Source organism: Dysidea avara, chromosome 1 (genome assembly GCF_963678975.1).
Source record: "Dysidea avara chromosome 1, odDysAvar1.4, whole genome shotgun sequence".
Lineage (NCBI taxonomy): Eukaryota > Metazoa > Porifera > Demospongiae > Dictyoceratida > Dysideidae > Dysidea > Dysidea avara.
Genome location: NC_089272.1, coordinates 31578475 through 31650563, shown reverse-complemented (window position 1 = coordinate 31650563; position 72089 = coordinate 31578475). Strand labels below are relative to the sequence as shown.

Below are 72089 nucleotides of genomic sequence, written 5' to 3'. Positions count from 1 at the left end.
GTTATGGTTATATAAAAAATTATTTATTAGTGGTAAGTGATGACTTCACTTTGTATATGGACAACTGGAAAACATCTGTAGAGGCCCGTGTGGGATACACCGCTCAACAAAAACAACGTAATTTGTTGAGTGAGCTTACAATGGAAGGGATTTCAATCACAGGTATGGGTTTATCATGTGTAGAAATGATTGTTTTACCAGCATAAACATTTTATAGTGGCTTCATTTGTAGAATTGGTTCCAATAATTCTGAGCCAACCTGGAGTAACATTTTTTCTCAGTGAGAAACTGTGTCAGGATCCATTGGAGAAATTTTTTGGACTCCAGCAGCAACGAGGGAAAACAAATAATAACCCCACAATTACAGAAGTACAAAAGAACACTCAAGCATTACGCGTAGTTGGTGACATCAGTGTCAAGTCCATTGCTGGAAATTGCAGAGGCAAGAAACGAAATGCTATTTTCGCTGAGACGGATGTGCATTTGCAAAAACGCTAAGCGTGCAGGAGAAGTTAACATTTTGATTGTAACACATTTAACAGTATAATTACTAGTGTATTTGTAGGTACTAAAACAATTTCTTTCTGAGTGATTTTGATTTCTGTGTGCTTTTTTTGTTCTTTTGCTTGTATTGTTCCATGAATCCTTTTGCAAAAGCATTTCCACGAACAGTGGTGTACAAATCAATTGCCATCTTTAACAATTCGTCTCTGACTTCAGTGGATGTGATGCCAATTGCAAGATCCCAATAGAATGTCACATCCACATCATCTAGTGCCTGGTCCAAAATTGAGTGCTTAACTTGCTTGAGTCACCATCAAACTCTTTTTGGCATATTTTCTTGACAGCAACTAAGCAATTATAGAACATCTCATTGATGTGTGTTAACCCACCACGATCGATAGCTTCGGTCCACTTTGCACATTCTAATCCAGTGGGAAGGTCTGACTGCAGCAATAGCAAAGCATCGACATAAGCTTTCTTTGTGATGACTTTGCTATGCAGCTGCTGGATGATATACCCACCAATGTAGTTTATTGTGTTCATCTCCTCGAAAGTTAACTCGTGATCTGGTTTGCTTGAATCTTCCTGTGTAATTTTTGCTGTAACTTTTGCTCTTAGCATTTTCTTGAAGATTTCCTCAGTAATGTACTGATAAAACAGTGGATTCAGCTCAACATCCACCTGCTCACAATATCCCTTCCACTCCAGCTTTACTGCATCCCCAACAGCAAATTTATGAATTGCTGGCCACAATCTTGAAAGATTTAGAGTGGTAGTAAACAACTCCTCTAAATGACGTTCCAATTTATTTGAAAATGTCCTGTTCCGGGTTTCGTGTTCTAGTAAACGCGTTGCTGCTGAGCGAAAGAAACAAGAACTTTTCTGTTCTTCATCACTAAATCTCGGCTCATTTAGTATTTCTTTACATACTTCTATAAAGTAGTTCGCTTCCACCGCTGCGTCAGTAGCCTTGTCAAGAACGAATGTACTTGCACCCTCAGACATTTGTGCGATACGCGCGCTTATTAAAATATTTAAGTAAGCGGCGTTTATGATGGAAAGGTGTTAACAGAGGTGTGGATAGAGGTGTAATAAACAGCCAGTTTCATATCCCGGGTGGGTAGAGTATCTATGGTAATGGAAATCGTCCGTATTTTTCACACTGACTGTTTTGATTGCAGAGGTGCTTTTCGAACATTCGTACTGCTGTGTAACGGGATTGAACATAGCTGCAGTAGCTGACAACGAAGTGTAATGGATACTGACTTCACTTTTCAGATTATAATTGATATAATTAGGGCGCGCGGTACCATTTCTTTCGGTATGCATAGATTGCAGAGGTGCTTTTCGAACAGTTCATGATCCGAAATGCTGTGCAACGGGTTGAACATAGCTGACAACGAAGGATACTTCACTTTTCAGACCATAATAATATAGCTGGGGCGTGCGGCGCCATTTCAGATGAGGTATGCGTGGGTTCACCAGTCATGATAATTATTTACAAAAAATGTTAACAAACAATTAGAATTTTCAACTAGAGTGGAGACCATAGCACATCGATAAAAATATTGAAACAAGCTGGAGTAGTGCATGATATTAAATCACAGTAAAACAATAAGGAGTGTTATATCCCTACCATGCAGGGGGGACTGAAGCCCCCCCCCCCCCCCCCCCCCTTCATATTTAGGCTTTACTTGATCAATATGCTGAGTATTATAATGAAATTTTGTCTTAGCATAATTATATGATCACTAATAATACAAACACTCACAAACCCACCTTATAAACATCTTTCCAAGGTATTATGAGTGAATTTATGCTAACGTTTATGCAACAAGGACCTGGATCAGCATTGGAGGTGTACAAGATTGAGATACTCTAATAGAGCAGTCAACTAACTACTCTAATAGAACATTCACTGGAAACATGTAGTTAGTTCTGTTATGATTTTTTCCAAATCTGCCTGCACCTATACATACAATGAAGTGCATTGGTCTATTTAAAGGAATTCATTCATCTACTTGACGTGTAGTTAATATTATGTATGGCAGTACTTAATTCAGGTACACAATTTCCTTTAAAAATGCTCTCAAATTCAATTTTGTATCGTTCAAATTTCAAAATTTTCCACTTTCAACATTATTATTCTAACATGCACCTATTCAGTGTTGTGCAATTGTGATAGGGGTACATCATGTACTTGGTTGTCTGTATCTACCCAAACCTTTCCATTAGCAAAATGCTTCAGAGAGCCATGCCTATAATCTAAAGGCAGTATATAAAATATCTATAGGCAGAAAATAATTATTATGAATTTTATGTGGAAATGTCTCCAAATCGCAGTATTTTAGCATCTATTTTTCAAAATTTTCCTGGGGGGGGGGGGCATGCCCCAGACCCCTCTAGTTCCAGCATGCAAAGCATGCTGGGAAGTGTGCTTTGCACACCTCTATCCAAGAGATTAAAACCTTGAGTTAGCCCCCCCCCCCCCACCCCCTCCTTTTATAAATCCTAGATCCGCCCCTGCCTACTGTGCTCAAGATTCCACCATAATAAAAATAAAAATGCACATGCAGTAGGAATATAACTGTTTTACTGTGATTTAATATCATGTACTACTCCAGCTTGTTTCAGCACTTTTTATCAATGTGCTATGGTCCCTACTCTAGTTGAAAATTCCAATTTTTTCTGTGTACTTGTAGTATTGCTAACATGTTGAAAATGTTTAGTTGGATCTGAGCCTCCCATTCTTAAGCATTATGGATTCTATTTCAATCAACACCAAAAAAATACACAAACGCATGCAGAAGACCTTTTCATGCTAACACGATTACAAAACGCAAAATCTTTCTCCTTTTGACACTGTGACACTTCACCCATCCTTAAACTGCAACCGTTTTTAAGGCACACTATAATTATGTGTTCATAAAATTATTTCTGTTTAGAAATACTAACAGAATTTGCTAAGAGCTCTGGATTACAACTTGCATTTGTGACATTTAATAGTGTAGTGTACAGTATGTGGTCCATGATCAGCTTCATTCGGCATCATGATGCAGTATCATACAGAGCAGTTTCGTAGCAGTAACACTTGATAGACAGAATTCGCTGCATCACATCCCTATACTGTAGTATGCAATTATGAGCCCTGAATAATACAGAGGATGACGGTGATGAAAGTAAACATTAGCTGTTGTTAGGACCAACTTGACATGGTTACTATAATGAGGTGGTCTTATATATTAATAAGAATAAGAAGTGCAGTACATCTTAGTTATGTTTGGGACCTACTTAACACACGAAAGTTGCATGTGTGTGCATGTGTGGACCCTGATTAGCTACTTTACTCTATTGAACAATTCAAGTCTTGAAACAAATCACAAAAATGTATAAATGTTCTTCCTCCCTCTGTATAGTCTTCGCTTGCGAAGTTTTCAATAAATAAATAAAATAAATACTCTCATTTAGCTAATTTAAAGTCAGTTTATCAGTCAAGGATTAGTCGTATAATTCTTACATTTTATTTCTCTTTATTACAAATAATCTCAGCACCTTTGTTATATATACAGTAAGTGTTAAACACTTTTAAAATAAGTAGACTGTAAGCACTAACTTGTCTTTGCATTTAAGACATCAAATCCTACTGTATTAAGGCCTAATATGATAAGAATCAACAGTCAAGTCTCTTAGTGTGGAGAGATTGCATCACATAGAATTATGTCACTCCAACACTTACCGTAGCTAATGTGCGATCAGGATGTAGGGATTCCTATACACAGGTACTTATAAAAGTTAGAATAAACAGTATCTCAGCATACTTCTGAATCAGTAGATCTTGAGAAGATTGCAGTGAAAATGCATTTTCTCTCTGTGATAGTGCTTATTTTCACAGCAGTGAATAGTGGCTCAGCACTGATCCAAAAGGTGGAGGATGATTACTATAGGGAGATGGGAATGACTGCAGAGTATCCAGCAGAGTCTTGCAGGGAGATATACAACAAGAATCCTGTAGGCCGTACCCAGTCAGGATATTACTGGGTCAAATCATGTGAAAAGACAATGAAGGTGAATATTCAATAAATGTTATAAGCTAGTAGTCAGCAATATAAAGTATACACAGGTGCAGTACTGTACTTACTGTAGGCAATCCTGCAATTGGCCTAATTAATTCATCATACTGTATAATACAGTATTATAGGTACAGCATTCTTCAAAACACTGGTTTATATGTACTGGTGCGGTTGTAACTGACCAGTGGTTACCAGAAGCATGCCAAAAACAAACACTGAAGTTGGTGCTTTAGTAATACTTGCCTATTAAAGGTACATTTTTTGCAATGATAGGTCTACTGTGATATGCACATGATCTGTGGCTGTATACAAGGTGGATGGATGAAGATTGCTGATGTACATGATGGTGAAAACTGTCCATCAACATGGAAAAATTTTACAATACCAAACACCTCAAAAAAAGTGTGTAGGTCTGGTCAAGATGCTGCAGGAATCTACTCAGCAACTTACTCAACTGAAGGAGCTTGCGAAGGCTTTCAGCATTTTTGTGGTAAAGTAATCGGTTATCAAAAAGGATCTCCTAGTGCATTTGTTGGGGGGACCAGAAGTCTTGACGGAATCTACCTTGAAGGGATTTCTATAACTTATGGTGAACCTCGGAAACATCTCTATAGCCTGGCAGTAGGAATTTCAGCCTTATCTTCTACAGAGCAAACATCTAATTGCCCTTGTTCTAAGTATCGTGGAACTTGGCCTCCTCCCTATGTGCGAGATGACTACTACTGTGACACTGGAAACTTTGGAGCACCGAGTGTAGTTAAATTTTATCCTGACAATCCTCTGTGGGATGGTGAAGGTTGCACAAAAGATTACAGCTGCTGTGGACAACCCGGAATGCCATACTTTTATCGTAAACTTCCAGTACCAGTCAAGGAAGACATTGAAGTTAGGATTATGGCTGATGAAGCATTTTCCAATGAAGCAGTTTTGGTTGGTATCATGGAACTGTATGTCTTGTAAACCAACTGTACTTGGATGCAAGAACATTTAGTAGACTGTAAAACATTTAGGCCTTTTGTTGACTGATAGGAATTTTATGTATAGTTGTTAGTTGATAGTTTATTAACAATAAAATTAATGTGAATTCAGTACGTTTACACAGACTCACTCGCTGTACTAGTATGTAGAGATGAATATTTCATAATGGAATGCACAATTTTAAAGAAGATGTAAAATGAAAAATATATAAAATCAATGTTTTCTAGGGAGGTATAATGAGTGCTTTGTCACCATTGCAAGTATTTCATTGACTAAATTGACTCATAAACTGATTAATGAATTTAAGAAAAAATTGTTCGGCGTGCAAGTAATCATGACTATTAAGACCCTTGCCTCTCCTAAGAAGGGGTATCCATGAAACCTTTGAAACCTCTTGTATCCACCACTGTAGAGTACATTAATTGTTAATTACAGATATAGACTAGCTGCTGTGAAAAATTCCTGATAAACAATGGTAGCTGTTTCAGAATATCTAACTGAATATCAACATAGTAAACACAAGTGCTATTTTTAATATGAAAAAGACTGAATGTTATGCTTCAATCCCTTTTCAGTGCATGCAAAAGAAATAAACTTAAGAAATGTATATTTTGTAGTAACTACTGTATGCTCCAATGTGGATGGTATATATGGCAATTGCTGTACAGCTACTGTAATATGGAATGCAACGATCAATAGACAGTATACCTGTCCTAAAGATTGTCAGACAGCTTTTAGGCATCCTTAATGATGACTGTGATCAGATGGCTACAATCAATAACTATAACTTAATTGGTTCCAATCATGTTATTGTGGTCAGAAAGTGTCAACAAATAAAACATTCATACATGTGGCTACAGCACAATGAGTGGATTACGCATGCTGCAAACATATTACGTTTGCTGACATCTGAGGATATAGTGGGATGTTGGCTACTAACAGTGCATCTGATCTCTGTAATTGTACCTTTTGAAGTCATAACTACTTTGTATACAATAAATATATTATATGTCTTTCAGTTATGCGAAAATCATAATATTACACCATAAGTGATATGCTGTTTCACACAGTCACCTACGTATGTTTGCCCTCAATTCCACCTTGTTGATGGTCTTATATTAGGCCATGTGAATTTTGATTGTGGATAACCTAAGATGCAGGTGGGAGGTGATTATTGATTGTACAAATGAGTCACTTGACTTCTCTGTTAGAGTATCTCAACCTTGAAAGGTACAATGACTATGCACCCTATTGAACAAGAGTGGAGAGACTTCTACTTTTTTGCATAAATACATTTAATGTGTTCACCTGATCTATAATCAAAATGATTAAATTTGATGTCTCTACCTAAAAAGCGATGCGAACGATGATGGGATACAAAGATTAAAGCATGCAATGTAGGCCTAAATACACTTGTTAGGCAAGCCGCATGCCTGCAGTTTCCCGCACTTGTAGGTGAGTCACACAAGTGGAACATTTATTAGTTGTACAATAACATGGACACTTGCAGTTTACCTTATATCATATGTACATCTATGCACTCACACTTGGGCCTGTGGCTGTGTGTATATGCAGTATCAGACAAATCACTCACACCAATGTTACAGATATTACTCAAACTGTCTATCTTGATGTTTTGCATGTATTTTACAACTACATTATTATTATATGCAATTTTAATCGGTTTGAAATCATGTTTTCCTAATCTAGTAGACATTGTTATGTAATTATGGTTTGACAGTGAAAATTAAACTAATCTAATCTGACAAACCACCATGTAGTTGCCATGGCTACCATAACTCTGATCTGCTCAACATATTAGAAAGATATTAGAAGAGTCACCAGTGCAGCCATAGTAAAATTTCCTAGAAACAAAAAATTCCTGTGAAGTTAAGCTGTAATCCATTATCATTATGCACAGTATGTTGGTGTAAACAGGATTAACAGTTGTAGGTATTCCATTATCCAAGATTTTTTAATATAAGATATTCTCCATAATTATACTGCTAATAGAATCCTAACAATGAACATTTGTGATTGCTCTGTCATCTGAGCTTCTATGGGGATGAAAATTGATGAGGGGTTTATTTATATACTAATTATTGTGGAAATCTTAGTTTTATTGTGTGCATTACATCAAGTAAGCATTGTACATGTGTTGTTTTGCAACCTTTTTAAAAGCCCTGTATGTAAAATACTTTAGAACTTACAAAAAATGTGCTGTCAGATGTAAGCTATTTGCTAGTGCTTACTTTTTTCAAGTTAGCAATTTTTAGCTACACAACAATTTTCTGATGGCTGTGTCACCAACTATAAACCACTTCAAAGTCGGTGTAGCAATGACATAATTGAAACCACAACTCCACCTTAAGTATTGTTGCATCACAGTGACACCTCCATTTACCTTTGTAAGTTCCTATCCAGTAAACCCTGAAGTCACTGTCATTACATGTGCAAACTTGCAGTAGAAGCAACTGAAGTTTCAAGGCAAGGTTACTATTATGGCTTCCTACATGTGTGCCATTTTTTCCTTTAAAAATTTAAATAATTTTTGTTTTAAACCGTTGTGCATGCTTATTCCAACCCAGTAAACTGTATGTGCGTTTCTGAGATCGGCAATCAATAATCAATCTATATTGAGCATATAAAAAGCCCATTTTTCCAAAATTAAAAATCAAACTGGATTGCCTGCCAGTTGTGTTGTGTCCCTTTAATTTACCATGTTAATGCTGTGCTACAGTACTACAGGGACTTGTTGTATATCACTATAGAGTGAGAGTCATATCATATGAAACTCTAATTGATCTATAACTTCACATGTGCATACTACAGTGTATTCATCCGTACAGGGTATGTCTAAAATTAGTTGATAAGTACTGTTTGTAAAAAGTATTCATTAAAATCTTTTTAGTGACTCCTGACTTACAATGAACCTTACATTACATATTCTGGATTGGCAATCGTTATGTTATCCAATACTTAAATGTTGCTGATGCACAAGATATAAAAAAAACATGTACATATAGCAAGTTATTTGTTTCGATCTTGTTCAGCTTCTGCTACAGGAGATTTATTACTTCTTGCAACATTAGAGAGTGAAAAGCGTAGAGTGTGGTATGGCTTCTTACATGTTATCTAGCCACAAACATGTATAGTTCACTCCCATTATGGTGGTCTTTTTTACTGTTATCATTCCTAATATGGACTATACAACAACATTCTTTGCTCAAATAAAGAAGCCATATGACGCTTTACGATTTTTGAATTTTGCCTTCTGTGTTGCAAGAAGTAATAAATCCCCTGTAGTAATCTTATACTTCATAGTTAAGTTTATTACATTGGTTTCACTTACTACTTTTGTTCCTTTACATTTATGTCACCAATTATGTTCAAAGAAATTATGGTTTGACAGTGAATAATTATACTGATTTAATCAGAAAAACCATCATGTAGTTGCCATGACTACCTATTCCACTCAGTTCCTTCCTGCTATTGCAAGATGTACAAGTGTAACTATCTGTTCATCGTCATTGTCTGGTTGCAACAATCCCTTTAATGTACAGTTCTTTTACGACAGTGCAGTTTTCATTCATGTGCAGTGGAATCACATCAGATTGACTTTGAAATCATACATAATTGCTGAAATGTTCTCATTTGCAACCACATCATCAAGACTTGGTAACTATGGAAGGCCTACACTACCTGAGAATCATGCCATGAACATTATACCAATGGCTTAATATCCAACCATGACAAGTAGAAAGATGTGCAATGAAAGTTATTTCATGGTCATTCATAGATATTATTCCATGGCAATATCTGACTTGTTTTGTAGCTGAACAGTCTGCAGGATGACCTTTAACATAGCTGAACTCTCTCTAAAGGAAGATTTATAATTACAAGTTGACTTGACTGTAATGTCCTTACAAGCATTGGCCAATATAGGAAATATGGGGAACACACTAGTGGATCTTGAGCATAGAAATAAGTTTATTTCATAATTTAATATCTTACCACTTCAATATAATCATAAATACGTTTACAATGTAGTATAACATGCATAACCCTAATGGGACAATAATTACTGTAGCAATTGTTTTGAGTACAAGAAAATCATGCTATGGTGCCATAGAGAGTGGAAATGGTGAATCCAGGGAGGGGAGGGGTAGGCTTGATGAGCCAATTATGCTTTGAAAATTGCCTATTATGCTTTTAAGCAGTGCTCAAAAATCCAGCCTATTATGCTCAAAATTATGCTCTCGAAATCAAGATTATGCTGGAGAGCTGACTGTTGTATTAGAGTATACCTGCATTTCCAGACTGCTGTATTAGAGTAAGTGACTGCTGTATTAGAGTAAGTGACTGCTCTATTAGAGTATCTTGATCGTATTTCCATAAAGTATGAATAATCAGTCAAGAAATAGTAAGAGTAATAACACTGCAAGGTTTTTTGATATGAAATGCAGTAATAATGCGCAGTGTGTTCAAGCTGTGCAGTATTTTTGGCGCGCATTGCGCATTTTAATTAAAATATTGAAAATCGTCCTATTATGCTGGCATAATGCTTGATGCTTTTGCTAGCTTATTATGCTCGAAATTATGCCGGCATAATTAGTGCAAGCCTAGGGAGGGAGCTATGCAGATTTATATGACTTCTCACTCTGTGTGTGGTGATAATTGGCAAGTCCCCGTAGTAGTGTAGCTAGCTAGCACATGGTGAACATTTTACTAAACTTAACATAACTGGTAGATGAACTTTCTACAGGGTGACTTGTTGGCTACAAAGCTTAACACACTACTAGGTGACTTATAGCTGAACTCTCTACAAGGTTACTCCCTACATACGTAGCTGAGCGCTCTACTGTAACAATGTTTAATACTTTAAAAACACCTGTCTGAACTCTCAACAGGGTTATCTACCCTGTATTTCAATATCTACCCTGTATTTGTAGCTGAACTCTCTACAGGATGACTTGTATCATAGCTGAACTGACTTGCTATGCAGCTGAACGCTTTACTGGGTGGCTTGAACTGTTGCTGACTCTCTACAGGGTGAGTTGTTGGTAACTGAACTCCCTACAGGATGACTTGTTGCATATATAGCTGAGTACTATACAGAGTGACTTGTAACATGCAGCTGAACTCTCAACAGGTTGAATTTTGTAGCTGAACACTCTACAGGGCAATTTGTTATGTAACTGAATGTTTTGGGGTGACTTGTTTGTAGCTGAACTCTACATATTAGGCCACACCAAGTCAAACCTTAGTTTCTGGTCACCCGCCCGCATGGTAAACCTGGAACCCTAGTTTATGAGGACTATTATTAATATTACAGGTGCTTAAGTGCATGTGACCCAGCAAGACACTTATTTTTACTGCAAAAGATCGAGATACTCTAATAGAGCAGTCAGGGATTCCAATAGAGCAGTCACACTACTCTTAACTCTAATATTAGGTATATATGCCACACTAATAAAATGTTTCTAACTATAGCTAGTTTTGTCCTTGATTATATAGCTGTTCAGATTATAACTGTTACTAATGCTTCTGTAACCAAAGTAATTTCAGTAGCATTAACTACTAGTCCATGTAGATGGGCCATAGCTTTAACTTTATAATTCAAATGTAGTCCTCTAATGATTAGTCTAGTAACTTCAAATTCCTTATCACTGAACACTACAGGAGTATGGAAAGCCGGCAACATTCGGTGAGCTTAAACTTAAACTTTTCCATAACTAAAATTAGATTGGCAAGTAGAAACCCTTATAGTTTAAACATTCCCAGATGATCACTAAAAAACACTAGTCTGGAGCACTCAATGACTGAAAACTTTGACAGTTATTTTTCTCAAGGTTTGCTGAATAGAAGGCTGGAAACACATAGCTAGTGGGCTAAGACTTCACATTTGAATGAAGAATTTCTGATGTGAAAATAGAAGTTAAATTTCATTTTGGATCATGATCATTTGAACAACTTAGCTATAAGTCATAGTAATACTTTCCTGACATAGCTAATGAGACATTTATTTCACTTGGAAAGCATAAGTAGCTACATGAGCAAAACATTTCCTATAGTATATTCTAAATAAATAAATAAATATACTTAAATGCTATACATCAGTGTATAGCTATCCATGATCCATCAACAACTTTCCTAGTGCATTTTTTGCCGAAGCACAACTACTTATGTTGTTGGTTAAGTTTGACTAAAAAAAAATCAACATGAATTTGCTAAATTGAGCAAATAATAATACCATACAGTATATTGTCACAATAGAGTCTATAGTCCTGAAGTCCTGATCATCCGCCCGCCCGCATCCATTTGTAGGCTTGGGAGTGACCAGAAACTAAGGTATGACTTGGAGTGGCCTTAACTTGTCTGTGGCTGAACTCTCTAAAGGGTGATTTTTTTTGTAGCTGTACTCTTTACAACATAACTGAACGTTCTAATGTAGGGTGACTGCACTATTAGACTTTCTCGACGGCATACTGGTTACACATATTGCTCATATAGCTCAATGGTTTTAATGCTAAACTATTGAAAGACTCTTCCAAAGAGGTTATTAATATACTTACTTTTGAATTTGCAGCTAATTTCCTTCAGCGGTTTGTCAGGTAGACTGACAACAAAATTAATTATATTACCTGCATTGTTGGCATTTTTGTTATAACTCCATAGTAATTATCTTGATTTACAAAATTTAATAAAGAAATACTTCAATATAAATTTATAATACTTCAACCTATATAATGTTAAGCATTTAATCACAAAAGTGTTTAAATAAGTAAATTAGTTCGGATAAATGAAGCCCATTCATTTATACACAGAACTGGTTTAACTACTCTAATAGAACATACACCTGTTGACAAAATATTATAATAGAACAGTCACCACTACTGTTTGTATACTCGAGGGTTTGGGTAATCAAAGTTTGGATGATTGAGATCTTCCTGTATTACTGAGTAAAAATATATTACTATGTAACTTATTGAGTTACTCCAACTCCTCCTATACATGGAATGTTTTCAAAAATTACTCTACTATGGCACTTGGATTCACCTGATATATATGCCCCAAGCCTGAGCACTGCAGGCCCAAGGGCTTGCTAAAATATGTATAATATCAGACAAATCCTTGTGGTCATGGTATATCACAATTAATCAAAGTCTTAATTTGTGAAAATCATGTTATAGAAGTTATGGGTATATAGAGAGATGGATAAGCATAGCATGTAAGCTTCAGAGAGAAGGTTTTACATAATAATATGTAACATTCCGCTTGTGATGTTTCGCAGAAAATTATTGCATTGTCTTTGGACTCTTGAGACAAGTAATATTATTATTGTATACAGTGCAACCTCAGTTATCCAAACCCCTTGGGACCAGGGGTGGTCCATAAGTCTGAAAATGAAACTGTGTATAAATAACTTAAAATGGCACAAAGTTTTTGTATTTTCAACTACCCAAATAGAACTGTCACTACTATAATAAAACAGTTATTTTCGTAGTTCAGTTAACCAAGAATCTGGATAAGTGGGGTCCAGATAACTGAGGTTCCACTGTACAACCTTTTGGTGAAGTTTGGGTGCATCATCTTTGACATCCACATACCACAGTACATATAGTGCATCTAGTGCATCTGTAAAGTAATAATACTGTATATACAGGTATATCACTCACCTAACAGTTGAAAAGACAAACCTGCATTCACCTCTTTTGTTTTATACATAGTTATCTACACATCAATAGTGGGTTAAAAGTGTGGGCTATATATAGTAGTCATTCATCCCTCAGGCATGCTGAATTACTGTACTGAATGAATCATGTGATTCGTCACTACAGTACAGGTATATAATAGTTGTTCATTAACACTTGTTCATCAACAATTGTTGTACAGTAAGGTTAAATTAATATTGTTAGTCCAGTAGATTTGATCTGTATTAGTCAGTGCATCTAAATGCTGAATGACTGCAAATTCTGAAGGTTCGAACAGAACACACCTCAATGGATCAATATTCACACTATATATGAATAATACTATACTGTATGTAATGAGACTGCACCAAGTCACTATAAGCAGGAGCGGATCTAGGATTTCAGAAGGGGGGGTGCTAACAGTTGTTGGTTGGCTAAGAAAAGTAAAACTGGTTACATCTAGCTCAGCATGTGAAGCATGCTCTATCTAGGGGGGTCTGGGGGCATGCCCCCACAGAAAAATTTTGCAAATTTAGCCTACTCACAATTAAAATTTGGCAATATTTTGACTGAAAAATGATGCCATATTGTTTAAGTGATTCACAATGCTTTCACGATGCTTGTAATTAAAGCATTATGATTCACCTAGGTGTAATAACGTTTAAACAACACCATTATTCCAGAACAGTTGTAACAGCTACTAGCTGCATGTCATATACGGCCACAGCCAGAAACTAAAACTATATTCTTTACAAGAACAGGATGGCTTAAGCATGCAGCTACACATATGATCAATACTTGCTATTAATTTTGTGTTTTAAATGCCTTAATTTAGTGGTACATTAAATGTAGAAATTTCAGAGTTTGGTTTTTTGCTAATTTATTGCATCAATTCACGAATTAATAAAATTTATATGCTGAACTCATCAATATACAAGATAGCTAAATTTATAGTGTATTTATTGCTTGGCTTAAGGTATAGCTAGTGTGCTTTACAGTTTCATGGCTCAAACTATAACGTCCAAACAGTAACAATGAAGGGAGGTCTTGAGAGGGCAAGTATACACTCACCATGCAGTGTGTAGAGTACAAAAATGTAGAATTTTCCAGCTAGAGGTGATGCTCCTTCGGGAAATTTTTGGTATATAGCTATCACAAGATTGAATCTGGAAGCTATTTTTAACCAAATACTCTATTGTACTGAAAGACTGTGAGGGTACAAGATGGATGAGTTCAGTTGTAAGCAATTTTAGAAAAACAGAACTATACTTTTAAATGCTATTGGATTATAAGGCAATACATAATAGTGAATTGTCAAAGACATACACAGGATTGTATCTTAAGGTCATTGTAGAGTAAAATGCACACAAAAATAACTTCACTTTGTAGTGTATGTAACCACAGACTGTTCTGTTACTATTTCAATCTGACCTTTTACAACTATATGGCCCCATCACCATATTAATATTTTACAACCAGAGTCCCAAAATCACTTACATATATACAACTAGTTTTTGGCCACAACTAACCCCCTTATATAATGTGACAGCGTAAATGCTGTGGTATCATTTGAGCTTATAAAGTTGAGCTTTAAGGGGTTTGGGAGTGAAAACCCTGCATGACATTAAATTTTATTAGCTTCAATTGATGCTAGATTCAGATAAATGCAGCATGGAACTTTGGTACTGATAAAGCAAAAACAAAGAGTTCTCAGATACTGCGGCCTTGTTAACTGTATGCATGCTAAGGAATTAACTGTCTTACTTAAGCATGTCAACCCAAGCATCAATGTAGCAACAACTGAAATTAAACTAATTGACAGAAGTTGTTAGTGCACAAGTCAAGAAAACACCCTGAAAACTTCTTTAAAAAACATTATGATGGAAGTTCTATTAGAGTAGTTGACTGTTCTATTAGAGTATTTCGATTTTTAGCAGTTTTTAGGTTAAGTCTTATACCAAAAGTATAATTTGAACCTCTCTTAGTAATTGTAATTCTAAGTAAAGATTAGCTATTCTCCCTTCTCTTTCCATCTTTTCATTGCCTGTGCATACGTATAAGATGCAATTGCATCTATACTGCAACTTCTAGAAGCTTCCTAGCTTGCTCATGGTAAAATTTTGGAGGGGGGTGTAAAAGCACCCCAAGCACCCCCCTAAATCCGAGTATATAAAAATGCAGTTATGCAGTACCCACAGTAAATTATAGGTATGGTAGTTATATGGTCATGAATATGATGTGCTTCCAAACAAACAATACTTGTTTTAATGGCATATTTAATGAAGCATGATATAAGCTATGTGGGGTAGAATGATTTTATTCTTTTGTGCCTAGAGTACAAACAAGGAAGAAATAACTAGTTGTTACCATAAGTAGAAGCCTAAATGTAAATGTATTATTTAGTAGCTGCCTGTCAAACATGCTACAACTAGTTCCATTTATGGTTAATTTTTTTTTTAAATCAAGGGTTGTGTCTTTGCAATGTAGTGTATGCATCATGGGTGGTGGATGTGCTTAACAATAATAACCAAGATAATAATCAAGATACTGCACTCAAGCACTCTAAATATAACAGTCATATTTCACATATTTAACTGTAGCTGTGCAACTATTATATGTACAGTAATTGTAACACCAAATTTACAGGCGTAATAGTCTACAATCTTAGAATAATGTTCACAAATTTTAGTGGACACATCCAACTCCTGAAATAGCTTTTATGTTTACCGTTATTCTTCTCATACAGTATGTAACTGTGTCTTCGCTGTTTGGTTGATTGAATGAATGATTTTAGGCCCTCGTGATTGGCTAAAAGTCATTCTTCCTTGCAAGAGCAAACACAAGCATAAGAACATCACAATTATAACAGTTGTAAGATGCTACACTGCAATCACAAATGCATACAAGTACAAGACAGTCAGTATAACAAGCAAAAATTAGTTACCGTTGCAAACAATGCGAGCATGGGATGCTCAGGAATTTTAATGGCTGGTTTCCAATCAATTAAGTCTTAATCACTGTGTTTGTCTCTTCGCATGATCCTTACAATTAAACAATAAAACTTGCCTTCCTACCCCCACTGATAATACCATGCTTCACTAAGCTAAACTTCCTACCTCAGGAACAAGTATTACAGCTGTTGCTTGTTTGGAAGCACGTTAGTATTCATGGTTACCGTAACAGTATCTGCCTACTTATCTACCTATTTATGGGAGATGTAAAAGCAAAGCCTACGGTAGCCATGTGAAACACAGCTATTGCCGCCCAGTCAACCAGCACTGGGATTCCTGTGCACCACTCAGGTGCTTGAGGAAATTCCTCCTGGAGCAAGGCTAGTAACCCACAGTCCAGGTCTCACAGAGAGAGGTTGTGGAACCTGAAGTTCCACAATTACCCCAACACCACTAAGTGAGATAAGGACAGTTGGACATTTGCTTCTTCAGTAAACACCAGGTATATATGTTACAGCTGGATGGGCTGCTTCCCCAGGCCACCAGGTCCCCAATTAAACAGCTGGGTACACCGGAACAATGTGAGTATAGTTTCTTGTTCAAGGAAGCAACAACACCAAATTGGCATAACCAGGCATCAAGCCTGGAACCTTTCGATTACCAGGCTGATGCTTTAGCCACTTCAGCGTCATAGGAGATGTGTACACACAACAACAATAATTATGTTCTTGCACTTACAGTACTTACATTAATCCAAATTAGTCTGTTTTGTTCATCATGAAGTTGTGCGTCATAGCAGAGTTTTTTGTTCTTGACAGTATAATTTATAGTTATTAAGTCACTTAATAGTTTGATCAATGGTCTGCTTAAACTGATGATGTGACAGGGTGGTGATGAGTAGCTAATATATGAGTAAGCTTGCCGTACGTGTAGACTAACTAACTAACTAGCTGATTCTTTCAGCCAAATACTGTTGTATCTTTCAATTGTTTAGCTATGTACTCCAATGTAACTGTGACAGGTAGATATTGATTAGATACATACAGGGCACAAAAACTGTCTTAATGCTTGTGAAATTTTCTTATGACCATATCCACTGTCACATATGCTTGACACCTATTCTTCACAATGCCAATATATATGCTACCAAGTGAAAACACTATATCATCATCATAATAGGAGGCAGGTAATTATGCATACATGTGGTATATAGTAATTATGTTGATTTATTACTGTGTGAAGAGTATGATACACAGATATACTGTACAGTAATCGCTAAATTTGTAATCTACAATAAATAATAATACAGTAAATCTTTAATATACTGTAGAATGGTACTGAAGTACTTCTCACATTCCTCCCCAAGGTACCATTTACACCTCAGAAGATAAGGTGTGAATTACTATAAATTGTAATCATAATTATATACTGTACAGTTATACGGTATACATTTGACAATGATGTACGTAACATAATACACACAGTAACACTATATGTAAGTGGTCACCAATATTTTATAGCCAGCCAGAAATTTCTAGGGATAAAATTTTCATAGAAATGTACAATAAGCTAAAGGAATCCCAGGACAATCAATCATAATACAGTCATGCAGTTTTAATGTGAATCAAATCGTTTGCTGTCACTAAATAGAATTGCAAAAAAATTATCCTTCAAAAATTTGGGCTATATGGTATGTGGCTACACAAATTACATACTTCAGTTATCTAGACCCCACTTATCCGCATTCTCGGCTAACTGAACTACGGAAATGACTGTTCTATTAGAATGGTGACTGTTCTATTAGGGTAATTGAACATGCTGATAAATTTTAACAAATAATTTCTTTAAGTTATTTATACACAGTTTCAGAGATACGGACTTTTCAGACTTATGGACCACCCCTGGTCCCACAAGGGATTTGGATACTGTAGCTGAGTTTCCACTATATTTACAATAGGTAGATGTGAATACTATTGTATATGGTATTCCCAAACAAAACCTTTTCCCTCAGGAATGCTGAGGTGATTATTACAGCATACTTTCTCATTATCAACAGTTGTGTAACAGTCAAATATTGTTAGTCCAGTTGCTTTGATCTGCGGCAGTAGAGCATTTCCTTGAAACTTCAAATTGTGCAATTTCTCATATCGAAATAAAGTAACAGATCACCATCCATCCAAAATAATTTTACGTGCTTTAAGTATACATGTGCACCTATCTTGACAAACAATAAGTAATGAAAAACTGTACCACAATAAGTGTCTATAATTACACCTATGTAGGTATGCACTAATTTAAGTGAATTATAGGTAGTTATGTGCTAATTTTAAGTATGCACAGTGAATTATAGGTAGCTATATGGCCATGAATACAGTACAGTGTGCTTCCGAACAAACAACACTTGTTTGGAACTCAGTTTAATGAAGTATGATAATATGTGGGGTAGAATAGTTTGTGCCTAGACAACAAGTAAAAGTAGCTAACTGCTACTAACAGTAAATAGAAACGTTATTGTTAGCTATGTATTAAACAATTTAATAGCCACCTGTAAGACATGCTATATCTAGTTCATTTACCGTACCTTTCAATATTTGTTACTACAAATCAGTTTTGACTGTATATTGGTTTGACTGTATATTGTGCCTTACAATAGGCGGTGGATGTGCTACAATTCTTGTAAAAAAATATAGATACTGTAATAAAGCAGTCAAACAGTCCAAATACATTGTGTAGCAGTTGTGCTTCACATATATTATTTTCTGAACCAGTAAGCCATTATTAGTTGTATATAACACCACATTTAAAGTAGTCCACAAAATACGACACATCCGAAACCCTGTAAATAACATTAATGTTTTGTGTTATTCTTACACGTCACTTCACTGTTTGATTGATGGAATGCATGGATGATTTTAGGCTCTTTTGATTGGCTAAGGGAATTCTTCCTTGGAATTATAATAAAACAACAAAATTACAAAATGTGCTACATCTAGTTCATTGCTGTACCCTTTAAAATATTTGTGGGTATAAACAAATTTTGGCTGTATGTTGTGCCTTACAATTATGACATCTGCTTCATGCAGGGGCGGATCACCTTGACCGTTTCCAGGGACAATATCTCTAAAGGCTCACCTTGACCATAGTACTAGTTATTCCAATACACGCTAGCTAGTAATTAAGTACAGTTCCAGTACCAGAATAACACTCATTATAAGATTTATTAGACTGCACTGAGTAGATGGTATAGCTGATAGAGCTAAGGTACCAGTACTTTATTCATTGAATGTATGTCATACCAAAGTTGACATTTCAAGAAGCATGTATGCATTAAGAACGAATCACTTGAAAAGCACTGATGTGAAACCACATGCAAGTAATGCAACTGTAGTATTGTTTTAGTAGAGGTACTAGAACTAATCTAGTTTTAGTACAGAAATTAAATCTAGTACACTAGCTAAAACTAAACTAAATCTTTTTAATGGTCTATTATGGTTCTAAAACTAACAAATTCTTACAACTTTTGGTTCAAAAACTAATACTAAACTTCAACGTTTGGTTCAAAAATTAAAACTAAATTAAAGCTTTTAAAACTTTTTGTTACAGAACTAGAACTACGTAACTAAAAGGTTTCTCAAGCAATCCTAATAGGTATTGTATGTTATAACTGCTTAGCACTATTCTTTGAGATGCTGATGCCTGCATATACTACCATAACATAAAATGTGTTAGCATGCACTGATATAATACACTGGAATACTATACCTAAGGAAAACTACGTAGTGTGGTGGAATTGGGGTGCTAGAACTAATTAAGACTACGTATGCAGTAGATTTTGGGTACCAGAACTAGAACTAAACTATAATAAATTTGCATTGCTAAAGCAACACTTATGCAAATTTATAAAAGGCTCCAAACTTCAGGCTATAGTTATGTACTGTCAGTACCTGATACAGTAAAAAATGACTGGCTCCTTCTATGTGATAGTACTTGCCTTTGCAACAGTCAACAGTGGCTCAGCACTGATCCAAAAGGTGGAGGACGATTACTATATAGATCTGGGAATAACTGCAGAGTATCCAGCAGAGTCTTGTAGGGAGATATACAACAAGACTTCTGTTGGCCGTAACCAGTTAAGATATTACTGGATCATATCGTGTGAAACAACAATGAAGGTATTTACCTTTAATAACATCATCAGGTCCATTAGTAACTTTTATTATGATGTATAGGTCTACTGTGACATGCACATGATCTGTGGCTGTATACAAGGTGGATGGATGAAGATGGCTGATGTATATGTGTACATGATGGTGAAAACTGTCCATCAACATGGAAAAGTCTGACCATACCTGGCACCTCAATAAAAGCGTGTAGGTCTGCCCAAGATGCTGGTGGAGCTTTCTCAGCTACCTATTCAACTGAAAGAGCTTGTGAGGGCTTTCAACATTTTTGTGGTAAAGTGATTGGCTACCAGAAAGGAACTACTGATGGTTTTAACCCGAGCTGGACAGGTAGTAAACAAATAGACGATCCTTACCTTGATGAAGTTTCCATTACATATGGCAAACCGTGCAAGCACCTGTGGAGTCTAGGAATGGGAGCTTGCCCTTGCTCTAAATCTCCTGGACTAACACCTCCTGAATTTGTGAGGGATTATTACTACTGTGATGGTACTGCTGTTACACAGCATAGTACATATTACCCCAAATATACAGTTTGGGATGGTGAAGGTTGTTCTTCAGAAAATAGTTGCTGTTCTCAAGCTGGTATGCTACACTTTTATCGACGACTTCCATTACCAGTCAGTGAAAACATTGAAGTGAGGCCTTGCAACAATCAAGCATTCAGTGATGAAGCAGTTTTTATTGGGGCTATGGAGCTCTATGTCCTGTAAGAGCCATTGAAACTTTTGTAGTTTGTAGCTACTAGCCATGTAGAGTTGATTCAGAACATTTGTAGTTTATAGCAGCTGCAATTTCTTTAGAAATGACTGATAGGAATTTCATAGTAGCAGTATTATTTTTTGGAGTGCATAACGTTTCATTTTGCATTACAGAATAAAGACTGATTATAATCTGCCTTACTACATGCGAGTGTTATAACTGTTGAAGCACCACCGCCAGCATCTGTGTATGAAAAATACAGCATGACTACCATGAGGGGTACGTTGAGAGGCTAACACAGTAACCATATTAGTCTATAAGGAAATTTTGAAAAATCGACCTTTAGAGAATGATTTTGGTGCTAATCTTAAGTTGAAATTCTTTATTGAATGTTCAAATACAGGTATTACCAAGCTACAAAACAGAATTACTGTAACAGTAGTATAAGGTGCATCACAAAATATTAGATACAGTGTAATCCTGGGTTGTGGTGTGCAGCTGCATGATTAGAATTTCTATAGTCAGTAAGGTATGTATAGAGCTAATATCTCAATTTATAACAGGTGTTAGTTTTTTTAAAAATGACAAATAGAGTTTCATAATTATGCTACTGTTGACTGTTTTATTAGAGTAAATTACTATTCTATTAGAGTTTCTCAATTTCTAAATGTAGAGGGTGCTCTAACCCACCTAGTTCCCCTTGTGCTATGGCGATAAGGGTAACAGTTTGCTAGAAACAGATTTATTATACCATATACTGCATCAAAAATGTTTGAATCATGTCTAAGGTACCTATAGCTATGTTCAATGAGCAACAACACTATAAAAAAATTGAAGAAAGGGGGGATCCACCCCTGAATGTAATTGAGCATGTCTCATTAACTTTACAAGGAAGATGTGAAGATATATACACTGTAGTTATACAAATATGTGACTGGGCCTAAAACTAGGCATGTGGGCATAAACTGCAAACTAACAATGATTACATAATATCTCAGCAATACAGTAAAATTAGTACCTTTTAAGAGCATTAATTTTAACATCTAATCATAGCATACTTGACTATCAAGCAGATATTTCATACCTAACAGGCAGCTATAGATAAATTATTTTATTGTCTAATACTGTCCATACTGTAATAATCTTCTCTAATCACTTTATTTTGTTTATCTCTTAGCCACCGTCATTCGTTCACATAAAATAATATAACTACCCTTCCTACCCCACACACAGCTAATATCATGCTTCATTAAACTAAAACTGATACATTCACAACAATTAGTGCTGCTTATTAGAGACACACTAGTATTCATATTAAAGGCTGCAGCACATGTTGCTGTCAGACCTTCAGTGCTGGTCACTGTAAAGTGCTAATTACATAACCAAGTAATAATAATAATAAGAACGTGACGTCATAAATAATTAATTAATTAATTAATGTCCAGACGAAACTGCGTAGTGCACACAAGAACACTCACCGGAATTGAGTTAGACGAAACCCGAACGTCAAATTGAAGTGAGCGTTTTTTCTCCGGTGCCTTCGTTAAGCAGGACACTTTTCTAAATAGTGCCTTTCTTCTACCAGTAACTCGTTAGTTACCACCCGTAAAACTTGTTAGCGTGCCCCAGTAACTAGTAAGGCCGGTTTGTAGCTCATAGCAACCAATTTAAATGCGCTGCGCCGCCTGCGCGTTAAACCAGGAACTTGTCTCCTATGAGGGAAAGAACTATTATTGGTGGAAACAACGATGTTTTCTTACTTGGAGGTTAGTTCTGTGTAATGTACTCCAACTATTACTTTACTGCAGATAGTTTTTAGGGTATTCCATTTGAGTATTAAAATGCGCAAAAGCATTAGAATACACTTACGTGATTTTAGCCTATAGTCAGTAGAGGCATAGATAATAGACACCCTATATGTAGGGGTGTCTATTATCTTTGGTAGAGGCAAGTCTTATTATTGGACCATATTTACAAGTCTGTGCTATTGTCCACTGATACTACGCTGTGTGGTCTGTTATTCAGTGACTAGTCCATAAGTGGCGACTTACTATTTATTGCTACTGTACAAGCATTGTTTAGCTAAAAGGTAGCAAAACAAAATTTCTATGGTAAAAGACTCTGTTTACTGTGCTCAGGATTGAGTAAGGGGCACCAAGAAATAGTTTATTATAGGGCAGTTGTTCTCATAAGACTTGTTTGTGTTTAATGTTCTGTAGACATGTCAGTACTGTGCATATTGTACACTAATGATGCAGTCACATGTGTCATAAGATAAATAATATGCTTTGAACATTTGCTTTTACCATACCTTTGCAGCACTGGATGTGCAACTATTGTACATAACATGGCTTATAGCTATTATAGCAATCAAACCAAGCACTGTAATACTGTTAACACTGAGTAATAATGATTACAATAGCAGTGCAAATGTAAGCTATTCAATTTGTGGATGGTAGCAGTGTTAGTGGAGTATGTACTAAGATTCTGTCTTATAACAGTGCTGCCTGTTCACGTCTCGAAACTATCCCAAAGATTCACTTGCAAACAACTATAAACTTGTTACTAACTACTCACGTAACACTAGTCTATATATTGCATACATACAGTATGCTATAGGATACTAATATAGTTATGTTCTGGTTAAATGTCTCTTGTTGCATATAGCTTGTAATGTATGACTGTGTACAGTGCATATGTATGATAACTTACAATATGTGACTGTCTCAGCGAAAACCTGTCTAGTTTGCACAAGCATGTGCATTGAGAAAATTGAAACTTAAAAAAATATTTTTCGTTACATTATGCATGCTACAAGAAAAATATGCAAGTTTTTATCGGGCCAGTACACGAAGAAGGAAAATTTAAATCGATTAAACTATACACCATCTTACTCATGGAGAGTTCAAAAACCTTTGTTTCATTTCTGTAGCCCCAATGGTTTGCGTGTCACGTGAGTTTGTTTACGAAGCGGTAGACGCAAACAAAATTATTGCTATTCTTCAACAAAGCCGCCTTCATACGCCTACACAAAAATGAATGCAAGGCTAAAACTATATCTTGGTTGATCTGCCAATCCATGATGAACATTGTAAGCCAAATTTCAACTTTGTAGACTAATCCAAACGGAAGTTATGGCTACGAATGCAAGCGCCTGTAGTTTATTTTTAGTAGTCACTGTACAAATCGATTTCCTTGTTCTTCCTACTTTCTAGCACTGTAATTCCAAAACTACTCACCACAGAAAGCTGAAACTTTGGTGAATCATTCCTTGGACAATGCAGATAATGCTGAGAAATTAAAAGGATATTCAGAGGTTGTGCGAACTAGATGGGTTTTCGCTGAGATGGTCACATATGTGACTATTGTATATACATTCAGTGAAATCAAGTAATGGATAACTCTCAATCTTTCTTTAATATTGCTGCTTCTGTGTTGTGTTGGCTGGTCCATCTGTAATTCTATAATTTTTATAGCATACTGTAGCATTGTTACAAAGTTGTACTGAGAATAAAGTAGATGGGGTTGATGATGGTCCTATTCAGTGTCACACATGGTAATGGGGACATTAGCTTTATATAAGTTGACCATATAATATTATTATGTATGTACACTGTGCAGGGTTGACGCTTGTTATCTGTATAGTAGTGTTGTAAACTGGTATGGAAAAACTGATTATAACTGGTATTGTCTTTTGCCCACTCACTTGGTAAACTTCTGCTGACAAGTGATAATGTCATAGCATAACCTCAAAGCATGTGTAAATGTCGTGTAACAACAAAATAAAATTTAGGAAATTTGTAGTTGGCAAAATTTTAATTTGGCGACATACGCACTATTTAATTTTTATTAAATTTACTGATAAATTGGCACTACACTGTTGCACATGTTGTAGGCTGACAGAAGGATGAATTTGTATCCTGAACGTTTCTTGTGCTGAAATGTCTGCCTTGTAAATTTAGTGCTCAGTCACAGTAGGCTGTCCACTGATAGCTTTCACAGGGTTAGATCATCCGACGCGTGATCAAATATCTGAGTCTGACCTGGATTGGATCACGTGTGCAATGGATCAATTAGTTCACGTTGAAGTGTTTTAACCTAGTCCTGCCACAACCTAGTTTTTTTGTGAGCCACAACTACTTATCATGATCATGTATCTAAGTAATACAGTAAACCTTTGATTTCTTTAGGATGTCATGTCAAGTTACATATACAGTGTTAAGGAGTGTTGACAATGTCATCAGTGGACTGTTTATTGAAGCCAATCTACAAGGGTCATTGAACTTACTACTGAGTAGAGACCTGACCAACTAACACATTGCAAGTGACTATAGGTATCGCATCATAACTTGGAGATATGCATTTGTACAGGCTATACCGAAGTAGGACACTCTCCTCTCTTTTTATATTATGAACTCTCGCTAGTGGGCTTGGCTCCATGTAAGCTTACAGACAGCATCAAACATAAGATTCATGCAGACTGTAATGCTCTAATTGATAAATGAGCACAAGCAGAGTCTTATAATTAGAGCGAATTTGCTAGTTAGTGCATAGAATCACTGATATGAGCAGTTGTTCTTATAGATAAGACTTGTTCGTGTTTTATGTATACAGCTTCCCTAGACATATCAGTACTATCCATTTGGTGCATATAGACACACATGTCAGAGAATAATAGTATAGCTTTGAGCATCTTATTTAAAGATCACTTTCACCATACCTTGCAGCAGTTTGGATGTGTGACTACTGGTTAAGACAAATCTATTGTAGGTACACTTCTGTACACCTCGTAGAATGAAATTTGTGTGTATATACATGGCTTATAGCAACTGTAGCAATTAAACCAAGCACTTTATAATTAAATCAGAATACTGATGACTACAATAGCAGTGCTAATATAAATGTAATGAGCTAGTCATTTTGGGAGTGGGTAGCCATGTTAGTAGTGTGCATACTAAGATTCTGTCATATAAACCATTGGCATATAGCTTATAATGTATGCGAACAGTATAGATCCTTGCTAATCCAAACTCCAATAATATGAACACTTGCTAATCCCAACAGTAGAAATGACTGTTCTATTAGGATATTTTGTGAACAAGTGTTTGTTCTATTAGAGTATTTGAATAGGGTTCTGTATATAGCCATTATTCTGAACAATTTCACTACATTGAGAACAGAGCTGTTCAGATTATTGAGGATCCACTGTTTAATAAATTGGTATAATATCCATTTTATTGTATTATTAGCTTACAATGTGTGACTGTTGTGCACACGTACAATGAAATTAAGTGATGGATAACTCTTAATCATTCTATGATAGTTCTTCTCTGTGTTGGCTGGTCCATCTGTTGCCCTATAATTTTGATAGCATACTTTAACATTGTTAGGAAGTTGTACTGAGCTTTCATGTCTTTGTATTGGTTGGTACTGGTGACATCAGCTTTATAATATTACCATGTATTTTGTGTATGTATACTGTGCACATGGCTTTCCCCTTGTTATCATTTAAACTGGAAAGTTAAAACCCATTGATTTATCAGAATTCCATTCAAATGCTCTAATAGAACATACACACTTAAACAAAATAATCTAATAGAACTGTCACTTTAGTTTGAATAATAGAGCATTTGTGTATCGATAGCTGAACATTAAAGGGACCACTGTACTAGGGTATGTGTGACCTATTAGAGTATTTTGTTATTACATGAACATTGTATTATAGTAAGTGTATGTTCTATAAGAGTAGTTGAACGTAACTCTATTATAAACAAATGGGCTTCATTTATTTGAACAAATGCACTTAACTGAACACTTTTAAGATTGAATTGAAACAGATGTTCAGATAGTGGAGGTCCTACTATATTTATTATACATCACAGTTAGACAAAGCAAATACAAATTGTTTTACACGTTAACAAATTTACTTGGTTATGTGTGACCCGGTCCTAGTAATAATAATAATAATAATAATAAACTATTACGTTTACCTGTTACATGTAGTTACGCATTAGTGCATAATTATTATATACAGTAACTGCATAATATCTGTTGGGAGTCATAAGTTTTCATTACACCCATGCAATTCTTCCAGCAACCAACTATTTTGGCTACATAAAGTGATTTAAAAATATATTATCAGATCATAATCAAATTTTCTACTAGCTATATTGTGCTGTAGCTTTATTTCAAGGTGCACAGTAACCATTTTATATATAGCACTACTCTGTGTTATTCATCACATTGTGAGTGTACAATAAATAATTTAACTGACACTCTGACAGTGATGATTTTAAAATGTGATAATTATAGATGATGTCACCATGTCTTCACAAGTAGATATGATCATTATTATAGTGAATGACTGTGCATGTTTATTATTATTAAATGCTATCCCACTAGGGACCTGTGAGAAGGCTAAAGCCTGTGAATACAGGGAGTCAGAAACATGTAACTGAAAAATGAAGAATACAGAAAAAATTCCAGACCCAGTAGTGACTTGATCCCCCGCAACATGCATTATTATAGTGAATGGCTGTGCATGTGCCAAATGTCAACCAATAAATGCTCCAAAACCTGTCCAGCATTTTATTCTAGATGTGACAATTTACAGATATTGTTTACACTCACTGGATCCAAATAATGGCATGATATTCATAACCCATTAAGCAATGGAATCTTACATTAAGTGATTAACTGAATCAATGACACATTCACTCGATCACCATAATAAATCAAATCACCAAATACTGTACCTCATTCCTTCAATCAATTAATCAACATTTCATTAAATATAGCTAGAATACTTGATTCCATCTTCATGTCTAGCTATATGCTTTACATCATGGCCACATGAATAATTTTCACCTTACTACAGTATAGCTGTTCCCATAGCATGTGCTCATTAAAAGTTGCATAAAAACTTGAAATTAATTACATGTTGGAAATTACAACCATAGTCCTAGTTTTGTTCTAATACAGGCATGTAAATAATACAGGTGACAGCAATATAATTATTATGTAGCTCATTAGACTGCACTATAGCTGCATATGTATTTAAAAAGTTACACCATCAAAAGTATTGATAGGAAGCTGTGCACACATAACTATTGAAGTATAAAAGGTGCCAAATGTCAGACTGTAATTATGTACTGTCAGTACATGATACAGTAAAAATGACTGGCTCCTTCTGTGTGATAGTTCTTGTCTTTGCAGCAGTCAATAGTGAATCAGCACTGATCCAAATGGTGGAGGATACTATCTTCAATAAACTGTCTATTACACCCTGTACCACTTTACTGTAACACAATGTAGTGTGCAATATTAATACATGATAGTCACAAACAATAGAGCACCTGTGTTATGTTTAATACAGAATACATTTTCTACATAACAGAATACATTACATACATGCTTTTTAAAAATTCTGTTTACTATAGCTATTATTTACAATGTGGCCGTAATTTTCACCTTGCAAAGTCACATTACTGTTCTCATACAGCAGCTGCAGCTCAAATGTTGCATAACAACTTGATGGAAACATTTCAACCACAGTACTAGTGCTGTACCAATACAGGCTTATTAGTACAGTTCCAGTACCAGCCAAAGAATGTGAATGTCCATTAGACTGTACTGAGTAGATGGCATAGTTGTTAAGAGCTATAAGTTACAGTACTTAATAATGGTATTCATTGAACATATTTCATGGTTAACTTGACATTTCAAGAAGTACATATGCATTAAAAGGATTACTCACACCTGTTCAATATTGAAAGGTATTGATGGGAAGCCACATGCAAGTAATGGAAGTGTATAAAAGGCTCTAACCTTCAAGCTGTGGTTATGTACTGTCAGTACCTGATACAGTGAAAATGACTGGCTCCTTCTGTGTGATAGTACTTGTCTTCACAGCAGTGACTAGTGGGTCAGCACTGATTAAAAAAGTGGAGGATGATTTCTACAAAGAACTGGGAATGACTGCAGAGTATCCAGCAGAGTCTTGCAGGGAGATATACAACAAGAATCCTGTTGGCCGTAACCAGTCAGGATATTACTGGATCAAATCATATGAAACAACAATGAAGGTATGTACCTTTAATAACACCATCAGGTCTATTAGTAACTTTTATTATGATGTATAGGTCTACTGTGACATGCACATGATCTGTGGCTGTATACAAGGTGGATGGATGAAGATTGCTGATGTACATGATGGTCAAAACTGTCCATCAACATGGAAAAGTTCAACTGTACCTGGCACCTCAATAAAAGTGTGTAGGTCTGGCAAAGATGCTGGTGGAGCTTACTCAGCTACCTATTCAACTGAGGGAGCTTGTGAAGGCTTTCAACATTTCTGTGGTAAAATAACTGGTTATCCAAAAGGCACTCCTGATGGGTTCAATCCAAGATGGATAGGTGGTAAGCAAATTGATGATCCTTACCTTGACGGCCTCTCCATTACATACGGTAAACCTCGCAAGCATCTGTGGAGCCTAGCAATGGGAAGCTGCCCTTGCTATAAAACTCCTGGGCCAAACCCTCCTGCTTTTGTTAGGGATTACTACTACTGTGGTGGTTCTGGTTCACAGCAAAATTACAGCCTTCCCGTTTGGGATGGTGAAAGTTGTTCTTCAGATAACAGTTGCTGTTCTCAAGCTGGTATGCCATACTTCTATCGACGACTCCCAGTGCCAGTCAAGGAAGACATTGAAGTGAGGATTTGTAACAATCAAGCATTTAGTGATGAAGGAGTTCTTGTTGGGACCATGGAGCTCTACGTCTTGTAGGAGTTGTTGGGACTTCTGTAGTTTGTAGCTATTAGTCATTAGCCCTGATCATGAACATTAGTAGTTTATAGCAGCTGCTGTTTTCTTAAATGACTGATAGGAATTTCATTTATAATTATGTTCATTATATGGAGTGTACAATGTTTTGTTTTGCGCTAGATATAATAACTAATTATAATCTTAAGTAGTAATAATATTTATCAGCAATTGTTTGCACCTATCAAAAATTATGTAACAATTAATTCATGGAGTTTCCTACATGAGTCATGTACTCAGTAATATAGCTTGTAGCTTTAAATCCCCATTTCCCACAAGCCATACTTAATTAAGAAACAACTTGAAATAATTTGAGCATTGATGTGATGCACTGAAGTTGAAATGGTAAGGGAAAAGCTATATACATCAGACCTAAACAATGTCAAGAAATCAAGGCTATAGCAATAAGCAGAGCGAAATTATGTTTGGCTGAAGGCAGGGTTAGTCAGTTAGGCCACATAACCCACCACCACCCACATCGTGTCATCATTAATGCATAGATAATATTTGAACCATTGTGGACTATAGATTAAGGTAGTAATAACTGTAGCTAGAGCAAACAAAGAATACTTGATTGAAAAGTACACAACTTCTAAAGAATAAAAACAGATCACAAGAAGTGTAAGAATACGTAGTGTATATGTTTGACACTCCTCTGTACACTTAACATCTTGATTGCCAATTTTTCCTCCAAGTAGCAGACACTACATCATCAATACAATAGGAAATTGCCTAAATTATGATATTATATCAGGCATCATCCCAATAAGGGGTAGGATAATGATATATGATAGCTGCATGTAATGAAATCCTGAATTGTGTGAAATAATATACAATATGATAGAAATTAAAACAAAGGAAGAAACATGGGCTGTTATTTATTAGTTGAAAACAGTTTGCAATGATAAATGTACAGATATACAGAACTCTGGGCTTGTGATAACAAGATACAGTAGGTGGGCATAATTTGCAGAGCACATCATACAGTAGCTATCTCTGTGCTTTGAATTAAAAAAAATTTCAACATCAGTTTTAATAAGGGACGAAAAATGTATTGCTAAAGCATATCGTCATGGAAACTTGATTCCAATAACAAATACTATATGGACACACATTATTATAGGCCATTTCATATACTTGTACAGTACTATACAATAACTGTACAATAGTAAACTGTACATATAGCTATGCGCTAATGGATTGCTACATACATGTCACAGGTGTGTAATACTGCAATGGCGGATCCAGGATGGGGCATTTGGGGCAAATGCCCCCCCCCCCCTTGGAAGAACTATACTTCTGATTAAAATACTAAATATTATATGTGCCAGGGCTAGATCAATTAGCTCATGAAATGATATGCACATTTTAGTAGCATTTAGTACAAATTCACCTGAAATCTAAGCAAACCAGTCAAACTAGCTGTGAAATTGTCCCTAGCACCTTCGTGCGTATTAAGCGCCTCTAAAAACAATTACTGTGTTGCTGTTGTGTAAGAGATTCATAGCCTTTTACACAGCTTTTAAGACTCCACAACTATCTGCAAAAGCCAAACTGTCAAAAATCAACAGTGAAACACTACTTAGTAGTGATTATTTGCTGCTTCAAAAATGCAGCAACTAACAAGAGAATCTGGCTTTCCCCAACCACCTACAACTCAGCCCATTTGTGCCCCTCCCCTTGCCAGCTCCTGGATCCGCCCCTGTACTGTAAGTGTGCCTAAAAGCAAACCACAACAATTGTAGTTTAATGGAGCATGATATTACCTGTGTGGGTTAGCAAGGGTAGTTATAATTTATATTTGAAAGAATGACAGTGGGTAAGAAATGCTCAAAAACATGATTAGACTAGAGACTGAAGATATGTGCAATAATAATCAAATATAATTTATCCAGCTGTCCGTTAAGCATGAAACATCTCTTACTTTGTCTATATCTTGAAATTAATTATAGCCAAGTGTACCACTGTCACAGTAAACTTTAAATATCTACTGTACCATTTGTACACTCACAATGTGATGAATAACACAGAACAGTGGTATACGTAAAACAACTTACAGTTCCAGAAAATATCACTTCCAATTTTAGATAAATGGATGTATGGATATATAAGAGTTGGATATCTGAGAGTCTACTGTACAACAATTTAACTAATGATTTAAAAATGTGATCAAGACACACGGTAGACTAGTGTGTCGTGCGGCCCAAGAAGCCGGCGCGCCACACCATGAGTATATTTACAGGAAGAAAGTAAACGCGATTTTCACACCTTTGTAGCTCCGTGATTCCTTATCCGAGTGAAACCAAAGTTGCTACAGAAGTGCCGGCTAGGTAGGGGAGTCCACATTCCAAATTTGAAGAAAATCGCTCCGTCCATTTCCGAGATACGATCGGCCAAGGTTTGGGTTTTTTTTCTTCGCTTTTTCTTCTTCTTCTACTTCTTCTTTTCGCACACTTTGCAAAATCCACCATAAAACACGAATTCGTGCTCCAATCGGGCTGAAATTTGGGCTCCTTCTGGATATAAAAGTCACAAAATAATAGATACTATATTTCATGAAATATATAAATACTGTATAAAGCAACCATCATTATTATGACACTAGTGGTATACTGCTTGTACTAGTGGTACTGCTGGTGCTAGAGGTACTACTGGTACTAGTGATACTGCTTGTACTAGTGGTACCACTGGTACTTCTAGTGGTACTGCTGGTACTAGGGGTACTGCTGGTACTAGTGGTACTGATAGTACCACTGGTACTAGTGGTACTGCTGGTATTACTTGTACTATTAGTACTACTGGTACTATTGGTACTGCTGATACTGATGGTACCACTGGTACTAGTGGTACTACTCGTACTGCTGTTATAGTGGTACTGCTGGTACTAGTGGTACTGCTGGTACTATTGGTACTGCTGGTACTAGTGGTACTGCTGGTACTAGTGGTACTGCTGGTACTAGTACTATTAGCACTACTGGTATTACTGGTACTGCTGTTACTACTGGTACTATTGTTACTACTGGTACTATTTGTACTGCTGGTACTACTGGTACTATTGGTACTGCTAGTACTACTGGTACTGATGGTACCACTGGTACTAATATTACTATTCGTACTGCTAGTACTAGTGGTATTGCTGGTACTAGTGGTACTGTTACGTGGTACTGCTGATACTAGTGGTACTGCTGGTAATAGTGGTACCGGTACTGCTGGTACTAATAGTACTGCTCGTACTACTTTCTATAAAGCACTTTCATATTTTTATGACTTCCTAGATACATTTTCTATTGATTTTACTTGTCAGGTTTATTGAGCAAGATATGATTGCTAATTTTAATGGCACTGTATCTAGAATGAATTAAGCAAATGTTGTAGCACATTTGGTGCTTTTATCATATAGCGAACGACTTTTTGCTTAGCCGCTCTAGATCTACTATAACAGTTAGGATTATTTTGTTCTAAAAGTAATGGTAGCTATTATAGTAGGGCTATCAAACTTAAATGAAACAAAGAAGTTTTTAAAATAAGCAAACTAAATAAAATCAAGAGAGCAAGTGATGATGGTTACTGAACATACGTAACTACAGTATGATATGCATAATGATGATAAGCGCTTGAGGGAGCGGTTATGGGATTGTTTAATCCTTTAGTTTTTCTGACATCAACTGTAACTTAGCAGATTTGTTAAATGGTTTGATTAATTTTGATTTGATTTATATATTTAACCTTCAAGCAATCAGCTACAGCTGTTCTTCCTTGCCCAGAGAAACACATCACATACACATAAGTAAACACCAAAACAATACAAACTTTGACCAAAGACACATCAACACAATTGCAAAGCACAAACAAACAAAAAAGATTACACACATACAATTAATAAAGTGAGTTACAAATTTCACAACACTGGTCAGGTTATCAAGCAATTGTAGGTAAAACTTAAATTCACAGAAGCTATTTTGTGACATAAACATGGTTGCTACGCAGCTAATTAAACTTTGGCAAAATTCCCAATGCCTACACCTGTCCAACAGCTGGAATATTGTTTTAGGTGTACAGGATAATCCAAAGGTAAACCATAGACCATTTTGCAAACTTCACCCTGCTGTCTGCCAGACTATAGGCAGATTGCACTGTACAGTGGAATCTGTCTTAGCAGCCACTTGTATAGAAGGCCACTTTTGTATACATATAAAGTCCAAATAATATAGTAAGGCTATTTATGCCATTTAAATGAGGACTCACAACCATCTTTAATGTAACAATCCAGTTTCTATCTAACTGATTTACTCCTCATCAGTTTGGTTTTTTAATCATGCAGGTAGATCAACTATATGTTATTATTATACAGCAACTTCTGCTATTCATCATTGAAACAAAACAATTGAACAAGGGATCTGATTCTGTGTGATGTTATATATTTGAACTTTAAGAACTGAAGTGTTTGACCATGTTAACCCCTATTGCACAAAATAAAATCTTATAAGCTGGAACATAAATTTAAATGGTCTGTAGCATATTTATTTTTAAAATTACTACCATCAATATGTCTGCATTAACAACACCTATACTATGAGCTCCTCCCTGTTTTATCAGGGGTTCCACAGGACAGTATCTTGGGCCTATTATTCCTTGTTCTGTTTGTTAACGTATAGTGATCTACCGAACTACCTTCGGTTTTGTCTATCCCAGTGATGTACATTGGTGGGCTTAAAATTTGTGCAGACAGTGCAGTGGTATCCAATACTGTGCAGCGATGTGGGAAAATGCAAACTAGAGACTAGTGCAAACTGAAACCACATCTGTGAGTAAGTGAGTAACTTCAGCAATTGTGTTTTTTATGCTGCATGTTGAATACCAATGATGACTTGTGAAAAGCACACCAGTAAGTTAGAAGTTTCTTTTCACACTCTTGCTGTAGCAAAGTCCATACTCCACCTCTAGCTCCATTATTGACACTTTAACCATCTGTTGCAATACCACATATTTTTCTTTGCATCTTGTTCCCAAAATTACTGAATGCATTCTTTACTGCTCCCACAACACTACTGGCACCTCGTTCTGCAGGTTTTTCAGTTGACACAGTGCTGTGACTAAATCATTTTCTTTAATCTAAATCACAGCTACAGCTATCTACATGACCATAACCTTTACAGATACAGCCAAACTTCCAGTCAATTCAAAGTTAAAGAAAGATATTATAGCAATGCACATGATGATGCACTGGGTTAGTGTACTGTGCAATATTATGGCTTGAATTCTCCTTCTATCCTGTACCAGCAGTACCACTAGTACCAGCAGTGCCACTACTACCAGTAGTACCAGAGGTATCAGTAGTACCAACAGTACCACTAGTATATACCACCAGTACCACCAGTACCAATAGCACCAGCAGTACCCACTGCTTGAAGTTTCTTAGTTTACTAGAGTAGTATATCTCCAGTATATGGAACAGTTAATTGATTGGTATTTTAGTAGTTTTTCAGTAAACCCGCATTCACTGATGTTTTACTGAGAGTTTAAAACTTAGTAAAACAATTATGTTCCATATACTTAAAGTTACTGACGTTTTACTGTCAGTATAACTGGGTACAACTACAGTAAAGCAACTTAACAAATTAGTAAACTAAGAACCTTCAAGCAGTGACCACTACTATCAGTAGTACAAGCAGTACCACTAGTACTAGCAGTACCACTAATACCAATAGAACCAGCAGTACCACTAGTACCACCAGTACCACCAGTACCAATAGCACCAGCAGTACCACTACTATCAGTAGTACCAGCAGTACCACTAGTACCAGCAGTACCACTAGTACCAGCAGTACCACTAGTACCAATAGTATCAGTAGTACCACCAGTACCACCAGTACCAATAGCACCAGCAGTACCACTACTATCAGTAGTACCAGCAGTACCACTAGTACCAGCAGTACCACTAATACCAATAGAACCAGCAGTACCACTAGTGCCAATAGTACCAGCAGTACTATGAGTACCGGCAGCACCACCAGTTCCAGCAGTACTACTAGTACCAGCAGTACCAATAGTACCAGCAGTACCACTAGTACCAACAGTACCACCAGTACCACTAGTACCAACAGTACCACTAGTATCAACAGTACCAGCAGTACCAGTAGTACCAGCAGTACTATGAGTACCAGCAGTACCACTAATACCAATAGAACCAGCAGTACCACTAGTGCCAATAGTACCAGCAGTACTATGAGTACCAGCAGCACCACCAGTTCCAGCAGTACCACTAGTACCAGCAGTACCACCAGCACCACTAGTACCAGCAGTACCACTAGTACCAATAGTACCAGCAGTACCACTAGTACCAACAGTACCACCAGTACCACTAGTACCAACAGTACCACTAGTACCAACAGTACCACTAGTACCAACAGTACCACCAGTACCACTAGTACCAACAGTACCACTAGTACCAATAGTACCAGCAGTACCACTAGTACCAACAGTACCACCAGTACCACTAGTACCAGCAGTACCAATAGTACCAGCAGTACCAATAGTACCAGCAGTACCACTAGTACCAGCAGTACCACTAGAGTAAGCCACCGATGTTCGGCCACCAGGAATTTTCGGACACTCGTACGCAGAAACTATGCAACGTATTCCCTTGCATTTTGCATTGCTATTACCTTAGACCCTCACCATTTAGTCCACCAAGTTTGTAGGATTTCTTCAAGGACTGTGTGTTTGGCGAGCCAATAAGCATGTGTCCGAATCGCACGAAGTTTGAATGCACGGATTTGAATGAAATTTGGCATGCAGCTAGGGTAATCACTAAAGGTTCAGCCCACCAAGTTTCAGCATATAAATCGATTGTACGTCTCAGTAATTATTAAATCTGTAAGCGCATGTAGGCGTATCAAATATCGGACATATATTTTCGCAAAAAACTACAACTGCTGATTAAATTTTTGAGCAAATTCAGATGATTTCAGCTTTTACACACTATAAAGAGCAAACAAATCACAACTGATTGTTATTTGTGAACTCATATATATTGTGACAGTCTGCAACTGCTCAGCTGACAAACTAGCTATGCACAGAGGGCCACAAACACCTGTTGCATAGCCATAACAAGCTGTAAAACCTTTATTGGGAATATTCTCACATGAGAAATGACACAGCATGTAAGAATTGTGGAGCTTTTTACTATATCTAAGTGACTGTTCTATTAGAGTAGTTCATTTTGCCTGACTGTTTTATTAGAGTATCTTGTCTTCTTATTCAAATTATGAGAAGCCACTAAATAAAACTGATACTACATCATGTGAGAAACCATTGCTTACAACTAAGATAAAATTTGTAGAGTGTTTTATTTATGGTAGATCCTTAATTTTAGAACCTGCGGTCTTGATACTTTCTTGCTCCTTCCAAGTAGCTATAATAACTTAAAATAAATTTAAAAGGGGTACTGAAGCCACTTGAAAGTGCATGGGTATAGCTATGCCCTGACTGATGAATTTTTACATGCCACTCTTCCTTACAAAGTCATGCATATGGCAACTACAATAGATGTACATCTAAGTAATTTGGTATATGCCTTTCTTCAGTCCAACACCTAGTAGTTAGATAAATGTAATTTTATAAATAACTATCTTACGGCTACTAGTGGTAAAACTCTGCACCCTCAGGACTGTAATAATATTGTAATTATTATTATTTTACTGTATAGCCTGTATTGCATGTGGCATATGTACAGTTCTGTAAATTGTTAAAATAAAGTATATAAATAAATAGAAAACTTAATGTTGGTTAAACAATGTATGGCCTCTCAAATGACATTTATTAGCAATATCTGATCACATTGTAAGTATAAAGACAAGATATACTCTACAACAGTCAGGCAAAATGAACTACTCTAATAGAACAGTCACTTAGATATAGTAAAATTCTCTTCACAATTCTTGCATGCTGTATCATTTCTCATGTGAGAATATTCGCAATAAAGGTTTTACAGCTTGTTATGGTTATGCAACAGGTGTTTGTGGCTCTCTGTGCATAGCTAGTTTTGTCAGCTGAGCAGTTGCAGACTGTCACAAGATACATGAGCTCTCAAATAACAATCAGTTGTGATTTGTTTGCTCTTTATAGTGTGTAAAAGCTGAAATCATCTGAATTTGCTCAAAAATTTAATCAGCATTTGTATTTTTTCGCGAAAATATACGTCCGATATTTGATACGCCTACATGCGCTTACGGATTTAATAATTACTGAGGCGTACAATCGTTTTATAAGCTGAAACTTGGTGGGCTGCACCTTGAGTGATTACCCTAGCTGCATACCAAATGTCGTTCAAATCCGTGCATTTATTGTGCTTTGCGAGCTACAGTCCGAAAATCCATACTTTTGGCCAAAACGTCGTGCGATTCGGACACATGCGTATTTGCTCGCCAAACACACAGTCCTTGATGAAATCCTACGAAACTTGGTGGACTAAATGGTAAGGGTCTAAGGTAATAGCAATGCAAAATACAAGGGAATACGTTTCATAGTTTCTGCGTACGAGTGTCCGAAAATTCCTGGTGGCCGAACATCGGTGGCTTACTCTAGTACCAGCAGTACCACTAGTACCAATAGTACCAGCAGTACCACTAGTACCAGCAGTACTACCAGTACCAGCAGTACCACTAGTACCAATAGTATCAGCAGTACCACTAGTACCACTAGTACCACTAGTACCAGCAGTACTACCAGTACCAGCAGTACCACTAGTACCAATAGTATCAGCAGTACCACTAGTACCACTAGTACCACTAGTACCAGCAGTACTACCAGTACCAGCAGTACCACTAGTACCAATAGTATCAGCAGTACCACTAGTACCACTAGTACCAGCAGTACTACCAGTACCAGCAGTACCACTAGTACCAATAGTACCAGCAGTACCACTAGTACCAGCAGTACCAATAGTACCAGCAGTACCACTAGTACCAGCAGTACCACTAGTACCAGCAGTACCACTAGTACCAGCAGTACCACTAGTACCAGCAGTACCACTAGTACCAGCAGTACTACCAGTACCAGCAGTACCACTAGTACCAATAGTACCAGCAGTACCACTAGTACCAGCAGTACCACTAGTACCGGCAGTACCACTAATACCAGCAGTATCACTAGTACAAGCAGTATACCACTAGTGTGATAATAATGATGGTTGCTTTATACAGTATTTATATATTTCATGAAATATGGTGTCTATTATTTCTTGACTTTTATATCCAGAAGGAGCCGAAATTTGGCACACGTAAAGGGCTCAGTAAGGAAAATCTCAATAACAAGTTTGGTAGGAATCCGATGAACATTCACCGAGTTATGACCGATTATTTGCGTAAAATAAGGTCGAAGGTCTGTCACGCCCACAGGGTAAACCGCTTGAAGGAATGAGCTGAAAATTGCTATGTAGATGGAGTAACTATTGTAGGAGTGCCTTTTTGTGGTTTGAAAGGAATCCAGTTAAAGGCCATCGAGATATGACACAAAACCCAACCTGTGTCACAATTACGTGATCGATTTTTATGAATAAAAAACTATTAGTTTTCACGCTTACTAGGGGTCATACATACATTGGCGTATAATGACAAATATTGTCTTTATGCCTAAAGACAAGATTTTACGCCAATGATTTCTTTAACCCTAAAGGAAAGATTTTACGCCAAGCTTGTCATTAAGTACTTAATGACAAGCCTTTACGCCACTGTCATTGGCATAAAATGCATTGTGAAAGTAACTTTACTGGGAAGTGCACTTTAAAGGGAAGATTTTACGCCAAGCAATTAAAAACAAAGAATTTATGTGACTATTCTTACTAATCACGTGACGCCTACCTAATATTACATAACTGTACCTGTAAGTATCCGTATTCTACCGTTTCATCATTCTTTCATTGCTCACCACAAATGTGCTGCCGAGGGGCGGGCGCCGCTATACATTAATGAATAATAATTTGTATTAGTAGCCTTTCTTTAACTGCTTCCTCCAGATAGTACTTTCATTCTATTGCAATAAAAAGGGTTTAGCAGCTGAGGTGATCTTTAAATAGAACAAATAATTGTGCGCATGCGTCATTTTTGGTGCAATGTGTGCGAAGCTGGAGTCGAAAAAGGCGATATACAAGGTGCTTTTTAGTGATTACACAGTTGTCTAAAGCTAATTTGTATTATAAACTTTGTAGACCTGGATAAATAATGCGTTAGCTGTAGTAGAGAAAGTGAATTGGTGTACTGTAGTGACTGCTGTGAGACCAGATGTAACTAGTGTAATGTTCTGTGGCATAAACACCCAAAGCGAGTTTCACACAGTTTCAATTTGCAGGTAAGTATTTAGCTCCTTGCTGGTGCAGTGTATCCTTTGATAATGAACTCCGTTAGTCTTTGCAAAGATGAAACATTAGACACCTTTGCAGATTCTGGTGTTCTAATAAAGATAAGCTACTAATATTACTGTTGTCATTATATCAATATGTAATAAATACATTAATATTATTAAAAGAGTATTAGTCACTATTGTGTGAACATACATACAGATAATGTTTAAGTAGCAACTGTCAGTTCTTTGCTAGGCCTACGGTTATAATGATACCACATTTTATGGCCAATTTGTGTGATATTTATTGCCGATACTACTGAGCTGTAACTGAAATTTTAACAGCTTGTAAATAATTACACAGCCACCTTTAGTAGCTGTTATTTACAAAATATTATTGGTATAGACTTCGTGATATTGGTACCGATACAAGTGTAGTATTGGTATACAGTAGACTCTATATTCTTTGGCAAAATATATTGCTAGTAAAAAGCTTTCACTGTTTACCTACTTTTAACAGGATTGATTTGAGTAATTAGACAATGGCATGCATAAAATACTTGATAATTGCAAAGTATGCAGGGCTTTATTTAATTTCTTACATGATGAATACCTATAGCCACAAACATGACAAACAAATTGTATTCTTTCAGCTATAATCACAAACCATTGTCTAAGACATGCATTGGTAGGATTCTTCAGTGGATAGACACCCCTCAGGAATGATGTAATAATCACCTCAGCTCCGCCTTGGTGATTATTACATTATTCCTTCAGGGTCGCTTATCCACAGAAGAATCCTAAAACACATGGCAGGTACCAGTACAAATTCATTTCATTGTCAGTTATTTATAATCTCATGTAGAAAACCATAGGTTGTTTGTAGATTGTGGTATGTTAAGTATCTACATGGATCAGTCCCACTGTGGTAATGATATACTGCTAATATGGACTGTAGTTGTTTACTGTTACCATCCATAGTGTGGACCATAGAGCAGCATTCAAAGAAACAATATGATGCTTAGTGATGCACTGATAAGAGATTTTGTCAATTAGCCGATATTGAAATTCACATAATAGTGGCCAATACTGATAACCGATCTGATATTTATGTTCACCAAAATTCTAGGTAAAATTGTGGTTTTAAAACACATATTGTTAGGAAAATAGTATTATCCGGGTCTGTAAAATATTGGCGAAGTAATCAGCTAAAAGTATAATGCAGAAATGTGGCCGATATACCAATGTCTGAGTATTCACCAATTAATCAGTGCATCACTAAAGATGCTTTATTCTTTTGCCTGATGAAAAACTCTGCACATGTACCAGCATGTGATAGGACAGGTATGAGACTACATACAGTTTGCACCTGTGTGGTAAATTGTCATAGGGATATGTACATTACTTGGCTTAGCTATATAGCTACATAAAGTTCTAGTGTTCAGTTTACTTAAGTACAGTGAAATCTTGTTAATAGGGCCAGCTTTGGGACCCACAATAAGTGGCCCTATTAGTGAGATGGGCTTATTAAATTAATCCAGCCATGAACAAGTGGCCTTATTATCAAAGTTTTCAACAAATCAACACCTGGCTATAGTTGCTGTAACAGCTATATACATATACTACAGGTTTCATCATAATGCTCAGATAGGGTTATTCATTACTTGAGGCATAATGGCAGCTAAAAGCATGAAGCAAATTCTAAACTATTGTCATAGATTTGGCAGATACTCAGGAGCAGCAACTTTTGCAGTGATACGATGATTGTTTGTTCAGCTGGCCCCTTTATTAAGGGAATGTTGTGTTAGTTTTATCAGTTTGATCCTGCAGTATGTGGCCACTGGCATTATTAATGATGTGGCCCTATTAACGAAACTTAAATCAATAGAAGATACTGTACATCTGGACTTTCTGGACCTGGCCACTATAACAAGGTGGCCTTATAGAGGACAATCCATACTTGACTTCTTGCCAGTTACAATGTGGTCAAGGATTAGGTTATCAACCTGGTTCAGTTGATATTTCTGGCAGTAGTTATGATCGCATTGATCACAACAGGGAGAAAATTTTACGAGACACATGTGTCTTATCAACTGTAGTTGGTGAAATGGAAAAGATTGCTGACAAAGTGGATCGTAAAGATGCTGCTAATGGAGGGTCAAGTGCATTGTCAGAGGCATATAAGAAGCTTGGAATACCTTACATGAGGGATTATGCAATTTCTTCATCAATCACCTACCAGTTTATAATGAGCCCATTGCTGTGCAAACTGTTGGCAGAAGCTGACTTCCTTGAAACCAACATGACATATAATGAAAACACAGAACTCGCTTACCTTTTCAATGCCACTGTGTTTGACTATACAACAATAAAATGGGCAATTGTGGCCTGAATGAGAGGTAACAGGGAATCATCTGAATTTAATTGTTTAGCTTTCAAGTTCATGTTTTATAGATGTCAACAGGAGTATTCCCATTTTAAGGTGGGTGAAACTCTTAAAGGAATCATAGTTATTAGTTGATTGGAGTGATACCAAATCCAAAGGATTGCACGAAGTGATGGTGAAGAAACTGCTGAACTGGTACTGAAATTCTGTAGTGTTCATGGGATAAGATCTTACCAGAGAGTAGCAGAAAGGGTGTACTGCAGTGTTTCAAAGGGAAACAGAAGAGCAGCGGTTGAGGCCTTCTGCTTAATTGCAAAGAATATAATGATTGTAGCAGAAAGCAGCATGTACTACAATTGCTTGATGTGTTGCATGACACAGGAATCATCAATTGAACAGCTTTGCATACCACTCTCTGAAGAGCAAATCGCAATTGTTTCTGGCTGTGATTGGTCAGGTGCCAAGCATTGGGTGGAATGGTGGACAAGAGAAAGCCATTTACGAATGTTGAGTAAACCATTTGCAAAGATGGTTCCAGGTGTATGGAACAAAGCACAAAGAATCACCAATGGTGTAGAAAGAAGCAATTCCTTAGCTAAGGATGGTGACAGCAGAAAAAAAATCTCTGTTTTGTGCAATGCAGTCTTTGTATGAAGAAGATAACATTTTTGTTCAGCAGTATATTGCAGCTGACGGTGGATCGAAAATAACCTATCGATCAGAAGCATCTGAGGAACAGTGAATGAAGGCTGCAGTCAAAAGAAAGGCACAGCAATGGTGGTAAGGATAGTGCAGCAAGTTGGGGACCACCAGATAAGAAACAGCATTTTGACAACAGCCAGCAGCAGAAAATAACTAAGAATGAAAATTTGGTAATTGATAATGGAGGGAGGCATGAAGTGGAAGTTCAATATCATGATGGCATATGGTACAGAGGATGGCTGTCAACTGTTAACCTTATCACAGGAAAATAGGTAGTCCGATTTTACAATGATGATGAGACAACAAAAGTTAATTTCCCTGACAAATATGTGTGACTTGTCAACCAGAAGTAACTTGTGATTTTTGAACAGGATAGTTTACTTCTATCACTTTGTTAATGATTGATTAGTAGTTTGTCACCAAAGCAGTGTGTTAATATTTGTATGCATTGTTAACCAAAAGTTGTTTGCATTATAATTAATTGGTCCTCTTATTATTATTATTAATTGAACTATTGCATCATACCTTAATTAATTGTGGACATATATATAGTAAGTTGTAAGTTGTATCATGATGCTGGAGTGCATAGACAATTGTTAGGAAATAGCATTCACTGACTCCTTATTATTGTATGCATTTCAGCAGATATACATAAATCCATTGTTTCAGCTTGATGTGTCATATATGTTTTCTACATTATTTATACATCTTTGGCATCATTTTGAAATTATGTAAAAGCAGTTATTATGTTTTTTTGTTTTTTTGTTTGTGTACTATTTCCATGTTAAGCAATTAGCTATGTTTCTGATTTCCTTTTATTTACAGGCCTGCATAATAGTCTTATCACATGTCCCTAGTAGGATAGCACCTACTATGTAGTTTACTGTGTTTATATGGCTTTTCAAAATGACAGGGTGGAATCAAAAGGCATAGCCTGTACAAGGATGCTTTCCTACATGCAAGTAAAGTACAAGGTAGTGTAAGCAATCAATTTTCGACACTCTTATTGCTTCAAACACTACCTTTGCTTTAAACATTTCTCAGACACAAATTTTGGCAAACATATTCCACTTGATATTGTATAAGTTTTGCAGTACCCTAAGTTTGATGTCAATGGCTCCCTCCTTTGACTAGAAACAGTTGAAAAGGTGAGGAGACAAAATAATCAGTTACCATCACCATGACTCAATTGTGACCGGGCCTGCGAAAATGGCATGTAGGAACAAACTACACCCGATCACTCTACTGGTTGTATCTCACTACTGGAAAGGAATGTTTGTATTCTGTAACTTGCATCATAAAACTTATTAAATGCTTACTAAGGACTAAAATTGCATTGTCATAGCAAAATGGTACATAAGGTTATGAGTGATCAAAGTTTGAAAAAGTAGGCAAAAATCATGAGCTCACATGCCCTATTTTTGCGGGCCCAGTCACAATTATCGGAGCTCACATATATTTGTGTTTCACATATCAGAAGATTATCTGACCACTGGCTAAATTTCTAAAGCCATCAAAAATTTGATAAAATTCCCATGTAACTATGAGTTCCTAACCGGCATCCATGCAAATTTTCAGCATGTAAACTTGTGTAACACAAGAGTTATGAATTATTTTGTAAAAATGCACACAAATTGTTTGATAGTTCAACACACAATGATCATTTAACAGTTTTACAGCAACTAACAGTGAAACCAGTTCCTTGCCAATGCTAAATCCTCTTTGCTTTATTCTTGATATCATGGGTGCTTTTATAGATAGCGCTATATCGTGTGATGAAAGGCTTGCTCGAAGTCCAATGTAGCACACTATGCATCTTATTAATTTATTATGCGGTAGTACATTATTCTGGACTATATTTTCACTAACCTCTGTTTTCAGTACAACTGCTATATCCACTTAAATCACGAGTTAGGCTCAAAAGTTCAACCATCAAGTTTAAAAGTAGCTGTGCTGTGTTTTACTTTGATATTTTCAGTGAATGCTGGCCTTAATATTTTGCCTTGGCTTGTTTCCTTTATTGTTTGGTGATCAACATTGATTCAGAAGCAGAAACAGATATTAGACTGCCACAAACTTTAAAGTTACAGACACCAAGTACCATTGAAGGCACAAGGTTCCAAATCCATAACAATGAAAATACATTAACTGTCAATTTTCTTTTTCATGAAACGTAATTAGTGGAAGTATGTAGCCTTTAACACACTCTAATTGGGTCAGTCATAGCAAAGATATTCATTTAGAAATGTAAACATGGATCAAAACTCAGCATGGTAACCATCATCTTGGAGGGAGGGGGGGGAGGTTGATACAAATTGCTAAAATGTGATGGATTTGGGAAAAGGAGTCTCCCATACACATCCAATTTACGAACTTCGGCAATTCATAACTACAGATTGGCACTTGGACAACACTGAGCACCAACATAGGTTGATCGATGAAAAAAATTCAGGTTTTTATTTGTCTTGAACACTAAGCTATGGATTTCCAAGATCATATAATCAGATGTGTGTGAAAGACACCTTTTCGCAAACCCGGTTACAAATGTTGCACATGCATTCTTATTCTAAACACTGTTATCATAATTATACTGATTTATCTCCTATGGCATAAGAAAGCAAGGAAAGGAACATAAAGCATAATTATAATGAAACAGAAGTGAAAGCATGATGAAATGGTAGAATACGGATACCTACAGGTACAGTTATGTAATATTAGGCAGGCATCATGTGATTAGTAAGGATAGTCATGTGAATTCTTTGTTTTTAACTGCTTGGCATAAAATCTTCCCTTTATAGTATACTTCCCTGTAAAGTTACTTTCACAATGCATTTTATGCCAATGACAGTGGCGTAAATGCTTGTCATTAAGTACTTAATGACAAGCTTGGCATAACATCTTGTCTTTAGGGTTAAAGAAATGATTGGCATAAAATCTTGTCTTTAGGCATAAAGACAATTTTTGTCATTATACGCCAACGTATGCACAACCGTTCCATACCTCAATCCGTTGGTAAGTTGCAATGGTTTTTGTAAGCTTGCTGTACAAATCGATTTTTTTGTTGTTGCTACTGTAACGATATATTTGAACCCCCTAAAAAGTAGACCCCTGGTCCACTTTTGTTTGAAATATTTGGACCCCCTTGAAATATTTTATCCCCCCTTTAGATAATGCAAAATAGAGCTGTGAGAACCATTTTTGAGAGGGGTCCAAATATTTCAAGTGAAATTATCGATCCCCCTCCCTTTTCGCTACTATACTGGCCAGAATGAACTTGCAAACGGGACATTTTCTTTTATGCCGCCTAGCATGGAGTGACATACATACACATGCAGTTTTGTTTATTTTACAACTACATCAACCTGTATAGAAGTAGTAGAATTGCTTGGTTGTAGCTAGTTGTGCGGAAAATCTAAAGTCACTGAGTCAGTTTAGTCATAGAGCTGTCGCACACAGGTCCGCACTAATTAGCTACTTGCAAACATCGCTAGCGACACTCATCGTGCAACAGGTATTTTATATGACGGCACAATATATGAAGGCGCAGAACAGAAGAACGATTCTAGCTAACTTTATTATTAGTATTATTATTATTATTAGTATTATTATTTGTGTTACAGGTAAAGAAAGCTCAAGGAGCCTGTAAAAGCCTGATCTGTACAAAAAGAATTTAACAAATTGGCAACTACATAGCAAAAACTTATATACAATAATAGTTAACTAATTAATAATCATACAATAAAGTAGACCAGCCACTGTCGAGAAAAATTTTAAAATCATTAAGTGTGGGTGCATTAACTATGTGATTGGGTAAACTGTTCCAGTCATTGATGGCTCGTACAGTGAAAAAAGTAGATCTCACTCTTGATGTTGCTTGAGGTTTAAATAACTTGTAATTGTGACCCCTAGTTGTTGATGAAGTTACAGAAGTAAACAAATCTGATGAATCTAGAGTGAAATGGCTGTGTAATAGCTGATAGAACATTATCATATCTCCGCACAGTCTGCAGTATTTAAGTGATGGCAAGTTTAGAGCAGTGAGGCGATCATTATATGCACAGTTTGAAGATCCGGGACCAAGTAGCCTGGAGCAGTGATGCGATCGGATAAGTTCGTCAGTAGAAATCATTTTATCACGTGAACTATAACGTGTTAACACGTGTATACTTGATGTTCACCCGTTAGCCAGTGATCATGAGTGGCTCATTCGACGCGTACGACAGCGTTGATGCTGAGACTGATCAAAATGACAAGAAAGCATATGAATTGTTGGATTATGCCATTGATTATAAATTGAAAGGGACATATCCTAGCTATAGTCATGTTTCAAAAGATAGAAAGAGGACTATCAGAAAATGAGCCCAAAATCTTATTGAGGACAAAGGAGAAATATTCATACTTCGAAGATCAAACATGTGAAGATTGTTACATCTATTGAAGAGCAAAATAGAATACTGCAAGCTTGTCATTCTGATGCCACCTCAGGACATTTTGGTGTAGCAAAAACTTATAAACGGTTTACAGAGAGGTTTTACTGGCGTGGAATTACACATCAAGTTAGGGAACTACGTAGTAAGTGGGATGCATCATATAATTGTGACTGGCTCTGCATAAAAGGGTCTTATAGCATTTCTGATTGCACATATCGGAAACCTCATTACTTGATTTGTGAGTATGGTACCATCTTGAAATTTGGTCAAAGTACACCTGTATATCCCTAATATATCAATACTTGGTGGGGTAATGTGGAGGAAATACAGTGAACACATGAGAAGTTATAATTAGTCAAATTCATAAGCCCCATTTTTGCAGAGCCAGTCACAATTTATTTGTATACCATGCATGCAGGACCAATTGCTTTTAATTACAATCAGCTAGTCAGAGTAGCTATGTTTTATTGCTCTGAAACAACAATATACAGCTAAATAATCTTATTAAACATTTCTTTGATCTTAAATTCACAACTTAGGCTTCTTGTTAAAAATGAAATACTATTCCTTGCTTAGCATAAAATCCTATATTATAGTGTTGTTTTATATGTACGTATGTGACCCTCTCAGCTATTTTTATTTGATATGAATGCAGGTGCGTCGCTGTGATGTGTGCCAAAGAATCAACAAGAAGGTGTTGACTGTACGTCCTGAATTGCACCCAGTACCAGTTAAAAGTACATGGCACCACATTGGATTGGATTTTGTAGGGCCAATCAACCCTCCAACAACAACAGGGAATCAATATAATACTGACGCTGTGTGATTATTTTAGTAAATGCATGGGCTAAAGCCATGCCCAACAAGGAAGCAGTTAATGTGGTATCTGCTTTACGACAGGTAAAAATAAATAATTATACTTACTGTATTCTCTTTTATGACACATGTTTTAATAGCTCTTCTATGTTGTTGGCTTGCCTGCAGTAATCACTACTGATCAAGAGAAGGAGTTCAAGAACAACGTGAATAAGGAATTAATGAAATCTTTTAACATCGATCACTGCCTAACTATGGCTTACCATCCCCAGGAAAATGGCTTAGATGAACGCTTTAATCAAACTTTGGTTAACACCATATCCAAGTTTGTTGGATCAGATCATACCAATTGGGATGAAAAATTTGATGAGATTGTCTATTCAGATAATAGTGCAGTGCAAGAATCAACTAAAGTTTCTCCATTTGAAGCAATGTTTGGAAGGATTGCCTGCTTACCAATAGATTTCAATGCTTCCTTGAAGTATAATGGTGATGAAAAATTAAAGCAGTTTTGCTCTTCAAAGGATCCGGACAAAGATGTGAAAGATGCATGCAAAAAAAAACAGCTAAGATGATTAAGACCAATATAGAAAAGGCACAAAAAAAGCAAAAAGATTATTATGACCAATGGCACTCAACTGAAATTTGTTTTAGAAAGGGATCCATGCATAGTATTGAAGAAGGATTTTTTGCACAAAAAGCGACGGGGAGGTAAACTTGATTTTCGGTGGCAGGGTCCATATGTTATTACTTCATCACTTGGTAGAGGGCTATTCCAGCTAAACCAGCTACATGGAGACAAGGTAATAACTATAGAGCTTGCCTGTTTGAAGTGCAATTGAACCTCTCTACAATGGACACTTTGTTGAAAGAATAGAGATTTTCCTCTTTAAAAAAATGTATGTGGATGGACCTATTGTTACCCAAATCCTTTGTTCTTAGTAAGGGGTTTCCCTAATTTGAAGAGTCCTTAAAAGAGGTTCCACTGAAAATAAAATGCATCTACGTATAATGTTATGCGCTTTTGTAATTGTGTTGCAGATTGTAGAACGTATCAATGGGCTACATTTGAAGCGATATTTTCAACCCGGAACATTTGAAGTGTCCCAAAACAAAAAAAATCCCCAAAATGATACACATATTTCTCAGACTAGTTGGATAGATGCTCAGAATCATACTAGTGAAAGCTTTTCCAAATCGTCCCTTATTGATGATCATCAGTATTCACCACTGGAAGCAGAAAGAGCATTTTTGCAACCAAGTAATTTTGTGGATGAAATTGTTGAGAAGACGTTTGATCAGGTAATTTCTAGTATGTAGCTTGAATCCAAGGGTGTACTACCATGTAGGCAGATGAGACAGCTGTCTCACCAAACTTTGGGTAACTCAGTGAGCTGAAAAGCTAACAATTGGCCATATTCTAGCTTGCATTAAAGTCTATAATGATCTAAATGCTATCTAGTTTACCTGATACAATGCTATAGTATGCTCATGTTGAGCTGAATCCTGAAAAACAGCTAAAAATTAAAAATGGATTTTTTCTCAACAGAGTTAACATTTCAGCCAACCAGATGATTATTGGTAACAGCAAAGGTGTTAACAACAGACACGTACAGTTTGGCTCCATTACAAGTTCTCGAAAGGGCTGTAATGGACACTGTACTTATATGGCTTCCCCATAGGAAATGTATTGTGAAAATTTTGATTGGCCATAAATATTACATCAAACATTTGAACAAAAAGATTTTGAAATATTTTTAGCGGGTTAAGCAGTACTACAAATGAGCCAAATTTCAAGATCATGTGTAATTGCATCCATGAGTTATTAAATGTTTTTGAGGGTTCAGCTCAATGTGAACATACTATAAGCGAAGACTTTAGTGGTAATTCCAGGTAGGTTTTGGAAATTTGACATGCAAGATCGATATACCCTCATAGTAGAACAGTCACCCTAATAAATAAAAGCAGTCTGCATGCCTCACCTATTTAAAAATCCTGGCTATGCCCTTGGAAGCTGTACTGTCAAAGTAGCTATTATAGTTATCGTATTGTATGGTAGCACTATTAATTAATTTAAGCACCATGATTTGTTTATAAGTATGTTACCTGGCTTAATCTGTGATATTTGCTTAGGACACTGATATATCCAACTGTGGATTTTCCACATTTTCTCCAATCCAACATGGAGGATACTTTCCAGACTTTTTACCAAATGGTAGCGATTCCCCTTCTCAAATTAGACCAATTCATCAGCTGCATTCTAGGATTACTGCAAATGAGCACATGGAAGAAAAGCAACGTCCAATATCAGGTAAAAGTATATCTAAGTTTCATGTGCAAAAGAATCATATACAGCTATGATTAAATATACTCTATATAGCAACAACTAAATCCCAAATTCTGCCTTCAATGCTGCATATAGCTATATTATAGCTATTAGCTTTAAGGTTACGGGATACTGTAAACCCCACATGTACGCTATCAATCATTTTTCATGATTAGGGGTTTGATTTTTCTTAATGCATTGTTATCAAATATTTATGCAATCTTAACTTCTCATTAATCAATATGAAATTCAAATGTTGCTATGGAAACATGAGTTTTCCCCATGCTAATTAGTGAAAACTATAAACCAAAAATCATATCAATGAAGAACCATGAGATGTTACTAACAATTCTAAGATTTGAAGAACATCACTTGTGAGGGACTGACAAGAGGATTTGTGAATAATGTGTATAGTTGCTGAAATTTGACTACAATATGGCCTAAAGCAAGACACTGTGATCACAAAATTAATTTTTAAATTGATATCACAAACACTACAAACATTATTTCTAACAAATGGCTCCGTCAGGACCTAGACAAGAAGCCAAACTAGTAGTCCGTTTATACAAAATGTTAACAACTAGTTTGACAGTCCTGATTTTTGGTTCAGGAAAATATTGCCATTAGTCAGCAAAACTACGCATGCGCTTACAGGTGCGCCAGTTGCTAAGTGTGTTGTTTCTATGTTATCTTGTACTTTTACGTGTGTTTTCTTGTACTTTGTACCTGTCCAATCAGCACGCTATGATTCTCCTAACAATTTAAGCCTGTTACCAGCTGATACACAACACAACAACACCAAGCCTCACTGCTTGAAGGTTCTTAGTTTACTAATTTGTTAAGCTGCTTTACTGTAGTTGTATCCAGTTATACTGATAGTAAAATGTCAGTAACTTTAAGTATATGGAACATAATTGTTTTACTAAATTTTAAACTCTCAGTAAACATCAGTGAATGCAGGTTTACTGAAAAGCTACTAAAATTCCTAACAATTAACTGTTCCATATACTGTGGATATACCACTCTAGTAAACTAAGAAACTTCAAGCAGTGCCTGCCTTAATTATTTAATAATTTTTGTTTGACAGCAGTATCCCGTAACCTTAAGCTAAGCCTCATCTGAATCAAAGAACATGCTTGACAATGATTTTTACTCTTGTATCTACTATTGCTGCAATAAAAATAAAAATGCTCAGTTGGAACATCCTCTAGCTAAATAACAACCCTTCACTGCATATTGTAAATTATGAAAGAATTTAAATCATGTCTAAATTATTTTATTACAACTTCACTCTTTGTAAGCAAACCTATGCATAAAACATTGCTCATGTATAGAAGTGCTGCTACAATTAGTTAATTCTAGATTCATAAAGATTAATATAGTCAATTACATGTTGTAAAGTATATATCATTGTATATGACTAGGTGTCAAAGATGCTGTCTCGTGTGTGCTGAGCCCACCATTAAGTATCACTGTGAAGAGAAAATTGGTGCTTTCTCCTTCATTTTCATCTGACTCTCCCCAAAAAGAAAAAGGAAGCTGATAAAGGTTTGTAATTAAAAAGAATGTACTATAATAGCTAGTTGGAACTATTTCGTACAGTCTGATGTTGGCCGACAACACCAGAAAAGAAGCTCTCCAAATGTGGAATCACCAAAGGGCCTTCATTGCAGAAAGGATCTAAAGAAGAGTCAGGTTAAAGTTGGATCAATGAATAGGGCATAGAATATACTAACCAACAAAGCAGCTCAAAATATTGTATTCAGATGGCGACAGAGTCACTGTAAGGTAGACGTGGTTGAATATGTTGATCTGGACCACTACAAATTTTCTGAAATTCCTTCAGTTGTCCAAAATGTAGTGGATGCAACCTGGGTTAGCAATGAAATAATAACCTTAAAAGAATCACACAAAGACATTCTTACTGGAAGGCAGTGGTTAACTTCGGATATTGTCAATGCTGCGCAAAAGTTACTTGCTGCACAATTCAACCTTGATGTTGGTCTCCAGGACACAGAGCATGATACTCTATGTACATTCATCACTCCAACCAGAAATTTTATTCAGACATTGCATGATGGTGATGGCCAGCATTGGGTAACAATTTTGGCTATACTTGATAAAAGCACAGTTGATGTTTATGATAGCTTGTATATATCAGCATCACCAAGTGTAAAACGACAAGTTGCGGCTTTGCTTTCAACCCCCAAGGAAAGTATTGAACTAAGATTTATGGATGTACAGAAGCAAAGTGGAACAAATGACTGTGGCCTATTTGCTGTGACATTTGCTACGGTTTTGTGTTTTGGCAAATCACCAAGTGGATTAGTCTTTGACCAATCTTTGGTGAGGACACATCTCTGTGACTGCTTAGAAAATTCTAAGATGGCAATGTTTCCAGTTGTGAAAGCTAGGAGGAATCACAATAAAGTAAAATCCATTAAACGTGTAAAGGTGTATTGCTTATGTCGAATGCCGTCTTTGCCAAAGCTACCTATGATCAGCTGCTCTAGATGCCATGAACTGTATCACACAGACTTATGTGTAGATGTTGATCAAAAGTATTTTGAAAAAGGAAGAAAATGGTTTTGCAGTCAATGTATTTAAAACCCTGACATGATTAAGTTTTGTTCTATAGTCTGTTTTGCAATTTGAGCATACATATGTGTATTTATTTCCAATGTTATTGATAGCTATATGTACCACTTCTTGATTCATAAACATTTTAAACATTTATAAATATTTTTCAATGGGTGTGCACATTTTTGTTGCTGTATGATATGTATCACTTATGTAGCCAGATTTTATCTCCTCTAAGTATTGAGGTGTATGCAATAAATTTCATTCATATACAGTAGTTAGCTAGCTGCCTACCAGCTTGTGCTTGGCTCATTGTTACTTCCGTACAATGGTATAAGTATCTTGTGCTAGTTAGCAATACATGCAATAACTTCACCCAAAATGTTTTCAAGGAAAGGAAATTGCAGCTAGGTACAATAGTTGGCTAAATATACTGACCAATTGCACAGAATATCCAAATAGTACCTGAAAGAGCTCGTTTAATATTTTTATATACTGAATGCTCAAATCTCAGCAAGGGGATCAGTCATTAGCTATTAACTTTTAAATGAAATTGTACTTAACTAGGTATATGCATTAATAATGATTGGCCATGAGAGATCCAGTATTTATTGTTGTCGCAAATCAATGAGAGAAGATCAAAAATAATTATGTCCTGGATAAGAAACAATTTTAAATATTGGATTCTTAAAAATTCTACTGAGATCAGGGGGAACAAATATTTCATTTGAAATAATTTGGACCCCATTTAAACTTGCATTGAGACTAGGTACTCCCTTTTAAAACTTGTATCAAGACAAGGGGAAACAAATATTTCACTTGAAATATTTGGACTCCCTTTTACAACTTGTATCAAGACAAGGGGGGAACAAATATTTTGCTTGAAATATTTGGACTCCCTTTTAAAACTTATATCGAGACAAGGAGAAACAAATATTTCAAGTTGAAATATTTGGATCCCTTTTTAAAACATGTATTGAGACAAGGGGGAACAAATATGTCATGGACCCCCCTTTTAAAACTTGGATTGAGACAAAGAGAAACAAATAATTTCACTTGAAATATATTTAGACTCCTTTTACAACTTGTATCAAGACAAGGGGGAACAAATATTTTACTTGAAATATTTGGACTCCCTTTTAAAACTTGGATTGAGACAAGGAGAAACAAATATTTTGCTTGAAATATATTTGGACCCCCTTTTACAACTTGTATCAAGACAAGGGAGAACAAACATTTAGATTGAAATATTTGGACTCCTTTTTAAAACTTGTATCGAGACAAGGAGGAACAAATATTTCAAGTTTGAAATATTTGGACCCCTTTATAAAACTTGTATCGAGACAAGGGGGAACAAATATTTCACTTGAAATATTTGGACCCTTTAAAACTTGTATCAAGGCAAGGGGAGCAAATATTTCTCTTTAAATATTAAACCCCTTTTAAAACCTGTATTGAGACAAGGAAACAAATATTTCACTTGAAATAATTGGACTTTCTGAGTGGGATAGTATATAGTTGGTATGTCTGAATTCTATCTGATCACTGATATTATATGGTACCTTGAAGTGAAGAGATTACATATGATGGCTTCTAATCTTATTGAATAAAATGTGCTTCTTATAGCTAGTATTGAGACAAAGGGAACAAAAACTTTCACTTGGAAAACCCATCTTATAATAAAAACTGTAGCTAGTGAGATTTCGGGGGGGGGGGGGGGGGGGGGCGGTACAATGGTCCCCTTTTAAAATTTGTACTGAGTCCAGGAGGAACAAATATTCCCTGACCTCCTTTAATTAAGAATTGTATACTGACATCATGCATGCAGGGGGAACTTGAAATATTTGGTCCCCCCCTTTAAAAACTGTACTGAGACCCAACTTGAAATAATCGACCCAATTTCAGCTGATATATAGCTATTTGGACCCTTTTAAATTAAGTATCTACTAGCTAAACTCCTCTACCTTATAGATGAAGATGAATTTTGTAAAAACCTGAACATTCATTATGATGACACCTGTGTACAACAATCTTTTTGATTTCTGCACAGTAACAGAATAGCTAAGTATAGCTATATACACTATTGCTTATCCGGCGGAGCCTCGATCGGAGCCACAATATTAATATGAGGGGGGATCGATTATTTCAGTTGAAATATTTGGACCCCCTTTCAAACTTCGCAGGTAGTGTTGTTAAAGCAATCTAGAGGGGGATCAAAATTAATATTTCAGAGGGGGTCCAAATATTTCAAAGAATTTAGTTCGGGTGGTCCAAATATTTCGATATTTTTGGAACGGGGGGAACGAAAATACTGTAGGGGGATCCATATTTTTTCGTGACACTACTCGACTTTGTAGGGCTGTAACTCCCAAAGTTACTGGCATATGGAGCTGAAACTTTGCCAGTGGGTACATTTGGCTAAGTAGATTACAGGATTGGGCAGAGTTTGCCTCTCTGCCCACTGTTTGAATGTGAAAACCTTTTCTTGTATTATTGATATAAACAAAAAAAAGAAAAAAAAGTAGAGTTATAAATATTTAATAAACAGGAATTCGAAAAATATGTGATCATGTCCTGTTTTCGCAGATCCGGTCACATATAGTAGAAGCTACAGTACAAGTGTAATTACATCAAAAGCATGCATGGACAATGAATAGATGGAAAGAGTGAGAAGAGCTAATCTCTTCTAAGAAACAACAAGAGGGTCCTACTTATAAGTAACAACTATATAAATACATAGCTTCATACACTTGTGAATGTTATTGTACTTGTTGGAAAGTTGCTGTATGCTTCCAGTAAGCCAAACTAAGGAATGTGTTAACATGTACATTTGTTAAATTATGTATACAACACAACGCATAGCTAGCTATTCCATTCTATTAGTGAAATAAAATCATGAAAGAACATGCACAAATTGTTTATTATTTAATACATGATATAATTTTATTGCCTATTAATGCTCAGTAAAGTTTACAATCACTCGGTTATAATTAACTTTGATCTGGTAACTAGTCAGTTCAGCTACTTCAGCAGGCAATTAGGTGATTCAACACTTTCAGTGGTGCTTAGTGTGTTTATTATTTCACTTTATAAAACAAGGTATGAAAAGCAGTGGCATATCTAGGCTTTCCTATTAGTAGGGTACAGCTAGGACACTGTAGCTATAAGCTGCTGAAGGCAGGGGTATTTCCCCCAGACAAAGTTTGAATTTCAACAGCTGCAAAATGGAATCTGAGGCCATATTCAACTACAAAAAAAATGCTTTCAGATTTTCATGAAGTAGTTTATTATATATTTAACTTGAATATTCAGATTGTACAGCAGTAACACAAACAACATTAGAACAAGACAACACTACACCTATACATGATGAAGCGCTTACAAGGATCTATAGTATGATGATTATATACTACATAACACTAGTCCTTATCAATATCACCAACAATAGGTGATTTAATCACGTGCTCAATTGTTGGTAATTAATTAGAGTTGTTGTACTTATTGGCTTCATACAGCTCAATACTAATAATTTGGTGAGTAATTTAGTATAGATCACTTGCTAGATATTGCAATGACCCATGAAAAGTTGATGATTGTGGGTTTCACAGTCTTCAGTTACTCAATAGGTAGCTAGGGAACCAGCCAAATTTAGCAGGGCTAGGTCCTACAAAGCTCTGCTGTAGATACGCCACTGGTGAAAAGCAATATTAGGATTCGGAAAGTAGACACTGACATTTTTGTTGTTGATTAGTAACCATTATAACACCTCCACCTCCAGCATGACATATGCTGACAGAGTAAAGGGAACACCTGAAAGTAAATAAATAAACAAGTTGATTATGTTTTTAATTAATCTTTTTAGTTTTATCATAAACCACAGTAGTGGTTCATAGTAAAGGTCGCTCCTGTTTTTCCCAAAATCCTAATAGGACACTCAATTAAACACTACCTTAAAAATCTCTACGAGCACTTTTCCTAATCCTATGAGCGCTTTCCTAATATTATAGGTAGGTGCAGTATATTCCAGCTGATCCTTGAAATATAATTAATATGGCATTTAAAAGCAGATGAGAGCCTTCTGCCGTTCGCACTGAGCAAAGAAGCCATAGAATGGATATCTGATATACTGATACATATTATTCAGACACTATTACTCACCATTCCTATGAAGTTTCGTTGCTGTTCAACCCATATTTATGAAGAAAAGACCATGCATAATAAATATTACAAGTGTAAGGTGAGTCACAAACAAATAATAATTATTAGTGGCGCTTGTTTTCATGTTGTCAAGGTTGTTTTGTTGTTAAGGTTGTTAATGTGTTAAGGTGAGTTACATTCCACCTAAGTGTGACCTGTGTAATAGAAGCTGCTTGTTTTTGCTAATAGTTCTCTGGCTTCTTTAAAGTTGGTATGACTATTTTGGTGTAGTGCCTAATTAGCCCCCACCTGATTTACCACGAATTGCGTAGTATATGGCATGTTACGTCATTTGTATTTGTTGTGGCTTCTTGTGCTCATCATTGCTTTATTGCCACCTTAAGGCTATACAGCACAAATGCTGAAAGTCTGTAGGAAAAGCCTGGTCCTACAGCCTGTTTAAAGTTGTTAGATAAAGTGTATAATTATGTTTGAGAAGGTTCAGTGTCAGATGGCTGGCCATTCACAATAGCACATGTAACTGGTTCAGGCATGTGAACACATATTACATTACATATACTACACCTCCTAAAGTCATATCTCAGTATCTTAATCCAGTGCAACCTCCCTTGTCCAGACCTCTATATCCGGACACCTCCCAATCCATTGTCTAGCCTAAAGAAGTATGTGACTTGTAGTCCACTGACCACACTGCATTTTGGGTTAGATGAAAGCACAAGGAACCTAAATGTTGCTGGTGAATTTGCGTTGCCTCCTGCATTAGAATTCGGCACTAAATTCACCTGAATTGTCGTAATTAAAACTTTTGCCATTAACCTACCATCACAGCCATTTCTTGGCCGCCACCTTGGATTTCACATCTTTTTTCACCTTGTCCTTTTTGGGGGCCACACTCTTTTCTTTACAGCTTGGCTGTTTTAGTTTAGATATCACTTCTTTTTGTATTGCAAGCCACAAAGCTGGCCATAAACTGGTTTTGGTGCTTTCTTTTAATTTGTTTTTTTTTTCTTTCTGCAGGGATTGTGGAACAAAGGAAGTAATTGTGTGTATAGCTTTTGTCTGATTAAATATTTGTATATTTAACACTGATTCTGAATGACTATCACATGCTGTAGTTAATAAGGTGACTTCTTACATAACTGAACTGTAGCTGAAACTCTCATTGTTTGCAGCTGAACTCTTTACATGGTGGTTCCTTTGTAGCTGAACTCTCTGCAAGGTGACTTGTTCTAGCTGAACTCTCTACAGGGTGGCTGAACTCACTACAGAGTGATTTGTTTGCAGCTAAACTCTCTACAAGATGATTTATTTCTAGCTGATCTCTCTATAATGTAACTTGTTTGTAGCTGAACTCTCTACAGGTTGGTTTCTTTGTAGCTGATCTCTCTAAGGGTGACTTGTTTCTAGCTAATCTCTCTACGGGTGCCTTGTTTCTAGCTGATCTCTGGATGATTTGTTTCTAGCTGATTTCTCTACACGGTGACTTGTTTCTAGCTGAACTCTCTATAGGGTTATCTGTTTGTACTTGAACTCTCTACAGGATAGTTTCTTTGTAGCTGATCTCTCTACAGGGTGACTTATTTCTAGCTGATCTCTCTACACGATGAACTTGTTTCTGGCTGAACTCTCTACAGATGATTTGTTTGCAGATGAACTCCCTACAGGGTGATCCGTTCGTAGCTGAACTCTCTACATGGTGATTTGTTTGCAGCTGAACTCTTTATGATAGTATCTTTGTAGCTGCAATCAGCCTAATTGATCATCATATTGTATATACAGTATAATAGGTACAGCATTCTTCAAAACACTGGTTTATATGTACTGGTGCAGTTGTATTAAGTAACCAACCAGTGGTTACCAGAAACATGCCAAAAACAACACTGAAGTTGGTGCTTTAGTAATACTTGCCAATTAAATGTACATTTTTTTGCAATGATAGGTCTACTGTGACATGCACATGATCTGTGGCTGTGTACAAGGTGGATGGATGAAGATTGCTGATGTACATGATGGTGAAAACTGTCCATCAACATGGAAAATTTTACAATACCGAACACCTCAAAAAAGTGTGTAGGTCTGGTCAAGATGCTGCAGGTATCTACTCAGCAACCTATTCAACTGAAGGAGCTTGTGAAGGCTTTCAGCATTTTTGTGGTAAAAGTAATCGGTTATCAGAAAGGATCTCCTAGTGAATTTGTTGGGGGGACCCAATGGCGGATCCAGGATGGGGCATTTGGGGCAAATGCCCCCCCCCCCTTCAAGAAATTGCATACAAGATCGAGATACTCTAATAGAGCAGTCAATTACTCTAATAAAGCAGTCACAATGTTCATGAGGCAGTGTAGCTTACCTATGAAGCTATAAATAGGATTTTATTTTACATAACAGACGTGATATAGTTGGTAAGGATAACTAGCTACTATTGTCGAGACCTTTTTTTTTTTTTTTTTTTTTGGTCTTCAACTGGTTTTCAGCAAGTTTTTTTGGTCTTCAACTGTTTTTCAGAAAGGTGCCCCCCCTCTTTCCAAACTCTGGATCCGCCCCTGGGACCAGAAGTCTTGACGGAATCTACCTTGAAGGGATTTCTGTAACTTATGGTGAGCCTCGGAAACATCTCTATAGCCTAGCAGTAGGAATTTCAGTGCTATCTTCTAGCATCTAATTGCCCTTGTTCTAAGTGTCGTGGAATTTGGCCTCCTCCCTATGTGCGAGATGACTACTACTGTGACACTGGAAACTTTGGAGCACCGAGTGTAGTCAAATTTTATCCTGACAATCCTCTGTGGGATGGTGAAGGCTGTACAAAAGATTACAGCTGCTGTGGACAACATGGAATGCCATACTTTTATCGCAAACTTCCAGTACCAGTCAAGGAAGACATTGAAGTTAGGATTATGGCTGATGAAGCATTTTCCAATGAAGCTGCAGTTTTGGTTGGTACCATGGAACTCTATGTTACTTTTGTAAACCAAATGAACTTCACATTAGCTAGTAGACAGTAAAATATTTAGGCCTTTTGCTTACTGGTAGGAATTTTATATAGTTGTTAGTTGATAGTTTATTAACAATAAATGTGAATTCAGTGCATTTACACGTTCTGGGGAGGTAAAATGAGTACTTTGCCACAATTACAAGTATTTCATTGAATCATAAACTGATTAATGAATTTAAGAAAGATTGTTCAGCATGCAAATAATCATGAATATTAAGACTCTTGCCTCTTCCAAGAAGGGGTATCCATGAAACCTTTGAAACCTCTTGTATCCACCACTGTAGAGTACATTAATTGTTAATTACAGATATAGACAGCTGCTGTGAAAAATTCCTGACAAAAAAATTGGAGCTGATTCAGAGTATCTAGCTGAATATCAACACAGTAAACACAAGTGCTGTTTTTTTAATATGAAAAAGACTGAATGTTATCTCGCAATCCCTTTTCAGTGCATGCAAAAGCAATAAACTTAAGAAATGAGTATTTTGTAGTAACTACTGTATGCTCCAATGTGGATTGTGTATGCCAATTACTGTACAGCATGGAATGCAACGATCAATAGACAGTATACCTGTTTTATGATGACTGTGACCAGATGGCTACAATCAATAACTATAACTTAATTGGTTCCAATCATGTTATTATGGTCAGAAATGTCAATAAATAAAACATTCATACATGTGGCTACAGCACATTTCAATTTCTAGAAATTAATGTATTATGTGTGCAGCAAACATTATTGCATTTTGCTGAAATCTGAGGATATACTGACAGTGGGATGTTGGTTACTAACAGTGCATCTGATCTCTGTAATTGTACCTTTTGAAGTCATAACTACTTTGTATGCATGAAATACATTATACGTCTTTTAGTTATACGAAAATCATAATAATTACACCATAAGTGATATGCTACGTATTTCACAGTCACCTACATATGTTTGCCCTCAATTCCACCTTGTTGTTATTCTTACATACTGTAGTTCTTTGCTGCACTATAGTAACGGGAAATGAGCAATATTAATGGTGGTCTTATATTGGGCCATGTGAATTTTGATTGTGGATAACCTAAGATGCAGGTGGGAGGTGATTATTGAGTATTATTTGTACACATGAGTCACTTGCCTTCTCTGTTAGAGTATCTCAATCTTGAAAGGTGTAATGACTACGCACCCTATTGAAAAAGAGTGGAGAGACTCCAACCCCTAGTTACCTTTTGGCTATAATTATTTTATTATTGTATAAGCACAACCAATACATTTATTTTATTCTCTCTATATTTAAATAGATGTAATGTGTTCATGCGATCTGTATACTCAAAATAATTAAAGATGTCGCTACCTAAACATCGTTGCGGACGGTGATGGGATACAAAGATCAAAGTAATGATTTTCTATCTAAATACACTTGTTAGGCATGCCTGCAGTTTCCCACACTTGTAGGAGAGTCACACAAGTGGAACATTACTATATAGTTGTAACATGGACACTTGCAATTTGCCTGATATATATGCACTCACACTTGGGCCTGTGGCTGTATGTACTGTATATGCAGTATTAGACAAATCACTCAGGCCATTGTTACAAATATTACTCAAACTGTCTATCTTGATACTTTGCATGTATTCTACAACTGCAGTTTTGATTGGTTTGAATTCCTGTTTTCCTAATCCAGTACACATTGTTATGTAATTATGGTTTGACAGTGAAAATTAAACTAATCTAATCTGCCAAACCATCATGTAGCTGCTATGGCTACCATAACTCTGATCAGCTCAACATATTAGAAAGATACCAGAAGAGTCACCAGTGCAGCCATAGTAAAATTTCTTAGAAATAAAAAATTCCTGTGAAGTTAAGCTGTAATCCATTATAAATATGCACAGTATGTTGGTGTAAACAGGATTAACAGTTGTAGGTATTTCATTATCCAAGATTTTTTAATATAAAAAATTCTCCATATTATACTCTACAATAGAACCCTGGCATAAAAAACAATAAGCGTTTGGGATTGCTCTGTCATCCGAGCTTCTATGGGGATGAAAATCGATGTGGGGTTTATCCATATACTAATCACTGTGGAAATCTTAGTTTTATTGTGTGCATTACATCTAAGTAAGCATTGTGTCGTTTTGCAACCTTTTAAAAGCCCTGTATGTGAAACTTACAAAAAACGTACTGTCAGATGGAATCTATTCACTGGTGCTTACTTTTTTTGAATTAGCAATTTTCAGCTACACAACAATTTTCTGATAGCTGTGTCACCAAATATTAACCACTTCAAAGTCGGTATAACAATGACATAATTGAAACCACAACTCCACCTTAAGTATTGGTGCATCACTGTGACACCTCCGTTTACCCTAATAAGTTCCTAACTTTTTATATTTGAGATAACCACTTGTTTATCAGTATACACCATTGTATATTGACAAGTGCATGTGCAGTAGGTAAAACATATTTTGCTCACCACAAGGCATACAATGATCGCTGAGATCCAGTAAACCCTGAATTCACTCTCGTTATATGTAGAAAATTGCAGTAGAAGCAACTGCAGTTTCAAGGCAGTCAAGGTTACTAGATGGTTTTGGTTTCCTACGCTATTATATAGATTTTATTTTAGCATTGTGCATGCCTATTCCAACCCAACAAACTATATAATTATTTCTGAGATTGGCAATCAATAATCTATCTATATTGAGCATATAAAAAGCCCATTTTTCCAATTAAAAGTCAAACTGGATTGCCTACCAGTTGTGTTGTGTCCCTTCAATTTGCAATGCTCATCATGTGTTACAGTACTACAGGGGCTTGTTGTATATCACCACTGAGTGAGAGTCATATATTTGATCTAGAACTTCACATGTGCATACTATATTCATATTGATTATTGTTTAACCATATATTATGTCTAAAATTAGTTGAAAAGTTATGTTTGTAAAATGTATTCATTATTACTTTTTAGTGACCCGTGACTTACAATGAACCTGTATGATATTATATACCCTGGATTGCCAATCATTGTTATGTTATCGAATGCTAAGTGTTAGCTACATATATACTGATACACAAGATATAAAATCAACTTGAAACAAATATGTACATAATTATATATAATAAGTTATAATTGTTTCTATATCTTATCTTGTTCAGCTTCTGCTAGTAATCTTATATTTCATAGTTTAGTGAAGTTCACTACATTGGTTTCACTTAGTATATACTTGTTATTGCTTTTGTTCCTTCCCAACTATGTCACCAATTATGTTCAAAGAAATTATGGTTTGACAGTGAAAAATTATACTGATTTAATCATCATGTAGTTGCCATGACTGCCTATTCCACTCAGTTCCTTCCTGCTATTGCAAGGTGTACAAGTGTAACTATCTGTTCATCATCATTGTGTGGTTGCAGCAATCCCTTTTAATGTACAGCTCTTTTATGACAATGCAGTTTTCATTCATATGCAGTGAAATCACATCAGACTGACTTTGAAATCATACATCATTGCTGAAATATTCTCATTTGTAATCATATCATCGAAACTTGGTAACTATGGAAGGCCTACACTACCAGAGAATTATGCCATGAACATTATACCAATGGCTTAATATCCAACCATGACAAGTAGAAAGATGTGCAATGAAAGTTATTTCATGGTCATTCATAGATATTATTCCATGGCAATATCTGACTTGTTTTGTAGCTGAACAGTCTGCAGGATGACCTTTAACATAGCTGGACTCTCTCTAAAGGAAGATTTATAATCTGAACTCTCTACAAGTTCACTTGTAATGTTGTTACAAGCACTGGCCAATAAAGGAAATGTGGGGAACAAACTAGTGGATCTTGAGCACTGAAATAAGTTTATTGCATGTTTCATAACTTAATATCTTACCACTTCAATATAATCATAAATATGTATACAATGTAGTATAACATGCATATCTATCCTAATGGGACAATAATTACTGTAGCAATTGTTTTGAGTACAAGAACGTCATGCTATGGTGCCATAGAGAGTGGAAATGGTGGGTCCAGGAGGGGCTATGCAGTTTCATATGACTTCTCATTTTGTGTGTCGTGATAATATAACAAGTCCCTGTAGCAGTGTAGCACATGGTGAACATTGTACCAAAATTAAAGGGACATAACATAACTGGTAGATGAACTTTCTACAGGATGACTTGTTGGCTACAAAGCTGAACTCTCTACCAGGTGACTTATAGCTGAACTCTCTACAGGGTTACTTCCTACATACATAATTGAGTGCTCTACTGTAACAGTGTTACTTAAAAAAATACCTGGATGTCTGAACTCTTAACAGGGTTATCTACCCTGTATTTCAATGTCTACCCTGTATTTGTAGCTGAACTCTCTACAGGATGACTTCTATCATAGTTGAATTGACTTGCTATGCAGCTGAGCTGTTCACTGGGTGGCTTGAACTGTTGCTGACTCTCTACAGGGTGACTTGTTGGTAACTGAACTCCCTACAGGATGACTTGTTGCATAGCTGAGTACTATACAGAGTTACTTGTAACATACAGCTGAACTCTCAACAAGGTGAATTTTGTAGCTGAACACTCTACAGGGCAATTTGTTATGTAGCTGAATATTTTGGGGTGACTTGTTTGTAACTGAATTCTCTTTAAGATTTTGTTGTGGCTGAACTCTCTAAAGAGTGATTTTTTGTAGCTGAACTCTTTGTAGCTGAACTCTTTACAACATAGCTGAACATTCAAATATAGGGCGACTGCACTATTAGGTTATCTCGATGGCATACTAGGTAATAATATACATATTACTGTAGTTGCTTATATAGCTCAATGGTTTTAATGCTAAACTGTTGAAAGATTCTTCCAAAGAGGTTATTAATGTACAGTACTTACTTTTGAATTTGCAGCTCATTTCCTTCAGCCGTTTGTCAGGTAGACTGACAACAAAATTAATTATATTACCTGTCTGTTACACATTGTTGGCATTTTTGTTATAACTCCATAGTCACTATCCTGGTTTCTTTCAAACCACAAAAGATTTGCACAATGATGTTTATTCCATGTAAAAACTGATTTTATGTTGTTCCTTAAAGCACCTTACCTTGTAAACATATCAACAGACCGCTTTTCATGCTTTTAAAGATCAATTCTTTATCTGATATGTACAAATTTGGACTGTAAAATGTGTATATGATGCTTGTACTGCTGTCCAAATTTGAAGTATATTGACTACTCGTGTATATAAAAGTGAACATGTGTGAAATAAAAGAAAGAACAAGAATAAAAAGCACACTTTGATGGTGTTTATCTCAGTGATGGCTGAGCGTTCTCAGCTCAAATTTGGGAAAAGGGATGCCCCACTCTGAGGGAGGTTTTTGAAATTGTAATCATGGAATGTAAAAGGAGACAGCAATTACTTAATATTAACTCCTGTAGAGATAAGCATAGCAGTGAGAGATTAGATTAATAAAGCAGTTTTAGCTGGCAGCAAGTGTCAGTTATGCACGAAACATCATTCTGTTTCTTCTCTGTATGTTTATCATTTGTGGCTTTAATGTATAACAAATCAACTATAAATCTGTAGTAATATAATTATAGCCAAACATTGCAGTTATGTGTAAGTTGTAAACTCACACAACATTATAATCAAATGACACAAAGTAGTGCTAGTATCTTGTGATACATAGTTGTAGAGATTGATGATGTCTTCACATCTTGTGCAGTAACTAACTTTGTCACTATTCTCATCTCATACCATATGTATTGTACATTTATTTGTTATTTTTGTCTTTTCTGTAGTATTGCATGGTTATGGAGGAAAAGAAAACAAAGTTTGAAATTTGCTTGTTGGTGGCTGCTCAACCATGACACTTACTCTAATATTGTTCCAGTCAGTACAGGTTTAGAATTACAGGTCCAGTTCCAGAATAAGGACTTGAACAACACTACAAGGCACAGTAGGTTAGGACAGTTAAGTGCCACTTAATGCACTTATAGTAATGGCATTTCTTGGTAATGGCCCTCTACTGAGTAACATCTATGTTAACTGTATAAAATGGTATGCCAGTAAGAAGCCACATAGAAGTATTGTGACAATATAAAAGGAACAAAACTTAGAGCTATAGTTATACACTGTACTTGGTGTGGAAACAATGACTGTCTCCTTCTGTGTGATAGTGCTTGTCCTTACAGCAGTGGCCGTTGGCTCAACACTGATTCAAAAGGTGGAGGATGATTTCTACAAAGAACTGGGAATGACTCCAGAGTATCCAGCAGAGTCTTGCAGGGAGATATATAACAAGAATCCTGTTGGCCGTACCCTGTCAGGATATTACTGGATCAAATCATGTGAAACAACAATGAAGGTATGTACCTTTAATAACATCATCAGGTCCATTAGTAACTTTTATTATGATGTATAGGTCTACTGTGACATGCACATGATCTGTGGCTGTATACAAGGTGGATGGATGAAGATTGCTGATGTACATGATGGTGAAAACTGTCCTCCAACATGGAAAAATCTGACAATACCTGGCACCTCAATAAAAGCGTGTAGGTCTGGTGAAGATGCTGGTGGAGTATACTCAGCTACCTATTCAACCAAAGGAGCTTGTGAAGGCTTTCAACATTTTTGTGGTAAAGTGATTGGCTATCAGAAAGGAACTGTGGATGCGTTCTACGAAAAGTGGGTAGGTGGCATACAAATAGATGACGGCTATCTTGATGGAGTTTCAATTACATATGGAAATCCACGTAAACATCTTTGGAGTTTAGCAATGGGACTTGCTCTAGATGATGATAGCGGCAGCGAAAAGCTGGGTAATTGTCCTTGCTCTAAATATACTGGACGATCTCCTCCTTCTTTTGTAAGGGATCATTACTACTGTGACTCAGGAAGTAGCGTACGTCCTACTAAAGCCACATACCTTCCCAACAATCCAGTTTGGGATGGTGAAGGTTGTTCTTCAGATGACAGCTGCTGTGCTCAAGCTAATATGCCATATTTTTATCGCCATCTTTCAATGCCAGTCAAAGAAGATATTGAAGTGAGGCTTTGCAATAATCAACCCTACAGTGACGAAGCAGTTCTTATTGGAACTATGGAACTCTATGTCTTGTAAGAGTCACTGAATGCTGACCTTGAACAATGAACTCTGTAGTTTGCAGTCATTACATTAGGTTTGTACAAAGTAGTACATTTAGGAATTATAGTGTAATAGTTGCTGTTAGGAATTATAGTATAGCAGTTGCTGTTTTGTATCAGGAAATTTTGTAGCTGAGATATTTCACACATCATACACTATGTAGAACAATAATATTATTGTGTTCATGGTGTGAAGACTGTACACAATGCTTTAATTTGTTTTACATTTTGAGTAAATACTGTGACGTTATGCGTACACAATTAGTTACTACATAATAAAAGAAGGGAAGATGACTATGATTTTTCACAGAGTGTACCTTGAAATACAGTTTGCAATGATACATTACCAAATAGAGATGAATTAATTTTATATAAATGTGGAGTACCTAATAGATCATGTTTGAGCACAGAATTTGAAAAGTCTAGCTACTTTGTGTCTGCAAAGTAAATCATAATACAAGGCAGTAGTACTGAATGTTAGAAATAATGGAGTTTTGGGCTTTCTTACCTATAAATTATATAAATCAATGAAAATATGTCATATAGCTGCCACTGAAAAATCACAAAAAACAGCCTCAGTTTTCTTTCATGACAGCTTTTCAGGCATAATCAAGCCCACAAACATTTTCAGATCGACCCTAAACCTTTCTAACCAGTTTCTATGATTTTTTTTAAAAATTTTTAATTACCAATATTCTGCTATCTGATTAACTGATGCCTTTAGCCAGTCATAAGTAAAGCTACTGTAACAGTATGTGCTTAATTTCTTTGCCTTTTTGACACTGTTTTGTCATGAGATGTGCCCTACAGCAACTACAATGCATTCATCATGGATTTACTTTTGATTTTCCTTGTGTCTGATCCTATTTCTTTCTCCACTATTCATACTCCATAACTACTGTAGGTGTTGATTTGTGGTAATGCATTATGTCTTAGTGCTTTGATTTCCATTGTTATTTTAAGGAATTTCTTATAATTCTTTTCAGTTTTGATTACTGTGTGTATTATACAGTGTTGGGGCATACTTTTTAACAACTCATTAAATAATTATTTGCAAATAAAACTATTTAGTTACAGTTACATATTACCCATAAAATAAAGTACTATAGCTCTAATAATATTACATAATTATTACTTTGTATCCACAGCCTTACACTGTCACATGTGCAACTACCACCAATATCACATGACTTGATTGTATTGTTGGAATCTTAGTTATTATTGTATTCAAGAGTGATACATAATATTACTACTTTTTGTGGTAACTAAGTAAATGATGAAATATACTAAAGTTACTTTACCGATGTAATGAAGTTACTGTAACAAAATCTAATATTAAGTAATTTTATTGCTACAAGTAAAAAGTTACTAATCCACTGAGTAATGGCTAGAAGTAACAAAATCCATCTTGAATTACTGAATGAAGTTTATTGATTATAGGCAGAGGATACTGAACCGAAAGTCGGTTCAATAAGCTGTATTGGCTGAACCGACAGTAAAACTTAGACAAAAAAGGGTCACTAAATGAAAATGAAAATAACAAAAACTACAAAACACATCTGGATATCGAACCCTGTACTATTGGAGCTTAAGCAAGTATGCTAACCACTGCGCTACCACTTCTAAATACCCACTTCCCCTACTTTTCTATCTTATACAGGTATATTACAGAGTCAAGTAGTACTCTCAGTGTATATACAGTGTAGTAAGAAGAGCGTAACCTAAAGGTGAAGAAGAAACCAAAGCTGAACCCGACTTTAATCCTAACACTAATACTACTTTTTGTGGTCCCTAAAGTCGAATGCTTGGGGCAACTACTAGACGCGAAAATAAAAACCTTTCGGTTCAATAACCACTTCTTTATAATATGGATGTAGAACATAGCTGAAAATAAAGAGGAATGGTTGTGCCCTTGTGGTGCCCTGTTGTCTATTGTCCTGTTTCCTGCACAACTTGACACGAGTGAGTGTATGCATATGGTCACTGTAAAGCATTAATACAATACAATACAATACAATATGCTACTGAATTTTGATGACTTAGAGTTTTGAGAGTTGTTAGCTACCCCTAAAACTTTACAAAGGAATTTATTATTTTTATGAGAAATTGTTAGGTCAGTTATACATACTAGTCAATTATCAGTTGATCACTTACTCTAATCCAGACACTTAGTTGTCCATTTATTAGTACACATATACTGTACATTTAACCCCAAGAAGGCTGAAACTGGTGCTCTTCACTGATAAGGATATCACTTGAATTAAGTCTGCTATTCTCCAAAATCTTCTTTACAACAGTTCTTGCTTAATCACTTATTATTCCCAAAATTATGTCTAAGTTACCTATTAACCAAATTTTGTGGTAAAAATATTAGTTAGGATTTTCATACAAGTGACAGTTATATTAAAATGACAGACTCAAGTTGACTGCTTTATTAGAGTAGTCTGCTTTGACAATCTTTTCAACCAATTTTATGGTGGTGAATTCAAAATATTTTTGTATTGCACATGCTACAAGCAAAACGTATAGTTTTGCAGCTATTATATTCTTAGAATCTATATTCCTAGAATCTATTTCATTTAATTCCAGAGTATTCCACCATGAATCTTTTCCATCTATGTTTTTTTAAAGGTATTTGTATACTCATTGCAAATTAGTGTAGTATTACACATTTTAATATATATATATATATGTACCACTTTCACACCTCAGATAAAAGGAAAGCCAGTGCATATATATCACATATTGCACTGGTTCAGAAAAGTTAACGAGATATACATACTGTACCATTGCGTATATCTCATTAAACACTGCCTTAACAAGATATACTCACTGCTACAGTGCATATATCTTGTTAACTAGAGATATTGCACACCTAATAGGAGTGCACACTGACTATATCCAGAAATCATTAGATTTCTTTGATGTTATACTTTATCTCTCTTCTCATTATATAGGGAAGCAGCAAGCTGTGGTTGTGGGTGTGAATTTTTCCAAACAAGCTGTGATTGTGGGATTCAATTTTAATGCATCAACAGTAGTTTGTTTTTTACTTTTGTAAATGTAGTGAATAAAGTAACATAATTAACACTAGTCTCTTACTATTGCTATATTAGCAAAAGTAAAATCAAACTACTGTTTGATGTATTAAAATTGAATCCCATTATCACAGTTTGTTTGGCAAAATTCAATCCCACAATCACAGCTTACTTGGTTCCATACATAAGAGAAGGGTATAGCAACTAAACATTTTGCAATTAGACAAGTCTGCATGCTAAAGTAAAACATATTAGTTATACCACGGGCACTCGTGCTTTGCCTGTATATGTGTGCTCGCCATCAGGCTTGTGCATATATATCATGCAAAGCACTTGTGCCCATGGTATAACTATTACATGTAAACCTGTACAACATGCAGGCAGGCCTTCAGTAGGCATTATAGTGTATGCACTGTGCCACTATTAATGCATGTGACTTGATCATCACGTGGCCTAATGAAACCCAAGTATCTCTGTAAATACTGTAAAGCTGTTTTGACAGTCGCAGAGGAAGTGGTGTTGACTATAGCTATTAGGACAAATCAGTTGGTCTGGGGGGCAGCCCTTCAGGAGCTGTAGCTAGGCCTGAGTCAAATATGCTCAAAATTTTGCCCAAAATGCTTTCTGGAATTTCCCAAAATTCTTACCTATTATGCTTTTCAATTTCCCCTATTATGCTTGCATTATGCTCCTAGGTTAGCAACCTTTCTTACCATAATCTTGGAACATTATAATCAGTGAATGCTCTATTAGAGTATTTCACTACAAAGTGACTGTTCTATTAGACAGTGTCGATCTAAGGAGCTATGTACAATGCATTTGAGGACTCTATTGCAATTTACATTTTCCATTGACTGCTCTATTGGGAGTATCGATCTATTTTCAAGGAATTAAGTTCCTTAGATGGAAATGTCCACTAGCATTATGCAGGCATAGTACTGCAGCCTAATATGCTTTTTATTATGCTGACGCAGTCCTATCTGTAGCCAAAAGTATTAAACTGATAATAATTTTAACATGCACTTATTAATAAACTATAAAATCAACTGATTTTGTCAATACAGGTTTATTAGGCTATCTGCATGCTGTTTGCTGTTAGCACATCTCAGTAAAAATCAGCTTTGGAATTGTTAGTACATCGCTGTATGTATATACATTACAAGTACAGCATTTACATAAACAGTGCAATTGGGCAGAAAATACTGATTGAAATAGTATTAGTGGGATAATGTAAGTTACAGACTGAGAGGTATAATGGTGTGTAGTTTGTGCCCACATGC

General features: G+C 36.1%; 3 protein-coding genes and 1 long non-coding RNA gene across 8 annotated transcripts in view; 2 read left to right on the top strand and 2 right to left on the bottom strand.

The window, feature by feature from the left end:
- Positions 1-1632, bottom strand: part of LOC136261747 (uncharacterized) — a 22533-nt gene extending 20901 nt beyond the window's left edge. For both annotated transcript variants that reach the window (XR_010704008.1, XM_066055798.1), the window contains exon 1: positions 1435-1632. Coding sequence is in view for 1 of the 2 variants with exons in the window: in XM_066055798.1 (XP_065911870.1) it covers positions 1435-1509 (75 nt within the window). In the remaining variant the exon portion in view is untranslated. The remainder of the gene's footprint in view (positions 1-1434) is intronic.
- Positions 1633-4320: 2688 nt separating this feature from the next.
- LOC136249700 (uncharacterized) lies at positions 4321-5662 on the top strand. Its single transcript, XM_066041795.1, has 2 exons — positions 4321-4569; positions 4848-5662. Exons 1-2 carry the CDS (start codon positions 4360-4362, stop codon positions 5532-5534), a joined length of 897 nt encoding a protein of 298 aa, XP_065897867.1. The 5' UTR covers positions 4321-4359; the 3' UTR covers positions 5535-5662.
- A 10173-nt stretch (positions 5663-15835) lies between these two features.
- LOC136261741 (uncharacterized) lies at positions 15836-22935 on the bottom strand. The gene is made up of 3 exons (XR_010704005.1): positions 22841-22935; positions 22559-22792; positions 15836-17599 (listed from the first exon to the last, which is right to left on the bottom strand). It is a non-coding gene; the product is annotated as an uncharacterized lncRNA (long non-coding RNA).
- A 5623-nt stretch (positions 22936-28558) lies between these two features.
- On the top strand, positions 28559-68040 carry LOC136261712 (uncharacterized). 4 transcript variants are annotated; one of them, XM_066055781.1, is made up of 3 exons: positions 66400-66585; positions 66817-66989; positions 67047-68040. In XM_066055781.1, exons 2-3 carry the CDS (start codon positions 66879-66881, stop codon positions 67746-67748), a joined length of 813 nt encoding a protein of 270 aa, XP_065911853.1. In that variant the 5' UTR covers positions 66400-66585; positions 66817-66878; the 3' UTR covers positions 67749-68040. The 4 variants fall into 4 exon arrangements, with proteins under 4 accessions (XP_065911840.1, XP_065911845.1, XP_065911853.1 ...); XM_066055768.1 differs by lacking the exons at positions 66400-66585; positions 66817-66989 and adding an exon at positions 28559-29164 and having other exon boundaries at positions 67047-68039; XM_066055773.1 differs by lacking the exons at positions 66400-66585; positions 66817-66989; positions 67047-68040 and adding exons at positions 28866-29164; positions 29222-30050.
- The last annotated feature ends 4049 nt before the right edge of the window (positions 68041-72089 follow it).

Excerpts from the sequence above, each read along its gene's own strand:
- LOC136249700 (XM_066041795.1), top strand. The coding sequence starts at position 4,360 with ATGCATTTTCTCTCTGTGATAGTGCTTATTTTCACAGCAGTGAATAGT. Across the intron at positions 4,570-4,847 it reads CATGTGAAAAGACAATGAAG|GTCTACTGTGATATGCACAT; the intron begins GTGAATATTCAA and ends TTGCAATGATAG.
- LOC136261712 (XM_066055762.1), top strand. The coding sequence starts at position 66,777 with ATGACTGTCTCCTTCTGTGTGATAGTGCTTGTCCTTACAGCAGTGGCC. Across the intron at positions 66,990-67,046 it reads CATGTGAAACAACAATGAAG|GTCTACTGTGACATGCACAT; the intron begins GTATGTACCTTT and ends TATGATGTATAG.